We start from the raw sequence: 72089 nt of genomic DNA on the forward strand, positions 1-72089 counted from the left end.
CAAACAGTAAAAGCACCCAGCGTCCAGATCCAAAGGCTCACTTCTTCTGTAAAAGACCAGGACGTTTTTAAAAGCGCTGTCTCGAATATGAATGCTGGGCTGCAACTCCAACCCAACAGGAGCCCAGAATCTCAGACTGGGACACGAAAGTAGGGATGCTCTGGAGAAATACAAGGGGCATTTCGCCTGTTCACAGCCAGCCAATTTAAGTGAAGTAAATATTAAAACTGGGCACCAGTTAGTTAGAACTTTAATAGGTGCAGGAGCAACCCCTTTAGTCCTTAACCCCAATGCCCTTTAAACGTCCCCACCCATGAGTTAAGAAAAATTCAAATGGGTGGGGGAACTAAAAACCCTAAAACTGTCCCGAATCCCTACCAGTCCCTGTTCAGATTGATTCCCTCCCTGACACTCATCAATTCTTATTTGTTTCTTCTGCACCAATTTGCACTGTACCTTCTGCAGTCGTTTATTTAGGAAGAGATTTTCTAGAAACTTAGCAAATTCGTATTTCACTCTTCTGTAAGGGAAAAATATTATTAAATTTAACCTCCTCAAATAACAAGACAACTCAGAAATTAGTAGTTTTGACACTCCTTTCAATTCCTTAATTTCATCCAACAACCCCCCCCCCCTCCAAGGTCTGCTGGTCTATAGCTGGGCACAATCGTTCACTGATGGAAGGGAAATTCATTCAGCAGCCACAGTCAAAGTTCAAACAGATGCTAATAAACCTTCACCTAAACTTCAAGGCACAGACTTTAAGAGGCGTTCCTTAAAAGCCTCTTCTTAGGACGCCTTACAATAGAATAACAAGGCTGAACAATCTTTTACTAATTTAAAGAAACGACTGACTCAGGCACCAATGTGGACGCACAAATTAGTACCTTCCTGTTTCCCCTTTTGTCCCTGAAAAGGAGTAGCCGCCACTGCTACTTTAATTAAAAGTGCTGAAAAAATAGTTCTTGGGACTCCCCTCCCACTGTCTGTGCTCCCAATGCAGTCAAGTCCGTTTTAAACTCCCATCAAACTCGACAGTGTTCTGCTACCCACCCACCTCACCTATTGTGAAACACTCTGTTCTCCACATCCAACTCTTACCTGCTATTATCTTAATCCTTCAACTCTCCCCACCCCCAATGTTATTCTCCCCACAACACATTCCTGACAGACCAGTTACTCCCTCACTAGATCAAGACACTCCTTTCCTTAATGCTGCTTTCAACCTGTTCACTGATGGGTCTTATCTCCACCCACTGATGGGTTCCCACCAAGTCAGTTGTGTTGTTTCTTTTGAGAAGTCTCTGGAATCAGGCCCACTTCCAAATGCTAGGTCTGCACAAGCTGCATTATAGGCAGTACCCAACAAAAACAAAGATTTTATTTTTAACCTTTCAGACCCTCCCTTACTTCCTAGACAATTGGCTCTTGTAAAGATACAGGAGCCCTTTTCTATGCAGGATAAAACCGGATTGGGAATCTCTTAACTGACATTGCTGCTAGATCAGTCCATCAGTCACAAGCTTTTACTCCCCCAATACGCTTTCCCTCACTTCTCTGTGCGAGGTTGTGCCTTATCTCTAACTGGCCAAAGCCCAAACCACCTCTCCAGACACTGAAAGGGGGAAATGAATAAAACAAGGTTGCACTTTTGATTTAACTTGGCAGTTATGGTTAAGACCAAGCAGCTGCCCAGTTTTTCCTCTTAGCCTTCAAAGAGAGGTTTTAACTTTTATGCATAACCTTCCCCTTTGGAACACAGAAAAAATGATTCAATTCGGAAAACAATACTATCAGGGGCCCTCTGCCACTACTGCACATCGCATGTATCAGGTGTACAAAATGTGTCCTCAGTGCAACCCTGGCAAGCTGATAATATGCCAATAGAGGTCCCTTGCCTCTACCCACAGAGCATCTGAAGTATGGCAATGTGATTTTATCTAACTCTCACCTTCTAAAAATGTGCATTTGTTTGAGTTGTATGTTTTCTCTCTGGCTTGAAGCCTTTCCCGACTGTCAGGCCACAGCCGTGGCCACAGGTAAAGTCTTGCTGGAAATGATGATATCAACTTGAGATGTCGCTAGAGAGCTATGCAGTGATTGAGGAACTCATTTCACCAGGCAGATCGCCCAAGCCATTTGCAACATCTGGCCTGTGTGGCGACACTGCCACCGTGCGTACCCTCCCCAGTCTTCTGGTTTGGTGGCACACACCACAGCATAATGAGCACCCACTTGCCAACCATTTGTAGGGCACTCAGACTCTCACGGCCCAAAGCCCTCTCTTTGGTTCTTCTTAATCTTTGCTCCACCCCATTTTGTAAATATAAACTGTCTCCTTTGGAAATAATAGCAGGAAGAACTCTAAAGTTTGACTGAAGGACTTTACTCACCAACTCTTATAAGAGGAGAGCTTTAACATTATTGTCAAGAACTAACTAATGCCTTGCAGAACAACTCTAAACCCATTAAAGATTCCTCCCTTGGTGTGCTCCAGGGGGACAAAGACCAGCTTCCCCATTCACACCCAGGAGGCTTTGCTCACCTGACAAAGTGGTCTTCAGGATGACAAGTGGGCATATCTCCAGGACAAGAAGTAGATAATCTTTAAAAAAAAAAAAAAAAAACATAGACCATTTTAAGAGTAAAGAAACTGACATCTCATGCCTGAACTTCCACCAGAAATGCCTGACTGTGACAATTCTTCTTTTACCCTATTCCTTACCATTTTTATCCTCTTATTTCTAGTTGAGAACCCTCAGACTCACTCAAGATCCTCTAGAAATATACTGGGATCTCAGTGTTTTTTTTGTCCCTGGTGTGAATTCCTAAACTCCTAATATTCCCCATTAATTCTGTACCTCCTGACCTGTCCTCCATCTCTTACTTTAATTGTTAAATCATTTTTACTCTGCCTTTCCCACTTTCTTGACTGTTTAAGCTTTCGCTTGTTCCAATGACAACCACACCAAACATTCCTTTCCTTCTTACTCCTTTTTATAACCATCTGTGCTCGGAAAAGGTAATGCCTTGATCAAGTTCTCCCAAAGCACTGCTGAAGGGGGGCAACATCTCTAATTGCTGGACATGCCACTAACTCCCTCAATCAACAGACAACCAACATTTACTCTTAGTTCCTGTAACCAGTTTTACTACTGTCCCCAACCCTTTCATTTACTGAGACTTGTCCCCTTCAAATTTTACCTTTCAATCAAATGTCATGAAAGTAGGAAAAGCCTCTTTTCCCTGTTTATCACTAACCTCTGTTCTTGTCAACACTGACAAAACTGAATTTAAATCTAAATTTGGCCTCAAACCTAGCCCTTCTCAGTCCTCTCATTATATACTTCAAAAATGTATACAGTATGAAAAATTAGAAAGAAATACGATTAACTCATGTATAATTCATCTGTCTATCGAATATCAAGCAAATGGATTTTGGCCAACACGGGCACAATTCGACCACAGATTAGAGACATTTTTTGTTATACCTATGAATCAATATATAAATGAGACCTCTCTTTTTTTTAACCCTCACCTGAGAATATGTTCATTGATTTGAGAGAGAAAAGAAGGGAGAGAGGGAGAGAGAGAAACATCAATGTGAGAGAGAAACATCAACCGGATGCCTCATATGTGACTGGACCAGGAATCCACCTGCAACCTAGTTATGTGCCCTGAATGGGAATCGAACCCACAACCTTGTGGTCTATAGGATGATACTCCAACCAACTGAGTCACCTGACCAGAGCCAGGCTACGCCTTTTAAGGTAAGTTCTATATGGAAATTTCCCACATCTTAGAGGGATGAATTAACAGCAGAAATGTCAAAACTACATAAGGCAGAAAAATTACAAAATCTTGTTCAGCAAAACCTATGAAAAAATCATATTGGATAGAGGAAGAATTTGTGGTTGCTACTGTTAAAAGAATATGAATAAGCATGGATTAAAGAAAAGTGAAGTATCTAAAAGTATCTTGCTGAAAAGAGTTTGTTTCATGTGGGAAATTGCAACATAGTGATCACAAGAATAACGTCCCTGTTGCACTGCTGGGATGTTATTCAAATGAGTCAGTCTCATTTGAACTCAAGTCCAGGGATCAGATAATTTCTTTTAACTAGTCAAAAACCACTTGCCGATAATACACATATTAAATATGTTTACATTTTATAATATATGTATATAATTTTTGAACATTCTTTAATAATCTATATAACTGTAGAATGGAGAATGCACAGGAAATTGACCAGTGCATTGAAACAATAAAAAGTCCCTTTAAGAATAAGAATACTTCCTAACACGTGGAAAGTCTGTGAGTCATTAGGTTTGGGGATTACCAGGATATAGAGAACTAATGCCTGTTAACACTTGTAAATTTATTATCAAGTGAGTCCAGTTTGATCTTTATTCTTAAGTATTTTTAAGGAAGAAGATGAAACATCTCTGTATCTACTAAGCTCCAAAAGCTTTCTAATGTCTAGCCGAAATTGCTTCTTCTGACAAATTCATTTTTCCTCACGTAGCCTGCAATATAAAACAAAAATTCCAAAGAACATATATGTACAACCCATAGACATGGACAACAGTGTGGTGACGGCCAGAGGGAAGAGGAGTGGGGGCTGGGTGAAGGTGGGCAAAAGTCAGAGAATGGGGACATCAATGATAGTATCAACGGTAAAAATAAAGTTTTAAAAAAAGATATCAAGTACCAAAAAAAAAATATTACTTCAACACTCATTTGAACACTTCTGTGGTCACAATTTGCCAAATGAGTCTTTCCATTTGAGGTATAATGCAAAATAGCAATAAAATAAAATTATTTTTATAGTGAGCAATTATATTTTTTAAATCCCCAAATAGTTCTGAATAACAGAGTTAAACTAGGCATTAGAGTCTCTGGGCTTCAGAAGCTGTGTTATGATGCAAGAAATTGGGTTGAGTTTCAAAGTGGTCAAACCACATCAGGCCGTTCACCTGAGGTGAAGCTGTAACATAGCCTAGTAGTTAGTACTTTGAAAAAAGGAATACGAATCCACAAATCTAAATTGTCTTTCTTCTTTTTAGTTACATTTACTGGGGTGACATCAGTTAATAAAATCATATATGTTTCAAGTGTACAATCCTATGATATGTAATCTGAATATTGAATTGTGTATTTACCACCCAAAGTCAAATCTTCAAAGCCATATATTTGACCCCTTTGACCCTTTACTACCCCAGCCCCTTTCCTTCTGATAAACACCATACTGCTGTCTGTGTCTATGAGCTTTCTTTTGTTTTTGTTCTTATTTGTTCATTTATTGCTTTTAATTTTATATGCCACATAAGAATGAAATCATAAGGTTCTTGACTTTTCTGTCTGACTTAGTTCATTTAGCATATTCTCAAGATCTATCCATGTTGTTGTAAATGGCAGTATTTTATCTTTTCTTATGCCTGAGTAGTACTCCATTGTATGTATGTACCACATCTTTTTTCAATCAACTACCTACATCTACTTGGGTTGTTTTCCTGTCTTGGCCACTGTGGATAATGCTGCAGTGAACATAAGGGTGCATATATCTTGGGAAATAAATGTTTTCAAATTTAATCCAGAAGAGGGGTTGCTGTGTCATATGGTACCTCTATTCTTAATTTTTGGAGGAACTTCCATACTGTTTTTCATAGCAGCCATAGCAATTTATTTTCCCACCAGCAGTGAATGACGGTTCCTTTTTCTCCATAACCTCTCCAACACTTGTGATTATTTGCCTTGTTGATAATAGCCACTCTAATAGGTGTGAGGTGATATCTCATTGTAATTTCATTTTGCATGTCTCTCATCACTAGTGAAGTTCAGCTTCATTTCATTATCTGTTGGCCATGTGTATGTCTTATTGGGAGACGTGTCTATTCAGCTTCTCTGCCCATTTTTTAATTGGATTTTTTGTTTGGCATTCAGTTGTATGAGTTCTTTATGTATTTTGGATATTAATCCCTGATCAGGAGCTGCAAATGAAGGATGAAGAAAAAGCATGAAAGATGAAAAAGAAACTCATATTGCTACATAACAAATACTTACACTGTGCTCCCAGCTTTGTGCCAGGTGCTATAAAGATGCGGAGTTTGTCTCCTTAGTCAACAACTGTGTGGTAGCAAAGACCAAAGGTGAGATTGGGAGTGCAGAGGTGGGCCCCCAGGTATCAAGGAAACACTGAGGGATGAGGAAGGCCTAGAAGAAGCCAGAACATTTTTCCTACCAAAACAAAACAATATTTTTCAAGCCACCTATGTTTTCTCATGACCAGCCTACTTCTGTTGATACGTACCATTTCATCATTTCCCTTTTTGTTGTTGTCTGGAGTGAGGAGACTCACTGGTTGCCCGGTAAACTCCCTTGTCCTCCTTACACAAGAAAGGAAATCCTGGCATGAACACACAGCCACCAAAACAAGTTAATATTTTCACATCTTGGAGATGAACTTCCTAAAATACAGATAAATTGTTCATTCCTCAAGATTCCTTTTTCTTGAAACTTACCAGCAAAACACTCTTGAACTCGGAAACTGAGGAGAGGAAGAGAGGAAGAAGGAGAGAGAAAAAAATGAGTTTACCCAAATCATCTGCATCACAGTGCACAGGTAATGTTTGCAATTTTCCTTTTTTTTTTTTCAAGGGGAAGATTTTTGGGGGGAAGAGATGATAAATATGTTGAAGGACAAGACAATAGGAAAGCATGCAGTAAAGAGAGACAGAGAATGAAACAGAGTGAAATAAAAGAATGGTTAGAGGAGTATCTGATATACTGGAAAGATCACTGGACTTCAGTTCAGGGATCGCTACAACTGTTTCTACCTTCTTTGTGATTCACTGTGTCACGCTGGGCAAGGTCCATCACTTCTCTGGAACTCACTTTCCTTGTCTGTAAATGTGTGTTGGGAAGGAGAAGAAGAACTACTAGATAAATTCAAAGTTTTATGTGATTGATTCACAAAGGGCTTTGGGAAATGAGGTATGAAAACAGGAGAGCAACAGAGAAACAAGAAAAACAGAGAAGATGAGAGGGAGGAAGGAAGGAAGAAAGATAGGGAATGAAGGGGGAAAATGGGAGTGACTTAAAGAAAAACTAGGCACATCTGCCCAACTTCATCAGTCAGTCTTAAAATTAGTAATGCATTACTCTATTTGTTCTACATTATTCTGACAGTGTGGTCCCCAGACCAGCAGCATCAGCTGTTCCTGGGAACTTACTGGTTCCCTACCAACATTAACTGAGTTCTTAACTCTGGGGTTGAGGCCCCGCAACCTATGTTTTAACAAGACCTCCAGGTAATGCTGATATATACTGAAGTTTGAGCATTACTCAACATAGAGAATGCAAGAGGAAGGAAATATGTAAGGTTAAATTAGAATTTCTTATTACTCTTGCTTAGGAAAAATTGACCATGTTTATGTCTTTCTACAGATAGAGGATGCTTTTCTTCCCCTGTCGCCTTATGGACCATTGCTGGGATCTCCATCCTACTCCTCAGTGCCTGTTTTATCACCAGATGTGTTGGTGAGTTCTGAAGGTCAAATTCAACCTCCCTGGTGAATATTAGGAGTAAATTCTTTCTTGCTGCCCATAGGTTCTCTTTTCCCATAAAGAATATTTATATTGCACTTTTACCCCTATTTATCTCCAGGTTATTCCTCAAGCCAGAAACACCAACTAATATAGAACTGTTACCAAATTTCAGTAACCGCTGATCATTTTTCATGATAGTTTTCATATTCATGGTGGCCTTGAGTTCTTCCCTTTGTCCCCCTGCTATTGATGAGTGTAACTCTTTCTATGAGGTCCTAACCACAGACAGGACAAATCACTTTTTGGAAGGAAGGGTAGAGAGGGTTAAACTTGGCATAAGAGGGAATGCTAACATGTTTGTTTTCTCTGGGCCTTTGAGCCTGAAATAAAGTACATTCACTTTTATAAATTAGGAAAACCATAAAATGTAAGTTCCCTCTTCTTTCTTTCAGTAAATCTCAGTGCCTCTTCATGCAGGAAGAAAAATAGACAGTAAGAAAATATGATCGCCGTTGCCTCTCTTCTTAATAATAAAAATGATAAAATTTATTTTACCAAGAGAAATGAACATGAACTGTGCCCCTGTCCTTACAGTGACATATCACATCTTTCAACTCTGTGATGGGAAAAGGGTCCAGCCACATGAGGAGTTCTTGGAATTCTCCTGCTACAATAATGGATCAGGTAAAACATTCCTTAAATTGGAACATCAAAATTTACTTAGCAATATTTTTGCTTTTCCAGGTTGATTTGGGGACAAATAGAGTACTTGGAGTAAGTCCTGTTTTTCAAAAACAAACTGTAGAATCTTGCCTGTACTGTAATAAAAGGATGAGAAGTTGGGTAAGAAGACAGGAAATGAAATTAGCATCGGAGTTGGAAATCTAGAGGATATTACAGCACACTTTTAGAATGAATTTGAGGTCTATATCTGGACAGTAAATCTAGAAGTGGATGGTGTTATCCCCTGAAGTGGACTATTTTTTAAAATTCATCACCTGCTTCCAAAATGAAGTACAGAAAAAAATGTGTAGTATAGGGAATTTGGAAATACCTCAGAAATATACTTGGTATGCTCTTATGTATAGCAGTGTTCCAAGTCTTAGAAAAATGCCATGCAACACTAGAAAATGACTCCCTTCTTTGGGCTATAATTTCCTCACCATCAAATTGAGAGAGTCTGGACTATTTATTTTTAGTCTAAGAAATTTAGTCATTTGTACAACCAGCTTGGAGATTTTGCTGAGAGCTCGTTACTTAGGCAACACGAGAAATGGTTGCTTGAATGTCACTCACATAAAATGCATAACTTTCTCTGACCTTGGCAGTCTAAGAGCAGATAATAAGGTTATATCAATAGCATAATTGAGATAGCTAGTATTAAGATATATCTAGAAAATAAGGGGTATGCTCAAAAGACAAGAATATTGCCCTTTGTGTTTACTGACATGAGAATTATCTAAAGTCTTAAATAATAAGATGGGGATGGGAAGGTATGAACAAGAGGTTTCAAGGCTTATGACTATAAATGGTGAACTTCATCGGGCCAGATGAAACTTACTCAGTTCATTATGGGACATTCATGGCAATTTCTCTCCTTTTAGGTTCAGTCAAGAACTGCTGTCCATTGAGATGGGTACATTTTCAATCTAGCTGCTACTTTTTTTCTACAAACACCATGACCTGGTCAGCAAGTGTGAAAAACTGCTCCGACATGGGAGGTCATCTGGTAGTTATCAACACGCAGGAGGAGCAGGTAGTCGAAGGACAGCCTTCCAGTGTCAGTGCAGCCTTCCGCTCATAATCTGTCCCTTCTTCCACATACGTGTTCAGTGCTCGGGCCACAATGAGTATTTTTAAATGAATGTACTGAAATTCATGCTTTTCTTACTATTTCTGTAAGTCAATACCTATTCTAATGTATTTTCATTTCTAGAAGAGTCCAAGAAAACAAGAAATTTCTGTGTTTAGTTCCTTTATTGTAAAGCAGAAAAAACAAGGTTAGGAGTCCATTTTCGAATGACCATTGACTAAGCTTATAACTGTATTTGAAAGAGGGAAAGCAAACAGTGCCCATTAGCTTTAAGCTGTGATTAATAATCTTGCATTAATCTATGTGGTAGGTTTTGCTACAAATAACAGTAGATAAACTTTGAATGAATTATTGAGAAACTTTTTTGTTTAAGGCTCTTTTTTGTTCATTTAATTTTATGTTGTATATATTTTTATCACCAATTAAAAAATAAGAATATAAACCCCCATGATGTTGGTATTTCAGGGCCATGTATCTATCATCTTTAGTCCAGATCCTACTTTATCTCTTTAAATAACAATTACCTTTGACACTTGCTTATAATTGAAATAACTGATCTCCTATTTTTTTGACTGTGGATCTTCCATAGGAATTCCTTTTCCATGAGAAACCTGAAAAGAGAGAGTATTATATTGGACTCACAGACAAGGTGACTGATGGTCAATGGAAATGGGTAGATGGCACACCTTTCATGAAGTCTCTGAGGTAATTCCTTTCTTGTAGGAGAATTTAATACTACCCCAAACCCTAAAATTAGGCCATTGTTGATGGGAGTTCTCACAACCCCCTTCTGTTCCATGAGATATATTCAGGTCCATCCTGCTGCTTATTTTCTGAGACCATCTCAAATATGAAGGGAAGGAGGTGAACATGAAAAGAGGAGCCAAATTGAATACTAATACTTTGGAAATGCAGCAGGAGCAAAGTATAAAATTCAGAGTCTTAAGCCCCTAAACTGTTATAACTGAGACAAAAATAGTGATTTTTAGAGAGTTAGAAGATTCTTATGGAGTATAAAAAGGAACCCCAATGATAATGGCTTAATAATGGCTTTACAGCATTAGAGCACAGCATTCTGGAGTTTTCAAAGTTCTAATCTCATTTACGGTCTCATTTAACCTAAATTACATCTTTCTGAGATACATCGATAGATTGACTTCACTTAACATTTGAGCAAACTAAAGGCCAGGGGCTTCGGTCAATTTTGAGAGTCCAGCCCACATGCTCTGATACTTTAAGTTGCTTCGATGCAACACAGTAATACCATTGAAGTGTACACCTAAATTATTATGAACTCTGTGTAGAATAAAGGGAACCACAGGTGACATGACACATGAGTGCAAATAAAACATCCACCAGGACATCAGTCGTTCCCATAACTTCTCCTTGGAGCTCTAGGTCTTTGAGGGTGAGAGACAGAATGGAAAGGCAGGGAGATCCAGTGTGGCTTCACTACTCACAAACTCTACAACTTAGACAAATGGTTTAGCTTTTCTGAGATCCCTTTTCTTCATCACTAAAAGGGTGAGAAAGGTGAAAGTATTAAGCAAAGTAAAAAAGAAAGACTCGTGAACACAGACACAGCATGGTGATTGCCGGAGGGGAGGGAGGTTGGGGGAGTAGAAATGGGTGCAGGAAGGATACATGTGACGGAAGGGGATTTGACTTGGGGAGGTAAATTCACAATACAATATACAGATGGTGCATTATAAAATTGTATAACTGAAACCTATATATTTTATTAACCAATGTCGCCCCAATAAAGTCAATTTTAAAAAATAGAGATTGTAATACCTACCTCACAAAATAGTTGTGAAGATAAATAACATAAGTAACTTGCCTAGTGTATTAGGTTACTTTACCTCTTGGAGCTGGGATTTAAAGTTTCCCGTGTTTTGTTTTGTTTTGTTTCTTTTTTCTTTTTAGCTTCTGGGACGTAGGGGAGCCCAACAACTTAGCTACAGTGGAGGACTGTGCCACTGTCAGAGACTCTTCCGATCCTAGGAGAAACTGGAATGACGTGCCCTGTTTCTTAAGTTTGTTTCGGATTTGCGAAATGCCAGGAAAAAGGATTTTGAACAAATAAAAATCTCCAAGAACAGAAGGCACAACTTAAATGTATAAACGAGGAGGAACAGGACCGTGGGCAGAGCCACAACTTCAACATGAGAAACGAGTTTGCAGCTTCGATGTCAATAAAAACAAGTCATTTTGAATGTTATAATTCATGATACTGACTGAAGTACATTTTTCTCTGTATTAGTCTCTCAGGCCTTCTCAGAATTTACGAGGCAATTCTCTAGCCAGCGCTGTGAGAAGAAAAGCATATGCTCCTTTTTGGTACACTTGCTTCATTTGTGAGAATTTAGTGAAAATACAGGGACAAACAGCAAGTACAGAGTTCATCAAAGAAGAAGGTTTTGGAAAGTGCCTTTGAACAATCACCTGAATCCACTGCTCTGCATCAGCTCCTCTTCTTTCTAGTTTCTGAAAAGTCTGTCTTCCCTTCCTGGGTTCATACCGTTTTTATCCCCTGCCCAAACATATATCCTCAATGTGTTCTGTACAAGGAGTAAGAAACTTCTTCAAGTCATGAAACTTATTACTGCTCAAAAAACTGGTGTGAACTTCTGGGCCAAAGGCCTTTACTGTGTCTTGCTAAGGAAAGGTCATGGTGACCTGCAGCTCCAAACAGATTGTCATCCAGTTCACAGCCTTTTTTTTTTTCTATTTTCTTCCGTTGACTAATTAGATTTCACCTGAATTTGTATCTATTGCTCAGCCAGGGCCAGAGTTCAATAGTCAAATTATCCTAAGAAAACATTCAGCTTCACAGTTTTCAATTTCAAGCCTATTACTTATTGCATAATATTCTATTAATATTGATAGTTACTCAAGAGTATGTAAATAACATGGCAGCTTTTGTAAACATGTTTCTTGCACACAGCACCATAAAAAGACCCTCAAAATGTATACACTGAAACCAATGTTTAATTATTGAATGGGAAAATCCAACTGAACAAGTACATGTAATATATTGGCTTTCTTTACAAATCTTTGTTTCACTTAGACATAAGTGGTTTTGAAATCTTTTAAACCAAACGTGGCTTTGAAATCTTTTAAACCAAAAGTCTTTCAACCTAAAAGTAATCCAAAAAATATATTGTAAACTCTCTAATTCTCTTTTTCAAATCATAAACATCAATGAGAAAACATTGAAAAGCCTATGTAGATTTTTTGTTCATTGCTCTTTTCCTTTAGGTAACTATAATTTGATTATTTTCCATTTTATTTCAATGTTTAAAGACATGAAAACATCTTATGACTTCAAACATTAAGTGGCAAGATGAAAAGATAAAAAGATGGAAGATTATGTGTGTGTGTGTGGGCATATATATATATATATTTATATATCCTCTTATCCATGGTTTTGCTTCCCATGGTTTCAGTTACCGGTAGTCAACTGCAGTCTGAAAATATTGAATGAAAAATTCTACAAATAAACAATTCATGAGTTTTGAATTATTTACTGTTCTGAATAGCATAATAAAAATATCACACCATCCCGCTCTGTCCTGCCCAGGACATGAGCCATCCCTTTGTCCAGCATCCGATCTCCATACTGCAGATGCTACCCGCCCATTAGTCACATAGGAATGTCTCCCTTATCAAATCACCTCTCATGGTATTCAAGCGCTTGTGTTCAAGTAACCTTTATTTCACTTAATAACGACCTCAAAGGGCAAGGGTAGTGATGCTGGCAGTTTGAATATGCCAAGACAAGCTTTAAATTGTTTTTCTTTAAGTGAAAAGAGTGTATAGACAAAAACCATAAAACATGCACACATACACATTCGGAAAGGAATCATACCACAGATGATGCTTTTAAGATATTAAATTTAATTTTACTTAAATTTAAGAAATAACAGATTAAAGTGAAATTATTCTGAAATTTTAAGAACTTTTTAGGCCTTATAAGTTGGCATAAAAATTATTTTCTAATGGTCCCTCTGAAGTAAATAAAAATTATAAAGCATCATATAAAACATTCTTCTTGCCCTCCTGTTTTTTTTTTCAATCTCCTTTTCCTTTTCCCTTTCTTAAAAATAGAGTCTTAAAATGACTCATCAGATGGTGCAGAACAAGGTAGCTTGTACATACATAGGCGTGCATGTATGGGAGTGAGGCTGGGTGGGGGTGCAAAATTTCCCGCACAGGGATTTAGAACCCGAGTGGGGTGAATCTGTGTAAGGGGATAGGTCGGAGCAGGAAAGGTAGTAGGGGTGTGGGGAATCTGTTGAATTCCAGAGGCCATCCTGGTAAAGTGGCAGACTGGCCCAAACTGTGGAAGCCTGAGATAATTTGAGGATTGCGGATGTCTGCGTCCAAGCAGGAGGAGTCACAGGGCACTGGTGGGATGAGGAAGGTCACACAGCCAAGCCCTAGCAGGTTGGCTCACAGGTCTCGCAATAACCTTACAGGTTTTGTCCATAAAACTTGCACATTTGGTCATTTATTGTTGGGTATTGTATAGTTAGATTACTATTGTAAGTGTAATATTTTATATAAAAGTACACTTTTTAATATTTTGCATGTATTATATAGGAATATTGTTGGTCTCTGTGTATTATTGATAATTTATTTAGAAACATTGCTTCATTTCACTATTATTTTTTAAACACAAGCTACAGATTCTCTTACACTTTCTATGCAGATAATTTTATCTTTTACATACTTAGCTATTCAGGACTGTAGTCACTGAATGTTGACCATGGTTCTAGTTGAGATATGAAGAGAAGTGTAAAATACACACCAGATGTTGGAGGACTAAATTGGAAATAAAGGTAAAATCTGCCACTAATAATTTTGTACTGATTACATGTTAAAATGGTAATATTTTGGATATATTAGTTTAAATAAATAAATTATTAGAATACATTTTTTTATGCGGTTACTGGAAAATTTAATTATGTATGACTCACATTTTTGGCTTGCTTTTTATTTCCTTTAGACAATTCTGATCTGCAAATAATAATAGTTTGGGGTTTTTCCTTTCCATTTCTCCTGGTCATACTAAGCTAACTAGGAGTCACATAGAAGCTGCTATAACTGAGTATACTTGTTTTGTTCTTGACTTTAAATAAAATTCTTCTAAAGATTTATCATTAAATATAATATAATAGATTTTGAAGTAGAGCCTGTGTGGAAAATCCCTTTTCTTTCTTATTTGTTAAATGTTTTACACTAAATGGTTTATTGGGGTTATTTGTTATTCTTTTTGTTTTGGTTTATTTATTTTTTTAGGTGATCCTTAACCATCTCTTTTTAATATCAAATGTTAACATTAAAATGCTAATTGCTAAATGTTAATGTCAATTATATCAATAAGTTTGTATACTATGTACATACATGTACATTGTTTAAAAAAACATTTTCTATAGGAATTATAAATTTAAAATAGCTTTATTCCCATGCTCAAGAGGCAAACACATTCAACTCTTCAGATGTTTCTTCTGCTGATGCATTCTATGTTTCTAAATAGTATAATTTCTGTTTTTATCTAATAGTATATACTATAATGTCTTGTTTTTTTTCAATTTTGTGTAATTTGGCCATTTCTTCACATTAATAAAAACAAGAATCTCTCTCTCTTTGTCTCTCTCTGTCACACATACCTCCCATGTCTCTCATATCACTGTATCATAATTTAATTTTGTTAAATAAATATTCAATACTTACATTATTATAATATATAAATATTATTCACAGCTGAATTGTGTACTGTGTCATGATTACTTACACTCTCTTAAACACATTTTGCTTTTTATGTAACTATTACTAGCATCATTTTTTTAAATTATATTTTATTGATTTTTGCTATTTACAGTTGTCCTGATTTTTTCCCCCTTTGCCTCCTCTCCACCCAACATTCCCCACTTTTTCAGGCAATCCCCACACCATTGTTCATATAAGTTCTTTGGCTGTGCCGTTTCCTGTGCTGTGCTTTACATCTCCATGGCTATTCTGGAACTACCTACTTGTGCTTGAACCCATCACCCCTTCACCAATTTTTCTACACCCCCTCCCATCTAGCAACCAACAAAAGACTCTCTGTGTCCATGATTCTGTCTCTGTTCTTCTTGGTTGCTTATTTTGTTTTTTAGATTCAATTGTCAATAAATTTGTATTTTTTGCCATTTTATTGTTCATAGTATTGATCTTCTTTTTCTTAAATAAGTCCCATTAACATTTCTATAATAATGGTTTGGTGATAATGAACACCTTTAGTTTTTCTTATCTGGGAAGCTCTTTATCTGCCCCTCAACTGGAAATTACCATTTTGTAGAGAAATCTTGGCTGTAGGTCCCTGCTTTTCAAATGACTTTGAACATTTCTTGCCAATCCCTTCTAACCTGCAAAGTCTCTTTTGAGAAATCAGCTGATGGTCTTATGGAAACTCCCCTGTAGGTAACTAACTTCTCTTTTCATGCTGCCTTTAAGATCCTCTCTTCATCTTTAACCTTAAGCATTTTAATTATGATGTGTCCTGGAGTGGACCTCTTTGCATCCAATCTTGTTTGGGACTCTCCATGCTTCCTGGACTTGAATGCCTATTTCCTTCGTCAAATTAGGGAAATTTTCTTTCATTATTTTTTCAGATAAGTTTTCAATTTCTTGCTCTTCCTCTTCTCCTTCTGGCACCCCTATGATTCGGATGTTGGAACATTTAAAGTTGTCCTGAAAGTTCCTAAGCCTCTCCTCATTTTTTCTTACCATCACTGTTGGTTCCCTGTTTTCTTACCATCACTGTTGGTTCCCTGTGTACTTTCCTGCATTTCACTTCTCATAGCCTCACTTATTGCTCTATTTTGTGTCTGTACTCGATCATTTCTGTGAGCATCCTGATTACCAGTGTTTTGAACTCTGAATCTGATATGTTGGCTGTCTCTTCATCACTTAGTTGTATTTTTTCTGTTCTTTTATTTGGGTCTTTTTTTTTTTTTTGTCTCAGTGTGTTTATTGTATAGTAAGAGGCAGAGACTTAGGTATTTGTCTCTGCAACCCACGTCACTGTGTTGTGGCACTGTGTGTGGGGGAGGAGTCTGAGAGGGAGTAGTGCAGCTTGCTCAGCTCTCAGCCAGCTGTCAGTCACTTCCTCTGCTACCCACAAGCAAATTGGGCCTATCTAGGACTCTATGGGTCTCTCCAATGAACTCTCCTGTGAGGCTGGGAGTTTCTCCTGCTGCTGCAATGCCCCCCCCCATATTTTTTCAGTCAAAGGTTTTGAGGCTTTAATATCTCCACGCCGGAAACCTGGGTTGCATGGTCTGTCTCATTCCCCAGTTGTTCCTCCCAGTTTATCTGCACCCAAATGTGGGACCACCCACTCCTCCAGCCACTGCCTTGCCCAGTCCACCAGCTGCCACCTGCCCAGGGTCCACCAACCACCTTCTTGCATGATTCATCTCTTCTCTGGCTACCTGTCTCCACCCCTCCTACTGGTCTGAATGAATGTTTCTTCTTTAACTCTTTGATTGTCAGACTTCTATACAGTTTGATTTTCTGGCAGTTCTGGTTGGTTTTTGTTTTTAAATTTGTTGTTGCCCTTCTTTTGGTTGTGAGAGGAGATACAGTCTATCTACCTACATTTTATTGACAACTGAATCTCTATGCCTCCATCTTGGCTGGAAGTCAGATTCTTTTTTCTTCTTGATGTTCTTTTTTCTTCTTAATGGCTTTGTTTTTTATTTTTATTTTTGCTTCCTTATGTTTCAAAGCATTGATCTGAATATTGGCTTCATCCGCTCTACTGTTGTTTTCCTGTAAATTGTTCTTTACTTCAATTAGTATATTCTTTGTTTCTTACTGGATCTTTTCCATGCTCTTGAGGTCCTCGCTACGTGCCTTGAGCACCCTTATAAACAGTGTTTTGAACTCTGCATCTGATAGATTGTGTATGTTCATTTCATTTAGCTACTTCTCTGGAGTTTTCATTTGGGCCACGTTTCTTTGTCTCCTTGTTTTGGCTGCCTCCCTGTGTTTGTTTCTATGTACTAGATAGAGCTTCTTTGACTTCATATCTTGGTAGTGTGGCCCAATGTCATAAGTGTCTAGTGTACAGAGTCCAGTGGCACAGCCTTCCCTATCATCCAAGCTGGGAACTCAAGGTGTGCTATTTGTATGGCCTGAGTACACCCTACTCATGTAATTCAGTTTTGGTTGCTGTTGGCAAATCAATGGGACAGATTTACCCAGGTCAGTCAGCTGCAAAGTTTGGCTGTGTCCACTTATCACAACCTCTGTCCTCTATGGAGGATCAGCTGTGCAGATGCAGGGTGGTGATGCTCCATATGGTCTGTAGCTGTCCACTGCTCGCACTGGTCCTGGGATTTCCTAGGTGGTGCTGGCCAAGGTCAGCCCCAATTTGTGTTTTGCCCAGGGTCCCCTCCCTGAGCTATAAAGCAATCTGAGGAGGCTGCTACTTGTGCTGGTTTGTAGATTCCCAGGCAAAGCCAAGCTGCCAATCAGTGATGTGCCTGGAGCTCATGAAGGAATGCTGCTGCTTGTTTGATAGATGTGAAGGATGAGCCAATACCAGACACTCATATGGAAAAGCAGCTTGGATGGGCCTGTAAGTTGGGTGAGGCAGAGTCTCTGGGGAGTGCCAAGGTGAGTGCAACAGTGTTAGCCAGGTTGATGGAATCTCAGAAATGGCACCAGCTTGCCAGCTGTATCAGGGAAGGGTTTAGAAAAGGGACAATGGCCTCTGCTTGCCTTGATGCCAGACACTTCGGTTCCTCTCATTATGCCACTGGTGCCTTTTAATCTGCTATCCTGGTGCTGGAGCTCAGAGGGAGTGAGTCTGAGTAGATGAGTCAGTGTGTTGGTTCTTTAAGAAGAACTGCTTGGGGTTCCAGAAGTTTCTTCCACTGACTCAATCCCTGCTGGTTTTTGCAGCCAGAAGTTGTGGGGACTTATCTTCCTAGAACTGGAACCCTAGGCTGGGGAGCCTGATGTGGGGCTGGGACTCCTCGCTCCTGAAATATCCCTCCTGAACTTTTGTTCACCACACGTGGGTGAGGAGCCCATCCCTACCAGTCTAGATAGGTGTGGTTTCTTTAATTCTGTAGTTATCAGACTTCCATTCAACTCAATTTCTGATGGTTCTGAGTGATGGTTGTTCTATATTTTACTTGTAATTTTGATGTGGTTGTGTGAAGAGGTGAGCCATGACTGCCTACACTGCCATCTTGACTGGAAGCCTCTTGGCATTATTTTTTTAAATTTATTTAGTTTTCTGTGTACCGACTAATAGTTCATCCCTTAACTCTCCAGAATTGTGCATCACCTCAGTGCATTCAAATGGATTCTCAGTCCCATATTTTCAAGGAGAAAATAATCCTCTTGGAACTCTGATCTGGGATTATTCCCAAGTATGTTCCACAACTGTATTTTGTTGATTGTTATTATATAAAGTTTTTTTTGGTCATTTTTAAGGTTATTTCAAATTATGATACATCAGTATAATAAAACACTATTTGTTGATGAGGAACAAGTTTCCAAGCTATATGTTAAGTAAAAAATATAAGATGTTTAAATTATGTAGATAATGTTCTAGTATTATAAAAAAATTACAGGTTATATATCTATGTTCTATGATACATAAAAACACATATGAAAATACAAAAAAACTGATCATGTAGTTACTCTGAAGAAGGATTTAGGGGTTGGAGTTCAGGGTGGAAAAGAGATTTATTTTATACTTTTATTAATGTTTTTACTGTCTGCCTTTTTAAAGATTTACCACATTACTTCTTCAAAGATAAAAACAGTATTTAAATTTTTTAAAGATTTGAAACACTTTTAAAGTATTTCACATGTCTAGTACTTCTACAGTATACTACACTACTTAGCATTTATTTTTATGAAGTTACTATCAGGTGTCTTAAAAATTTTTTGAAGAATTGGAGGGATGCCCTGAGTATTGAGAATAGACTAAAAGAGACTACGGGTAGAAACAAGGACACCAATCAGACAACCACTGCAATAAGCCAGGTGAGAAGATGTTGGCCTGGCCCATGGTGGCAGCCATGGAGGTAATGAAAAATGACATTCACGGAGATGTATAAAATCACAAAGGGGTCGCATTTTATTGACATCTGAATCTCTACCAGTACACAACTTTATGCAAATAAAAATGAATAATGGTAACTATTCAAAGCCTATTAGTGCTTACATAAAGTTATTTCTACAGGTTTTTGTAGACCTTGTAACTTAATAAACATGGCAAACACAAAGCCACTTAGCACTAGTGAAAGGATCAGCTTTAAGTGCAGACACATACACACATGTGTGGAATCAATCAAGCAAGCACTAACATTCAAACTCAGGAGATCAGTAATTTGCAAAATGCTGTTTTAAAAATAGTGGTAAGAAACTTAGGTTAAAAAACTGTTGCTTGACATTTTTTAGCATAGGTCCAACGAACATCAGTGTTCAGAATTTTAAGAAAGATCATTCTATTTTGTCGATGTTAGATGTGACTGCTCCACAGTCAATACTACATATATCACAAAAGCATAATCTTCAGTCACTAAAACAATGACTATCTTGCCAGTTTGAGCTATAGCTTTATAGCTCCAAAGAAACATGCTAACAATTTATGTGAGTTGAAAATATTATCCAAATTAAAAATATAGAAACACCAACACAATGTTACTTCAAATAATTAAGAACTTTCATCTATCTGTTAGCTAAGAGGCCAAGTCGCCTGCAGAAAGTTTCCTGTAATAACTGAGAGAGTGCGTTTCACCTCTTAGACCTGAGCCATGTGCCTGGCTCTCTCATGCACTAGCAATGCGAAGGGGAACTCTTGGACTTCCCAAGGTTTTTGTTTCCTCAGCTATAGAATTGAAGGAGTTTGGTTAAGATGACTTTTCCACTCAAAAAATAAAAAATAAAACAAGTAAGTCAACTTGAGATTCCCTGCTTTGGTAAGACATTTAGGATAAAGAAATAAACTTTTTAAAGATCCATAGACATTTTCTTTCTACCTGAGTAATGCCATAATTCAGAACCTTCTAAAAATTTATTGTTGTTCAGTTACAGTCCCCCTTTTTTCCCCATTGCTCACCCCTATGCCATCCCCTCAACTCCCACAGTCGATTCCCCGCCTTTCTCCATGCCCGTGAGTCCTCTATTTGTGCTCCTTTGCTCGCCCCTTCCCCTTCTTTCCTCTGTCATTCCCCACCCCCTTCCCTCTGGTCACTGTCAGTTTGAACTATTTTATACCGTGGTTCAGAAGATATTTTTCTTACAAAATGTCAATCTAATGACTGATACTATTAAAATGTCTAAAAATGAAGCATCAAACAATTAAAATATGTTTTAAAAACTTTAAAGCATTTATGACATTTGAGTTAAGAAAATGATGTCCCATTACCAATTGGAATATTCTACCTTTGAATTTTTTTTTTAATTTAAGTATGGGTGGCATGCAATCTTATATTGGTTATATTCATTTCATTTGTACAATGTGAATATCCTACTACAGTTTAAGAGTTAAGATTTGGGCCCTGGCTGTCATGGCTCAGTGGACTGAGCGCCTGCCTGCAAACCAAAGGATCACTGGTTTGATTCCTGGTCAGGGCACATGCCTGGGTTGTGGGCCAGGTCCCCAGTAGGAGGCCCGAGAGAGGCAACCACACACTGATGTTTCTCTCCCTCACTTTCTCCCTTTATTTCCCCTCTAAAAATAAATTAATTAAAATTTTATTGCTAAAAAAAAGATTTGGGACAGAGGAAGAAATAAGTAAGACATTGCACCATTTAAGCCATTCTACTAAATGTGTAATAAATACACACCAATTGAAAAGTAAATTCTTTGAAATACTATCAAGATAGCAAAGTTAATGAAAAATGACTTTTATAGAAGAGATGATTCCTTCTACTGAAACACCACACAAAAATACATCATCTTGAATGAATTGAACAAATAAATAAGGCCATCATGATTGAAAATGTTCTATGATGTAGCATGTTTTCTTTATTCCGATGAGGCATGTACATTCTGCCCTGGTCTAACAGGTTCTTCTTTTCCGTCCTCACCACAAGAACTCCTTCATAACTTTCAGGCAAGTACTACTCCAGGTTTCTTACAAATCCTACTTGCCTCAAATTTACAAGAAATATTATTCCAGGCCCATTTGTCTTGGTGATTAACAAGGACAACACAATTTTCTTTCTGTTGGTTGTTGAGCCCACCCATATGCCATAATCTGAAAGAAAAAAAAGTATATATAATATGTACACATACACTTAGGGTAGGTGTCAGGGGACATTGCAGAGAAAATGCCCCTAAATGAAAAATTTAGAGCTGCAGGGTTCAATACAAGGACAGCACTATACTGGCATCGAGGTGACTCAACACAGTGCTGAGTAGCACTTTCACATCGGTATCCTCCACCCCCAGATTAATTCTGCTTGCTACCTCCTTCCCACCATTGCCTACAGAGTTCCTTTACCCCAGGCAATATACTTACACCATATGTGGGTTAAATGGCGTCCTGTCCACCCATTGCCACTGGGCTTCCGGGTTCTCACGTGACAGTCCCAGGAAATATGAAAATTGTCTATCCAAATACTGGATAATGAAGTTCTGCATTAAAAAGTAAATTCTTGTAAGTATATTTGCATTTATCATGTGATAGATGTTATCATGTGATAAAAATCATGGACAAAAGGAAAGAGGCTGAACAGATTACTAGTTAAGCACAAGAATATTGACGTCAGATGGATCTGCTTTCATATCCTGCCTCTGCTGTTCACTGTGTAATGTTAGTAAGTGCTTACATCTCACCAAACCCTAGTCTTCTTATCTTCAAAAGAGACAGGTACACTCTAGAGACAATAGAGTTATCGTGAAGATTAACTCAGATGGTACTTGCAAACCACTTAGCAATGCTTTATAGAATCAGATTATCAGAAATTTTTGTTTTTAAAATTGCCTTCTTTAATTGTTTGTGCATTTCATTAAATCCCATTTTATCCAAATACTCAGCCTATAGACAGCAAGGCTGTGAAAACAGAATCCTCCAGAAAACCCTGCTAATCAATAAAAGAGTAGACTCTGAATCATGCTACATATATGGAAATATATTACATGAGGAAATAGATGTGTTTTTATGTTAAGATTTTCTTATTTATAGCTATAAGTATACATAGAATTTTTTCCTATGCTTTTATCCTATAGCTATTTCAGTCTTGATTAAATTCTTCATTTATTCACTTACTCACCAACCACTTATTAAGACTTAGCCAGGACTTCCGCCAAGATGGAGGCACAGGTGGAAGCACTGTACCTTCTCGCACAACCAAGTTTAAAAACAACAAAGTTTTAGCAACAAAAACACAGAAAATTGAACCACACGGAAGTCTGACAATAACGAACCCTTCAACCAAACTGGTAAGAGGGGCAGAGCCAGCAGCAGAGCGGGTCAGGCAGGAAAGATCCACCAGACCGACCCGGGCAGGAGACCCAGGTGCGCCAGCAGCTGTGGGTAGATCCCAGGTGTGGAGAAGCAGGTGGACCCACTGAGGGCTGATCACGCTCACACATTCGCGCTCAGATAAACCGGTGAAGGAGCGAGCAGTGAGATGGACTACACAGGCCTCAGTGGCTGGAAGCAGCAGAGGGAACTGCCATTGTCCCTCTCCGACCCCGCCCCCACATACAGAGTCACAAACCAGTGACATGGGTGGCTCCGCCCTGGTGAACAACTAAGGCTCCGCTCCTCGTACTTAACAGGCACGAACAGATCAAAACATGGCTCAAGAACAACTCAGAGCCCCAAAGCCGATAAATCTAAGCGATGAAGACATAGACAAATTTTCAGATGCACAGTTCAAAACACTGGTGATCAGGATGCTCACAGAACTGGTTGATTTTAGTCACAAATTAGAGGAATATATGAAGGCTAAACTAATTGAAATGAAGGGAAATATATAGGAAACCAATAGTAATGGAAAGGAAAGTGGGAGTCAAATCAAAGGAGTGGACCAGAAGGAGGAAAAAAATGACCAAGCAGAAAAATATGAAGAAACAAGAATTCAAAAAAATGAGGAGAGGCTTAGGAACCTTCAAGACATCTTTAAACGCTCCAACATCCAAATTATAGGGGTACCAGAAGGGGAAGAGGAACAGCCACCAGTGGAAACCTTATTTGAACAAATAATAAAGGAGAACTTCCCTAATCTGGCAAAGGAAATAGACTTCCAGGAAATCCAGGAAGCTCAGAGAGTTCCAAAGAAGTTGGACCCAAGAAGAAACACACCAAGGCACATCATAATTACATTAGCCAAGATTAAAATGAAGGAGAGAATCCTAGAAGCAACAAGATAAGGGGACAGTCATCTACAAAGGAGTTCCCATCAGACTGTCAGCCAATTTCTCAAAAGAGACCTTACAGGCAACAAGGGGCTGGGAAGAAATATTCCAAGTCATGAAATCCAAAGACCTACATCCAAGATTGCTCTATCCAGCAAAGCTTTTATTTAGAATGGAAGGGCAGATAAAGTGCTTCTCAGATAAGGTCAAATTTAAGGAGTTCATCATCACCAAGCCCTTATTACATGAAATGTTAAAGGGACTTACTTAAGAAAAAGAAGATAAAAAAGATGAACAGTGAAAGGACAGCAAACTCACAGTTATTAACAACCACACCTAAAATAAAAGCAAACTAAGAGGACAGCTAGATCAGGAGCAGAACCATAGAAATGAAGATCACATGGAGGGTTAGCAACAGGGGAGTGGGAGAAGGAGAAGGGGGGAGAAGGTACATAAAATAAGTAGCATAGATGGTAGGTAGAAAATAGATAGGGGGAGGGCAAGAATAGTATGGGAAATATAGAATCCAAAGAACTTGAGACATGTGATCATGAACTAAAGGGGGGGAATGGTGGGGGGGGGGGTTCAGGGTGGAGGGGAATGAAAGGGGGGAAATAGAACAACTGTAATGGCATAATTAATAAAATATATATTTTTTAAAAAGAACTAGCCAGAGTGCCTACCACTGTGTAGGACACAGTGAGTAAGGTGTCCCGCAGCCCTCTACAAAGGAAGAATTGTTGGAAGAGATGGAGTATTAAGCAAAGCAGTGCAGGACACTGAAGTAAGGGCATGGTCACACAGTGCACAGAGTGCCATGGAAGGACCTCCATCATAGAATAAGTAAGGTAGAGTAGGGAAGATGAGTCAAGGTAATTTTCTGGAGGAAATAATGCATGAATGAAATCTAGAAAGACCTGAAGAAGTTGGTCATATGAAGAAAATAAAAGGGGAAGAAAAGGGTTTCCAAGCAGATGGAACAGGCAAAGCAAAGGCACAGAGGCATAGCAGAGCAGAAGTCCTTTGAAGAAATTCAAACCAGCAGAGAAACTGATGGGAGGCTCCCAACATACCTGCTCGGCTGCTGTGTTAATGGTGGCCAGGTGAGCCCCCAGCCCTGCGCAGTTCCTTTCACTCTCTGCCCACGCCTTGTTGTCATTAAACGGAAGATAGCAGTTGGACTGAAAGGCTCCCCAGCCAACAGGACAACAATTCCAGGTGGCCCCTCACCAGAATATTGAAGTGAAAATTAGTTACAAAGAAGCATTCATCTGTAATAGATTGCATAACCATTCTACCACCTAGTATCCAGTTAACATTTTTGGGAATAATACCAAGATTACCAAAATCATTGTACTCCCTTTAAAAATATTCTTAATTACACTTCTAAATATCTTCAAAATGAAAGTATTGGAAATAATTAAATAAAAAAATAAAAGTAAATAAATAAAATCTAAAAAATAAATAAATAAAAAATTTTTTTAAAGAAAGTATTGGAATCATGTAATGACTACAAGAAAATTACAACACATTCTTTTAGAAGGGATGACCATTTTTCAACATCTCTACATCTATTTATGTTCACATTTAAAGTGTTTCAGCCCTGGCTGGTGTGGCTCAGTGGATTGAGTGCCAGCCTGTAAACCAAAGAGTAGCTGGTTAGATTCCCAGTCAGGACACATGCCTGGGTTGCAGGCTAGGTCCCCAGTAGGGGGGTATGTGAGAGGCAACACACACTGATGTTTCTCTCCCTCTCTCACTCCCTCCCCCTCTCTAAAAGTAAATAAATAAAATCTTCTTTAAAAATGGAAGCGTTTCCATAAGAAAGGCTTTTACAGAACATTTTATCTGAAGGGGGCAAAGAACCTGCTAAAACTGTCAAACATTTCCCCATTCTCTCAAATAAGATTATAAATTCCAGAATAATAGAGATAAAAGCAAGCGTAGAAGGAAACAGTCCTTATGATATGCCTGAATCAAAAGAAATTGAATTAAATTAATGTTATGTTTTGGATGGCAAAGATGACTCATAAAAGCGTTGTTGTATCTCCTGATTACAGTTGGGAGAATAGTTTTATCTCAATTACCAATATTCACTCTTGTGCCAGATTCTCGCCTTATGTTATTTTACGCTCTCTTGCTTTACTACGGATATACTTTAAATCACATTATAAAGTTTAATGGAAGTGGAAAAGATAAAGAAATTACCTTTTGCTTCTCTGCTACCTGTACCTTTCAGTTCCGATTTTTCTTCGGTGCACGTCAGCTTCGGGTGGTGCCCTGGTAAACTGAACATCCTCATGCTTTTGTCACAGTGTAGGAAGTTGTCACGAGTCACTGTCAAGGAGAACCGAAGTTTGTTTCATTTCCTTACATAACCACTGAATTTGGGAAAAGGGGCCTGACTGCTTAGTAGTCAGGGCCATCACATTCTCTTTTCTTCCTCTGTAGTTCCTTTGTTGCTGACCCAGGTGAATTGGTTAAAATTGTTGAAATTAATATTTTTGTTATCATATTGTCCATTTTGTGCTTCATGGAGGTAGTTTTTAAACCTTTATGTGCATGTGATTTTAAGCATATTTTTCTATCAGAATTTGTGTTAGAGACTTTTGGTGAACACCAAATATATCTACAAAATGTTGTGATGCTTATACATTTATTTATCTTTAGGACATTTTTACTTTGAAATATAACCTAACGAGCCCTGGCTGGTATAGCTCAGTGGATTGAGCGCAGGCTTGAGAACCAAAGGGTCACTGGTTCAATTCCCAGTCAGGGCACATGCCTGAGTTGTGGGTCAGGTCCCCAGTGCAGGGGCACATAGGAAGCAACCACACATTGATGTTTCCCTCTCTTTCTCCTTCCCTTGCCCTCTAAAAATAAATAAATAACATCTTTTAAAAAAAAGAAATATAACCAAATGCAAAGAAGTGAAAAATATAAATGTACAAGATATCAGCAGATTGTAAAGTGAACACTCCAAGCAACTGCCCAGCTCAAGAAACGCATCGACGACACACCAGGTAGCCTTTGCATCTCAGATGCAGCCTACTCCCTCTCTCTAATGGTGACCATGCCATGGCTTTTAAAATTAAAATAATTGCTTTCTGCTTTGCTTTACCAGTTTACCCCTTAAAAACATATCTCTAAACCATATAGCCCAGATTTGCCTCCTTTCAAACTTTATATAAATGGAGCCATACAATATACCTTCTTTCGTTTCTGTTTTCTTCTCAGTGGTGTCTGAAATTTATCTACACTGTTACATGCAACTATAATTCATCCATTTTCATTGCTATAAAGTGATCTATTACCCTTATGCACTAACGGGTATTTATCTATCTTTCTGATTATTTGCATTGCTTCCAGTGTTGGCCTATTGTGAGTTTGCTGCTCTGGGTATTTTTGGCCATGCATCATTCTAGAGCACATAAGCCTTCATTTCTGCCAGGTCTATGCCTAGGAGTGAAATTGCTGGTAATGACATATTGTCAGTCGTGATAGTGGCAAACTTTCCCAAAATGAGTGTGCTCTACTTCTTTATACTCCTGCCAGCTGCAATTCATTGGAGTTCCAGTTGCTCTAGATCATTATCAATAGCTGATAGTACCAGACTTTTTTTTTTAACAGTTCAGAGGTCTTTTATTTTTTCTTATACTTATGCCATTAATTTACAGGGAATGGGTTCCAACATCTCAGGCTCCTTTCCCTTGGTTCTCACAAAGTGTGCTTCTCTGGGCGGGGCAGGCTGGCACTTCAGCTGAACCCAGTTACCTTTCTCTTTGGCTTCCTTCTTTTTCCGTCCATTTTCTTTCACACATTTTCAGGAAGCTATCTCAGTTCTTAGAGTGTTTAATATGCTCAACGTGTACCTTAATTATCTTGGCAAGAATCTCCCCCTTAACATGTTTGTTTACAACAATGCCCATTGCCTGCTGGGTGACATTGTAGACTCTTCCAGTTTTGCCGTGGGAGCGCTTGTGGGACATTCATTTTTCAACAGTGCCCATTCCTTCCATGTCTATATCATCTTTCTTGTAGATTTGCATGTATGTGGTCAAAGGAACAATTCCATGTTTTCTAAAAGGCCTGGAGAATGTATAGCAGTGCCTCTCCCCTTTCTCCTTCTGTTAATCATTTTGGAAGGTGGAGGTTCTAGCCAAAAAGCAGTGCCAGACTTTTTAGTTTTTGCCACACCGTCATGTGTGCAATGGCATCTCATCGTAAATTTAATTTGCATTTCCCTAAAAATTAATGGCTGACTTTTAAAAATATTTTTACTAATTATATGTTTATTGGATACTTCATTTTTCTTTTCCATAGTGCTTATTTGAAACTTTGCCTGTTTTTCTGTTGTATTGTATTTTTTCTTGATTTGAAAGAGTTGTTTATACATACTGTTCACTAATCCTTTATTAATTATATGCATTACAAACATTTCCTATGTCTTTCTATTTTCAGTCAGTGATATTTTCTTGTACAATAATTTTTTCTTTAATGTAGTATAATTTGCCAATATTTTCTTATTGACTAGCACATGTTATAACTTGTTTAAGAAATTATTCTCTGATCAAAGTCATGAAGATTTTCTCAATTTATCTTCTTTTCCTTTAAGTATGTTTTATTGATGATGTTATTACAGTTGTCCCAATTTTCTCCCCTTTATTCTCATCTGCCATGCACACCCCCTCCCACCAACATTCCCCCCCTTAGTTCGTGTTCTGTGGGTCATACATATAAGTTCTTTGGCTTCCCCATTTTCTATATTATTCTTAACCTCCCCCTGTCTATTTCCTACCTACCAATTATGCTTCTTATTGCCTTTATCTTTTCCCTCATGGTCCTCTTTCTCTCTTCTACTGATAACCCTCTGTGTGATCTCCTTTTCTGTGATTCTCTTCCTGTTCTCATTGTTTGCTTAGTTTGTTTTCATTTTTGTTTTTTTTTAAATAGGTTTTTAAAAATATTTTATTTATTTATCTTTAGAGAGGAAGGGAGGGAGAGAAGTAGAGAAATATCAATGTATGGTTGCCTCTCATGAGTCCCCTGCTGGGAACTGGCCTGCAACCTAGGCATGTGCCCTGACTGGGAATCGAACCGCAATCATGTAGTTCACAGGCCCACGCTCAATCCACTGAGCTACACCAGCCAGGACTTCATTTTTGGTTTTTATGTTCAGTTGTTAATAGTTGTGAGTATGTTGTCGTTTTACTGTTCATAGTTTTAATCTTCTTTTTTCTTAGATAAATCCCTTTAACATTTCACATAATAAGGACTTGGTGATGGTGAACTCCTTTAACTTGAACTTATCTGAGAAGCATTTTATCTGCCCTTCCATTCTAAATGATAGCTTTGCTGGAAAGAGTTATCTTGGATATAGGTCCTTGCCTTTCATGACTTGAAATACTTCTTTCTAGCCCCTTCTTGCCTGCCAGATTTCTTTTGAGAAATCAGCTGATAGTCTTATGGGAACTCCATTGTAGGTACCTCTTTTTCTCTTCCTGCATTTAAGATTCTCTTATCTTTAATATTGGGTAATTTAATTATAATGTGTCTTGGCGTGTGCCTCCTTGGGTCCAATTTCTTTGGGATTCTCTGAGCTTCCTGGACTTCCTGGATGTCTATTTCCTTTGCCAGATTGGTGATGTTTTCCTTCATTATTTTTTCAAATCAGTTTTCAGTTTCTTGTTCTTCCTCTTCTTCTGGCACCCCTGTGATTCAGATGTTGGAACATTTAAATTGTACCAGAGGTTCCTAAGCCTCTCCTCACTTTTTTGAATTCTTGTTTCTTCATTCTGTCCCAGTTGAATGTTTATTTCTTCCTTCTGCTCCAAATCATTGATATGAATTCCTGTTTCCTTCTGTTCGCTCTTAATTCCCTGTATATTTTTCTTGATTTCACTTTGCACAGCCTTCACTTCTTTCTCTATTTTGTGTATGTACTCAGTCATTTCTGTGAGCATCCTGATTACCAGTATTTTGAACTTTGCATCTGATAAGTTGGCTATCTCCCCATCTCTTAGTTCTTTTTCTGGAGTTTTGATTTGTTCTTTCATCTGGTCCATATTTTTTTTGTCTTGGCACACCTGTTATGTTTTAAGGGGTAGAGACTTAGGTATTTGCCAAGACAGGGCAACCTACCTCTGTATGTGGGGGAGGAATCTGAGAGGGAACAGTGCCACTTGCTCAACTCTCGCCCACTTTCAGTCACTTCCTCTGCCACCCACAAGCAAACTGGGCCCTTCTTTTTCTGATTCCTCGGAATTGGGCTTGTATGTCCTAGGATCCTAGGATCATAGGATCAATGAACTCTTCTGTGAGGCTGGGAGTTTCTTCTGCTGCTATGATCTCCACAAGTTTTTACAGCCACAGGTTTTGAGGCTTTGGTTTCCCACGCTGAAACCCTGGGTTTCTCGGTCTCTCTCACTCCCCAGTTGTTCCTAGTTGGTTATTCACATGTGAATGTGGGAATAACCACCTCACCCCACCACCTCACCCCACCAGTCCTTTGCCTTATTGTGTGTCCTCTCTGTCCTGGCTGCCTGTCTTTACTACTCCTACCAATCTAAATGAATTTTCTTCTTTAACTCCTTTGGTTATCAAACTTTCATACAGTTCAGTTTTCTGGAAGTTCTGGTTGTTTTTGTTTTAAATTTTTTTGTTGTACAAGGAAGCAAAACATACCTACCTACCCATATATCTTGGCTGTAAGTCTCTATCTTCTAAAAAGTGCTATTGATTTGCTTTTTACCTTGGGTTGGCATTTGCACAGGATATAAAATTGGAGACCGATTTTACTTTTAAAATATACATAACCAATGGTCTCTACAGCATTAATTGAACAAAACTATCTTTTCCATACAACTCTACAATATCCACTTCCGTTTTGTATAAAGGGTTTATATCTTTGGAATCTATAACCTAAGCTCTCCATTATTTTCCTCTAGTCTATTTGCCTATACTTGCCCCATATTATATTATTTTAATTATGATAACCTTATACGGGTCTTAATATCAGCAAGAACAAGTCTTCCAACTATTTTTCTCTTCAAAGATAGACTGCAGTCCATATGAAAGTTGGGATTTACTAATACGAGGCAGCCCTCGGTAATTCTAGTCCAACCTGGGAGATGATTTACTACAGTCACCAACCTTCACATGTACAGAAAAGGGCCTGACCGGCCAAGATGAAGGTGTAGGTAGACACACTGTGCCTCCTCACACAACCAAAATTAATGACAAAAATTTAGAAACAACAACAAAAAAAAACAATCAGAACTGACAGAAAATTGAACTATACGAAAGTTTGGCAACCATTCATCCAGACCAGTAAGAGGGGCAGAGAAGGGTTGAGACAGAAAACAGTGGTGGCTGGCAGACCCTGGGCTTGGGGTGGCACTAAGCAGACCCAGTGAGGTGCGCAAGGCAGCTGGCTGACCACAGTCACACGTTTGTGCCCAGATAAACCAGGTGAAAACAGGCAGCGAGACAGACCGCACAACCCAGGGCCCCAGCGCCAGGAAATAAAGCCTAAAAGCACTGATTGAAAACACTTGTGGGGGTTCAGGTGCTGGGAGAGACTCCCAGCCTCACAGGAGAGTTTGTTGAACAGACCCACAGGGGTCTAGAATGCACACAAGCCCACCCACATGGGAACTAGCACCAAAAGGGCCCAATTTGCTTGTGGGAAGTGGCAGAAGAGACTGAATCTGAGAGAGAGTGAAGCAAGCACCATTGTTCCCTCTCTGACTCTGCCCCCACATACAGGTCACAACACAGCGACTGGGTTGCCCTGCCCTGCTGAACACCTAAGGCTCTGCCCCTCACTACATAACAGGCATGACCAGACGCCCCCCAAAAATGGCTCAAACAGAAAAACAGATCAAAGCCCCAGAGCCAATATTTTTAAGCTACCAAGAAATAGCCAACCTATCAGATGCACAGTTCAGAGCATTGGCGATCAGGATGCTCACAGAACTGGTTGAATTTGGTCGCAAATTAGATGGAAATGAAAGCCCCACTAAGTGAAATGAAGGAAAATGCACAGGGAACCAATAGCGATGGGAAGAAAACAGGGACTCAAATCAATGAAGTAGACCAGAAGGAAGAAACAACCAACCAGAAAAGAATAAAGAAACAAGAATTCAAAAAATGAGGAGAGGCTTAGGAACCTCCAGGACATCTTTAAATGTTCCAACATCTGAATTATAGGGGTACCAGAAGAGGAAGAGCAACAAGTAGAAAACTTATTTGAAAAAACAATGAAGGAGAACTTCCCCAGTCTGGCAAAGGAAATAGACTTCTGGGAAGTCCAGGAAGCTCAGAGAGTCCCAAAGAAGTTGGACCCAAGAAGGAACACACCAAGACACATCATAATTACATTAGCCAAGATTAAAATGAAGGAGAGAATTCTAGAAGCAGCAAGAGATAAGGGGACAGTCACCTACAAAGCAGTTCCCATCAGGCTATCAGCTGATTTCTCAAAAGACACCTTACAGGCAAGAAGAGGCTGGAAAGAAGTATTCTGAGTCACGAAAAACAAAGACCTACATCCAAGATTGATCTATCCAGCAAAGCTTTCATTTAGAATGGAAGGGCATATAAAGCGCTTCTCAGATAAGTTCAAGTTAAAGGAGTTTACCATCACCAAGCCCTTATTATGTGAAATGTTAAAGAGACTTATCTAAGAAAAAGAAGATAAAAAATATGAACAGTAAAAAGACAACAAACTCAGTTATTAATAACCACACCTAAAACAAAAGCAACCCAAGCAAACAACTAGACCAGGAACAGAACCACAGAAATGGAGATCACGCAGAGGGTTAGCAACAGGGGAGTGGGAGGAGGAGAGAGGGAGAAAAGATACAGAGAATAAGTAGCATAGACAGTAGGTAGAAAATAGACAGGGGGAGGGTCAGAATAGTATGGGAAATGTACTAAGTAAAGAACTTAAAGTATGACACATGGACATGAACTAAAGGTGGGGAATGTGGGTGGGAGGGGTTATGCAAGGTGGAGGGGAATGAAGGGGGGAAATGGGACAACTGTATAGCATAATCAATAAAATATATTTAAAAAAAGAAAAGGGCCTAAATTTCCTGACACAAGGCAGCTTCACCAAAGAATAACAGATCTAATATGTAGCTCTGAATTTTAAATCAAAGATCCCAAAGGCCTTATAGGTTGATATGTTCAGGGGAAATCAAGATAATAGAAGGTTTAAAGTAACTTTATGAAACTTTGGGGGAAAATAACTCAAGGAGAGCTCCAGTTTTGTTAACAACTCACCCAAACAATTTGCAATAAAGCAGGCACTGAGAACTGAGATGAAAACAAGAGCAATGACCCATGGGATTAGCTGTAAAATCTGGCTTCTTTCTATAAGAATAAAAAGATAGATAAACAGGTTATTTTCTTTTCAGCCCCAAGTGCTAGGAAAACTAATTCTACTAAAGCAAGCTAAATATGAGATTATCCAAAATATTTTAGATGTAGAGGAGAGCTTAAAGATTTTTTCTGGAAAAAATCAATTCCAGAGCTTACTAATAAATAAGAAATATGTAAACATTTTTTGAAAAAGACAGGCTTTTATAAGAAAGATACAAAACTAAAAAAAGTAATAAAAAATTGATAACTTGGGTACATAAATGTTAAAACTTCTATATAATAAACAATGTTAAAGCAAAAAGGAATACATGGAAGAAAAATCATGTCACAATAGTAATATCCAGACTGTATAAAATATTTTACTCAATTAAAAAACAACAAAAATTTGAACAGAAATTTTGACTTGTTGAAAGTACAAATGGCCATTAAACAAATAAAAATAAGCTAAGAAAAATGTAAACTAAAATATTATGGTATGATATTTCACAAATCAGATTTTAAAAAGTAAATTAATAATGTAACACTCTAGGTGAGAAAATAAATGCTGCTGAACTACAAGTTAGAAAGCCATTTACACAGATCAAGTAGCAGCATTTAGCCCTGGCCAGTATGGCCCAGTGGATTGAGCACCAGCCTGCAACCAAAGGGTTGCTGGTTTGATTCCCAGTCAGAGCATACGCCTGGGTTGTGGGCCAGGTCCTCAGTTGGGGAAGTGCAAGAGGCAACCACATGTTGATGTTTCTCTCCCTCCCTTTATCCCTTCCTTCCCCTCTCTCTAAAAAGAAATAAAAATGAAGTCTTAAAAAAAGGAATAACATAACTTATAAAAAAGTTAGCAGCATTTATCAGTTTTGAATTTCATTACTTTTGTCACAACAATTTCTTTTTTATTTTTAGTTTCATTGTTTAATTATAGTTTACATTTAATATTATTTTGTATTATTTTCAGCCATACAGCATAATAGTTAGACAATCATATACTTTACAAAGTGCTACAATTTCATTTCTAGAGATTTATCCTATAGATATAACTGAATTTATTTATGTAAAAAGGTATTCATTAGAGTACTTTGGAAATAGAATAAAACACTGAAACTTAATACTTGTATCTGTATGTCAATAACAGAGATTCTATATTATGGTGAATCCATACGATGAAATTCTATATGGCAATTAAAATAATCATGTATGTGAGTATGCACTGTGCTAAAAAATCTCCAAGACATGTTGTCACAGAAGAAAGGGGTTTTTTGGTACCATTGTTCACTGTGGGTCTATTAACATTTGCCATGGTGGGCTGATGCAGTTAAAGTGAAACAATTTTAAAATTATATGTTCTATATATTTCTAAAATATTATTTAATGTTCTCATACTACAAATCCATTTGCGTCACTTCAGCAAAACATAAAATGGGATAAAGTTAGAGTCTCAGGAACAGGGCGAGCTTTAGTCAGTGTGTCTTCTGTATCTTCCTTCTCTCTCTTCCCTTTAAAGAATCTGCCCAAGTTATTCTCTTTCTTTCTTTCTTGTTTTTCTTTTATACACTTTAACTTCTCTCCTGGCCCAATTTATGTTTCGCAAAGAAGTTTCTGTTGCCCAATGTATTTGAGTCTACCTATGGCCTTTCTCTTCATCAAAGTCATTCTCATTATCTTCTACCTGGCCCCCCATATCATGATATTCAATCTTAAAAACTACAACTCTCAATTTTATTCTAAAATCTTAGCCTTAATTTTACCAGCATCTTTAAAATTGAAAGAGAGAAGTACTCACGTTTATTTTGAAGTTCTTCTTCCCCCATTGTGTGTTAACTATCTTATTTTCCAGGGTTTGGGAGACACAGATGTCTCTTATATTTTGCTTCCAGGGTATATTTCTGTGGATGAAGGAATATATTCAGGAATACTTGAGATAAAACATCAGTCTTACTATTCTGGTGGGACTGTAAAGTTCCCAATATAAAAGACTTAAGTCAAAAGAAGAAGTCTGTTTAAAGACTGAGGTTTCCTTTGATTCACTCTGGCAGATGGAGCAAAGAGAAAAGGAAATTGAGAAAGCAATACCCAAAACCAGTTAGTAGAAATTTCCTTAAGTAACTGAGATCACTAATCAGTGTGTCATATGAAATGATTCAATTTATTTTTATTCATTTAAACAAAAAAATTAGCTGTATCCTAACAGAGTAATCATTATACCTAATACAAGTTTAATGCTCTATCTGACAGGCTTGGAGCAATTACTGGCTGCTGATACGGTTCCAATCCAAACAAAAAAAAGACCCCCACACCTTCTGTCTGACTGTGGCAGACAAGTTTGAATGGGGGAATACAGTGTAAAAACATGGGGTTTTTACAATCCAGAAATCACCTTGTAAACATTTGAAGAGCTTGTTTTACCCCAAAGAAGAATCTGAAATACAAGTTCACAAGTAAAAATAATAATAATAATAATAATACTCTCATTTTCTCTTTTCCTGGATATATATTTTAAATGATAATTATATGCTTGAGGTAAGCTCTGCCCTACATAGTTCTCCATTCTGAGTAAGTTGTGTGCAAAATAGTAAAAGACAATGTGACCAATGAGCAAAAGCTTTTAATGTTCACAATGTATGTACATCGTACATGAAGACACAAAAACCTTTGTTTTGGAGTTGGGAAAGAGGTGGTGGAGCTGTTGATTACATCTTAAATTTTCATAGATGAGAGAAAATAGTTTTTTAATACAAATGAAAGTGTGACATTTTGTGATAAAGACACCATCAGGGTCCCTGACTTCATTTACTGGACTGTCATAGACTGAATATTTTGGTCTTCCACCACTGTGCTGGTACCTTGATCTCAGATTTCCAAGCCTCCAGAACTATGAGAAATAAATGTCTGTTTTTTAAGCCATCCAGTCTTTGGTATTTTGTTAGAGCAGGCCAAAATAACAACAACAAGTACCTAACAGCCCAGAGATCCTTATTAAATTTAGGCTTCCAGAATATGTCCCTTTCCCTACATTCTTCCTTAAACTACAATATTACTTTAAATATATATAAATACATATAATTATCTTGAACAAAATGCTACTTTATTATATTAAATTAGGAGTGAAAGAAAGTAAAATTATAAATTTGACAATACATATCTTTTCCAATACAGTTACAACCATCAAGTTATGATGATTAATTAGAACTATTTGAATGTATAAAAATCTATGAATTCACAATGATCTAAAAAGGAAATGATTTATGTTTGTAATATAAAATAAATATTATAGGTGTTTATTTTAAATTAATTTAGTAAAAAAAGGAACTATTGTATGGGTATTTATACATACGTTTATTCCAGTAAAAGTATATACATTTCTAAGCATAGGTTATTTCCTTGTTTCATTTTGTAAAACTAAATAATGGACACCAGAAATGATAGGACAAGTAATCCTAGGGAAAAAAGTCAATTCTGTACCAACAACAGGAAGAACTAATGTATGTCAGTTGTTACACTTAATAACTACATAGAAAGGGAGGTCAAGAGTTTGCACAGAGTAACTAAGTAGAAAAGGGCTCATGATGTAAGTTGAGGCCCAGCTGGCACCTTCTGCTTTCCAAGCACAGGGGTTTAATAAAGAATGGGCACTGCCCTCTGTTCTGTTCCTGGGACACTGAGCACATGTGATAGGCTCAAGTCTAAATATCAAATTCTCTGCCAAGTGTAAAACCCGCAGGCAAGGATGACAGGATCCCTGAACTGTGGGGGTGCAAAAACCCTGTAGTCTGCATGTATAGCCTATGTACAAGCATGTATGAAGAGGTGAGGCAGCACGCAGGGCAATACTATGTGAATCCAGGCTGCCATTTGTTCCAAGTAGACAAAATTATAAATTAATCAGATATACTAAGAAAAAGGCCTAACAATGGAGACTCACTTATATTCTAGAAAATGAAACTTCTAAATGGACCTGCTGATTATGACAAAGTAAGGAAAACGTGATTATGGCATAAGCTGACAGATAAAGCAATGGAGTTATATAACACTGGCTAAATGAGATACTAGGAGTACAATATTTCTGGAAGAAATACCTGGTTGCAAAAAAAATTATGTAAAAAGTACAGACTAAAATAGACTAATGTCACAAATGAAGAATGAAAATAATTATGTTCTTGTTCAAATTAGTGACATGGGAGGCTCTTGAACTCACTTTCTCCCACTGACACACCAAATCTGCAGCTACATATGGAACAATTCTCTCTCAAATAAATCCAGAAACTAGCTTAGCAACTCTTGCACATCAGGTGAATGAGAAAAACCTACATCAAAATGAGTAGGAAAGGCTGACACACTTCTATTCACCCCACCCCTGGCACAATATAATTGGAAGGAAACTCACAACTCTCAGCTTCTGCATGAAAAGTGAGGGATTTGGATTTAAGATTTATTACCCAAACTAGAAAGACTACCACTTGAGGGATGGGTATCCAAAACACCTACCTCTCTGAAAGACAAAGGGGCTTGAGTCTGTGAGACCCACAAAACTATAGTAAACAAAGAAAGTGTTCTTACCAGGCTCTCGAGGACTCACATGGTTATCCTCCCTGGGCTCACCACAGAATCAGCAGACAAAAAAACACATCTTCCACCCTGGCCGGCGTAGCTCAGTTGATTGGGTGATGTCCTGCAACTGAAAGGCCAGGGGTTGGATTCCTGGTTAGGGCATAGGCCTAGGTTGTGGGTTACAGGCAGCTGATCATTGTTTCTCTCTCACACTGGTGTGTCTCTCCCTCTCTCTCTCTCCCTTCCCTCTCTCTAAAAATCAATAAGCATGTCCTCGGGCAAGGATTTAAAAAAGAAAAAACAAAACACATCTTCTAGTCTTTTCCTGAAAGAAGTTTATTTGCATATCTTAAAAGCTGCAGCCTCTGTACCACTGTGGAAAACAGTATGGAGTTTCCTCAAAAAATTAAAAATGGAACTGCCTTTTGACCCTGCAATCTCACTTCTGGCAATATATCCCAAGAAATCTGAAACACTAATTTGAAAGAATATATACACCCCTATGTCCATAGCAGCATTATTTACGATAGCCAAGATCTAGAAACAGCCCAAGTGCCCATCAATAGATGTGTGGATGGAAAAGCTGTGGTACATTTACACAATGGAATACTACTCAGCCATAAAGGAAAGGAAATCTTACCCTTTGTGACAAAATGGATGGACCTGGAGATTGTTATGCTAAGTAATATAAACTAGTGAGAGAAAGACAAATATCATATGATCTCATTTACAGGTAAAATCTAATGAAAAAAATAAACTGATGAACAAAATAGAAACAGAGGCATGGTTACGTGGACCAGACTGACAGCTGTCGGAGAGGACGGACTTGGGTGACTGGATGAAAAAAGTGAAGGGATTAAACAAACAAACAAAAAAACCATATATATACCGTATAACATGTAGACACAGACAACAGTGTGGGAATAGCCAAAGAGAAAGCATAGTGTGGGTAAGTGGATGTGAGCAAAGTGGGGGCAAGAGACTGGTTGGGGTGATGTATGCAAATGCAGTGTGAAGATGATGTTTTATAAGTTGTATACTTGAAACCTGTATAGTTTTGCAGACCAATGTCACCCCAATAAATTCAATTTTTTAAAAAAACATAGACTTACAGGAAATAAAAACATATCTAATGTGGAAATTATGACTAGACTACACAAAAATGTCTGTGTGAGGGCCTGAGAAAGAAAAGTTGTATACCACCTCCAGTGATGATGAAAGCAGCAGACAAACAGGATGATAACTGCAGCAACAATCCAGTGACTCACTGGGGACCCACAGCTTCCTCTTTGTTGTAGCAAGTAAAGAACACGAGTCTGGGGTAATATGCTTCTCAGAGGTAAGACCAGAGTAAACTGGAAACATTTTCAAGTGAATATATCAACAGTATAGATAGGACTTTCTTTCCATTAGTGCTGTGGATGCATCCTTGAAGACAGACTGTAGTTCAACACATTAAACAAAGAACTTCCTTCATGCAGTATAGACAGCATCCACACTTCCGGGCTACTGATTGGGCTTATATATAGAAGATGGAATTCCCCTAAAGGGGCCATGAAAATACTTTTTTTAGAATGACTAAAATTTTTCCAAATTGGAGGAAAATAATAAACCCACATATTCAAGATTTGTATTAAACCCCAAACAGGACAAACACCAACACACAAACACACAATCAAGGTACATCATAATCAAATTGCTTAAAAACAAACAAACAAAAAAAACAACAGCGAGGGACTCTTAAAAACTCCAAAGAAAGCCCATAGACTTCTCCACAGAAATTGGCAAGTTTTATAAAGATGTACATAGACTTCCCATTTAACTCAGCAATTTTATTTCTAAGAATTTACTCATGATAAATGAAAACATATGCTCACAATAAGGCTTGCATATAAACATTTATAGCAGATTTATTCATAGTAAGTAAACTCTGGAAAGAAACCAAAAGTCTACCAGTGGATAAGCAAATTATGTTATATTCATACAGAGGACTACTACTCATCTTCAATTTTTTAAAAAGTTGTTAATGGCAAAATGGCACTAGAATGCTACTGAACCTCAGTTTAGCAACATTAGTTCTTGAGTTCTGGCTAAGAAAGAATTTAGTGTCAAGACTCAAGTATAAACAAAAGTTTATTTAGAGAGTCACGAATGCCCTGGCCAGTGTGGCTCAGTTGGTTGGAGCATTGTCCCATAACAAAAAGTTTGCGAGTTTGATTCCTTGTTGGGCCACAACCTTGGGTTGTGGGTTCAGTCTTTTCTGGGCATATACAGGAGGTAACCAATTGATGCTTCTCTCTTGCATCAATATTTCTCTCTTTGTCTCTCTAAAAAGCAATAAAAAAGCTGTCACTTAGGAGAGGGTAAAAAAAGAAAAAGTAAATCACAGAGGTAGAAGAAGTAAGCCATGGAAGAAGGGAACCACCTGGGCTCTGTAAATCAGGAAAAAAGTTACAGGGAAAAAAGCAGAGCCCTTGGAGCTTGGGAAAAAGAAAGGCAAAGGTAAAGCTCCTGGCGGAAGTAAAAGGGGGGAAGGTATGAGCGCTTCAGAGAGTGGGAATGTGCACCTGAGAAGGGGGTAGGGAAAGCTGTGAACATTCTCAAGAGAAAGAGAGAGCATGCACTGGGTCCTTTGTACACAGTTTTTATCCACTCTCTAAAGGCAGGGATCTTAGGGGAGGTCCCAGGGGAGGATCTCCGTAGAATATTCAAGATTTCCAAGTGTGTCTTTTCGGGGTTGTGGTCTCTACTGATTGGTCGGCACTTGGGCAGAGGTCATTAGTCATTGCAGTGATTCTGATGTTAGCCATGTCATTGTCCTGCCTGAACTTGCTGCTTTTCTGAGCCTGCAGCCGAAACACAACTGAGGCCTAGATGTTATCTCTAGTTTTTCCAAAACTTTGTGACTGTGGTCAGCATACCTGAGGCTTTGCTTCCAAGATCATTTGATGTGAGTCAAAACCTCACTGCTGTGAAAGCTTAATGCTTAAGTGAGTGGTTGTGCAAGGACTCATATTGAAATCATATAAAGCTATTCTTCAGTATCCTTGTTCATCCTGTAAAAGGGTTTATGCCATGACTAGAGTCATGCCAGGGGAGGAAAGGTCAGGGGAGGGTCTGAACTGCATGACCAGTGATATGAAAGATCATGAGGTCTAATCCTCAAGCCCATCAATATGCTAGAGGAAGAAAGGTCACCCTGGGGGTCATGTCCCACCCTACAATTGTCTGCTGCTAGGCACCCAGGGTTTTTCATTCTTGTAGCCTTGCGAATCTGCCCTATTGTTCTTACTCTGCTCATGTCTTTCTAACTGCCTACTAATCCCCCCTCAAGAATTCTTGGATCTGAGTTCTCTAAGGGAAAGGGGCATCCTACTAAAGAGGCACAGAGTTTTCTTTCAGAGACAAGTGATTCTTGCTCACTATCAGAGGGACAATGAGGCCTGGAAGGAGATTGCAATGGTGTCTAGAATTGATAAGGGGCAATATTCCTGGCATGTATGTAGGGCTTGTATTCTGGTGAAGACAAATTGTGTTATAAATCTCACTAATTCTAAGTCAAAGGATGGAACAAAAACAAAATGTTAGTTTGGAGGATTATAGCCAAATATTAAAGAAAACTGGAAAAATTCAGGATCCAATTCAGTTTATAGGTGAAAAATAAAACTGAAGACAATTAACTGAAGTAGAATCTAATATCCACAACTGTGCATTGTAGATTCTAATGAAACAAGATTTCTCCCTCTAAAATCACCCTCATTTTTATTAAAGAACCAAGTTAAGACCAATTTATTTACTGCATTCAGTCTAGCTTTAATTTGGACTGATTATTTGCATTAACCCAACGAATAGTAATTGGTCATATAGGCTCTCTTAAATCTGCTTTGCTGGAATCTCATAAGGAATTTCCAAAATAAGCTTTAGTTAGACTCTCTGGGTGAAGAAGACAAGCGATGTAGTTGCCAACAAGCTTTGCCTGCAATACCTTTAGGTTTGGGTGAATTCCTCTAGTTCTTGAGGTCCACCAAAATGTCTTCAGGTTCTTTCTTTGCCAACTCCCAGGAAAGCAACTTTCATTTCTTACCTGGAAAGACTGACACGAACCATTTCCAAGGGGCTTTTATCAGCTTCCAAAGTCAATTTTAATTTCTTAAGTATTTCTGGTGTCTAGGTATGTCTCTCTCAAACACAGCATTCCAGTCAAAGTCTTGGTTAATAAGACCACAATTAGAAACTGGTTTTATGTGTTGTATTATAAAGAAAACAGATTGTTATTGGAGTCATGCAAATAAACATGTTGTCATAAAAATATAATGCTCACTCATTAAGAGTTTCCAACTTTTGTAGGAATGAGGTAGGGAGAAAAATATAGAGCAAAAGAAAAGTCATTCTCTTTTTAACAAAATGAAAAGAAACCAAACTCCAAACCAAACTCTATATCACCTTACTTATAATATTTGAATTCATTTACTTCATTAAATTTATTATTCAGCTTAACTATATAATTTCTCCTCAATATTTTTCTTCACAAATGCTCTACACATTTTCTAGTCCATTTTAGTTTACCTCTTCCTAACTCATGCAGAAATAACCAGCTTTAGAACAATTCACTTTCTTCCTTTTCTTTCAAAACATATCTCCATACCTTAAATCTTCTATCACCAAATCCATAGAGTTCCTTTCCAACTTGATTACAATTCTTAACTCTTACAAACCTTCATTTTTAGTGACAACTAGAAAGTAAGCAATTAGCATTCTTTAGATTGGCAAACACATTTCATAACTTCTAGAAACGTAGGCTCTTCCTTTAGCAAACAAATACTTTTAAGAGATATTTGTAATAAATTATAAAATATTCATTAACAGCTCTGAATCTATTTTCTAACTTCTCTGTTCAACAGCTGAAAATAAGTTAGCAGTCAATGTTCAACAGCTGAAATAAGTTAAATTAATCTGCTCAGATGGCTAAGGGTTTTTGTTTTCCTTATAATAAGAATTATCTCCCAGAAACTTTGCAGTTTAGAAGATGGCCCAGATAAGAGTTCTTGAAGAAGAGTAGGTATTTGCCTTTCAAAGGTACAGAGAAATACATGGATTCTCCTCCTTGAAAAACTTTGGTTTCATATAGCCAGTTATCTGTAACTTTTGAGATAAATAGAAAATTTTTGATGGGCTTTATATTGTTTCTGGAGACACATATCTGGCTCTGGAAAGACTTTTCCCTTTGTAAAACAAGGACAGTCATTTTTAATACCTCAAGAATAATGTTACAGCCTATTACTACCAAGATAAAAATATTCATGTTGGGAACCAAAAAAAATAAATTGCATTGCCACCCAAATGTTGGCAAAAGGACTGACAGATCTACCCACCCATGTTTGGAATGTTTCTTTTCATCTGGATGATTTTTGTTTGTTTATAGGTATTACGTAGCTTAAGGTTGTCTCTTAGAGCCATAAAATCTTGGATATATGGAACCTCTATCCATTCCTCTTAGGGACAGCAAAACAGGTCTAGCTGCAATAGAGTATTAAAATTAATGGTGCCATTAACTCTCTGCCATTATATTGGAGCCCAGCTGAGTTCAAATGATTAACAACTCTTTTCTTGAGGTACTCTGGGTCAAATTTCTCCCAGTAGGTGAGTACACACCCCAAAAGGGTTCTCTTGAGACAAAGTGGACTAGTTTTCCTTCTATGGAAAGAGTCGCATATCAAGCCAAGAACTAGAAGCATTCCTGTAAGCCTCTGGGCTTTTTTTGGCTATCTCATGGACACCCAATCTCCTTGCCTGTGGGCACCCAGTGACCTACCTGCAGACACCCATTAACCCATTAAATATGACCCATTCAAGTGAAGCATCCCTCACTTGATGACCTCCTGTCATGGCTAGGCTTACTGGAGATTCCCTCCCCCTTTATCTCTCTGTACAGGGCACACTCAGTACAACCATCACCTTGGGTAAAAACTTGTCCTTTAACTCTGCTCTTTAGTAATCAGGCTAAAAACCTGTTGCCCTGCCTTTCATGTTCCCAGAAGCTCTGGTCCTTTAAGAGGCCTAGCAGGGAGAAGGCAGCCACTCCTAGAAGGGAAACAAGAGTCCCTGCTAAGCTGTCCATGAGGCTCTCATGGAAGTTAATTATTAAGAAAAGATGGTTAGCAAATGTTCAGTCAGTTTCGAGATTAGTTTCCTCTTGTGGAGGTTTCTTTAAAATCATAATTTTCCCAATTGGTTCAGTATCTGATTCATTTAGCATTTTTTAATTGACTGTATTAAGGTGACACTGGTTAACAAAATTGTACAGGTTTCAGCTGCACAACTCTGCAACACATCACATGTACACTGCATTGTCTGCTCACCACCCCTAGTCTCCATCCATTACCACTTATCTTCCCAATACCCTCCTCCACCTCCCCACGCACTTCCTCCTCCAGACAATCACCACACTGTTGTCCATGTCCATGAGTGGCTTGTTTATTTTAAATACATTTTACTCTTCTGGAAAAAGGATATGTGGGCATATTGATTTCAAGAAAATCTTGCCCTATCAGGTGAATTGGTGCAGTTTTAGTAAGCACAAATATATATTACCCTACAACATTCCCTAGTTGGAAGGAAAAATAATCTGATTTTTAAAGACATTGGTTGATTAAATATTCCTGCCATTTGCACAAGGGCTTTTTACTCTTAGGGATAAAGCAAGTTAGTTGGGTATGATTAAGGACAGAGAAAGTAGACCCAGTATCTATACAGCTTTTTATAATTTCCCCTTTCGTGGTAATTTCAATTTTCTCTAAACTATTGAAACCAGAAAAGCTAATGTTTGTGCTGCCTATCATCTACCAGACCCAATTAGCAGAGACAGGGATTGAATCTTTATGGGTGTTTTATTCAGGTGGTCGGCAATCTGAGAAGATGGTGGGTTTGTACCCTAACAGGCTTTCTTAAATTCCATTTTAAACTGACCCTTTTTTATATGGACAAGAAACATGTATGTAAGGAATACTCCATGTATTCCCTTGGAATTCAGGGGAAAAGTTAATTGGATAAAAGCTGCAGCATTCTTTCATCTGAGCCCCGTGCGGGTGGTGGTCTTTATCTGTTTCCTGGGTGGTGGACATCTCACCCTGGAGTACAATGGCTCAGATACCATCTTGATTGCTTGCAGTCCTCCTGAGGCACAAAGGTGGGACTGCTTATGGTCTCCTGGAGTCAGGGTGGGTTGTACCTTCAGTTCCTGGAACAATAGCTTTTTACAGACATTGATTGCTAAGCTTATTAGCTATTACCTAAAGTAAAATTTTCCAACATTTGAGTCCCCCATCACTATTAGCAAGGAGAAGGAGAAATGTCCTCTCATGGTCCTTGGTGCGACACTATGCCTGCTTCAATTTCTTTTTTCTTTCTAAATCCCATTTCAGTTTTCTGAAGCATTTCTTAGGGTTACCTGGCTTTCAACAATAAAAACACACTCTTTTACAGGAATTTCCCAGCAGACCTTATTTAGTAATTCCATTGTTTTGTTCCTATAACCCAGCATGTATATTAATTGGATTAGGTCAAAATGGCCAGAATCAAATGTTCTAACAATTCAATTTAATTCCTTTGTAAATTTATCAGGGTTCTGAAGAAAGTTGTGGAAAGGTTTAGATAGATCCCTTAATTCTGTTCTAGTCCAAGGGACATACACAGTCTCTAATTCCCCTCTGCCTGAGACTGGGTTTTCTGGTTTTCTATTCTGAGTGTAATTTACTTGTGCTCCTCCTAGAAGCTTCTAATTTCCAATCAAGATAAGCTTCCCATTCTTCCAGTTTATTTTTAGAGCCAGGTTTTGTTATTATCTCTAGTTAAATCTTTGTACTTCTGTAAGTACTTGCAAGTAAAGGCTTCCTATTAATTAAATATCTGTGAGTATTAATGGGGGCTGGTGGCTGGGAGTTTCTGGTCTTGGAGGCACGATTTCCTATGTTAATTTTAGTTTTATTTCGATATTTGGATCTGAACAAATTCTAGGGATATTATGTGGACAGTTGAAATGTGCTGCTTATGGGTTGAGCTCCAAGGGCCTGTCACCTCCTGAGTTATCTCAACCCTCTTACCTGTCTCAGTCTCTCTGACTCTCTAATACAGCAAGGAGAACTGAAAGCTCTAGATCACCATCCTTTGGGTTTGCATCCCTGAGTCCGTCAATTGTTTAATTACAGTTGAGTTGGAATTCCCTATGAGCTCCTACACATCCTAAGAAGCATTGAGTAGTGCTCACTTCGGCAGCACATATCATATACTAAGAAGCACTGAGTATAGAAAAAAAGATTCTCTCCTCTTCATTTTTTTCAATCCATGAAGAGAAATTTCCACTAATACTTTTATTTTGTTTTTGTTTCTTTTCATTTCTCAACAGAATCTTACACTCTTGAGGTAGGGTGGGATGCCTTCATTATTTCCGCTGGAGAGGACTAATTAATCAAAAGACAGGATTCGAGTGTTGCTTTTTCTCTTGACTCTCTACAGGAAGGTGAGTAAGAAGTCTATTTTCTTTCTACATATAGCCTATACACTTCTCCCTGAAAGCAAGTTCCATTTTAGACTTGGAGTTGGGAGAGTAATTTCAAAACTTTTTAAACTACCAATCCAATCCATATTTTTTAGTTCAGCTTCGTCAGTAGTAAACCTAGTTTCTGGATTTCTTCCTGGTTCCTTTATATATTTCATAAATTCTCCAGAATTCAAAAATGAGAGCAGTGTCACTAATCATGACCTTTAAACTTTAACAAATAGGATTTGATAATAGATTAAATGAGAGGGTGCAGTATAAGCACCTGACAATTGGGCTTTTTTTGTTTCATTGAAATGCAAGTGCCTGACTTAAACTGTTGATTGCTAAAACATCCACTTCAAAGACGAGTATCTTTGAATTAATATTGCCAGCCACTTGACTAGATACAGAGCCAGCCTGCCCCCTTCCCAGATTTCCTTGTTTTAGAGCACTCTGGCTGACTTTGATAACTGACCCTTTGGCCTTGGCCACTTGTATTTCCCTTTTCATGCTTTCATTCCACCCTTATGTTTTATTTTTCAACTTCACCAACAAAGAATGAACCCACAAAATCCTATCTCCCCCACCCTCAACCCCCTTAAAAGAAGAACCACATACCTGTGCTTCCTTTCTCTCTAGCCATGACCCCATTGCATGGTCTAGGCATGCCGAGTATCCTCCAGGACTTGATCATAATAAACCTTTTTTTTTTTCCAAAGATTTTTGATGGCTATTGCTGAAGGTGTCTTGCAGTCATAATAAGAACCACAAGGGCAAGTCCAGCCATAACATTGGTTTTAAAAGTGAGGATGTCTGTGGGAGCTCACTGCAGGCTCAGGTGAGTGCCCTCAGGGACTTTTTTTTCCCAATAGCATCACTATTGATGGACTGAGATCAACACAAAACACAGGGTAAAGAAAGGAAAATTGCTGAGAATGATTCTTAGAATTATCGTTTGAGCATCTGATATATGTAAAAGCTCTTTACCATTAGAAGAGACAGTTTTTTGTTGTTATTGTTTTTTGTTTTTGTTTCTGGTAAAATCTAAGGTGTTACTTTAACATGTAAAGTTTGAAGTTCTTGTTTGTAACCTTCAGGTGAAACAGCAGGACCTACTCATTTGGCACTGAGAATGGAGGTCAGACTGAACAGGGATTTGAATATTAGAACCAGAAACCTGACTACTCATGGAAAAGTGGTATCTTTCAGTAGGGTTGCATTTCACAAGCACGTCATAAAAACCCCATCTATTTTCCACTATGAAGAATTTTGGTGAGTCACTGGAAAAGAGGAAGGGGGATTAGTTCCCCAACAACCTATTACGTCTTTCTGTCTAGAGAGCTTCATGTTTCGACAAACAATCTGAACACAACCCTTTCACAGATTATTTTATTCCTGTTTTTCTCACATTTCTCTTATGTGTCATGTCAACTTAAGAAACGGTTGAGAAATGCTCTGGAGAATGGCTGTTTAACACTTTATTTTATATATTACAATCAAAGGAAGAGACATAAGGGGGTTTCATGAAATCTATTGGTGGTAGATTAAGGAGGTAGGAGAAATCAAAGTGAGGAAACTTCTGGGATTGGATGAAAAGTAACATGGAGCCCTGGCTGGTGTGGCTCAGTGTATTAAGTGCCACCCTGCAATCAAATGGCCTCCAGTTTGATGCCCCATCAGGGCACATGCCTGGGTTGCGGGCCAGGTCCCCAGGGTGGGGTGCACAAAAAGCAACTACACATTGATGCTTCTCTCTCTCTTTCTCCTGTCCTTCCCCTCTCTAAAATAAACAAAATCTTTTTAAAAAGTAAAATGGAGGGACACATACTGCTTTTACATTAGTGGGTGTACCATAGTTAACAGTGAACATTTATAACACATACAGGTGGGATTCAGGGGAATGAGAGAGTAATGAGGGACTCAGGTGGTCTCTGCCCTGGTGGGAGGTTGTGCCCTGAGGGATCTGGAAAAAGAAAATTATCTTGATATTACAAAAGTATATTATCTTAGATACAAAAAGACAACAGACAGACTCATCTAAGGTAAAGATTGGCATTTGGTAGGAAAAGATACTGTCCTAGGACATGACTGCCCACCAGGAACTGCTTTTAGCTAGTGTTTTAATTTTAGACCATCCTTTGTGGTTACTTTAGGTCTCTGAGTTTGTAAGACTATCATGCAGGCCTCCCCTGAGCTTATTAGGTTTAGTTTGTGGCCCCTTTTCTTCCACAGTCTTAATGCCATCATGATTCTGATGATCTAATGCCAACTCTCTAATCCTCTTAAATATACTCACTTTTCTCTGTGCCTAACCTCAAGAGAAAAAAAACTTTGCTACCTTAGAGCTTGCTTGTATTTATTTATTTTTAACTTATAGATTTACATATTTTAAAAAGATTTTATTTATTTTTATTTATCTTTAGAGTGGAAGGGAAGGAGACAGGGAAAGAAAAATCAATGTATGGTTGCCTCTCGTACGTCCCCTGCTGGGAACTGGCCTGCAACCCAGGCATGTGCCCTGACTGGGAATTGAACCTCGATCCTACGATCCACAGTCCCTCACTCAATGATTTACATGTTTTTTAATGTTCATCCCATTAAAACATAAGAGCTACAGTTTAGAGCAGGAACTGTTAGGGGCCTCATTGTTTCCCTAGTACCAAAAAAAGGGTAATTATCCAATAAAAATATGTTGACTCTCTGGTTGTCTATGTCTCTGTATTTAATATTCATTAAAAAAAACCTCATAGGTCTTTTAGAAGTGTCTGAAGTTATTTGACTACTAGTAACTACAAAAATATATAAGGAATAAAGTAAACAGAATAATTTCTTAATGCTTTGAAATACATTAGATTTCTTACAATGAAAACTACCTTTGGTAAGTACATGAACTGATCTCTTAGTTGCTCACTTTATTTTTTTACCCTTTATCTATTTTCTTCTGATTTGTAGAAACTAAACTCAATCCAATTTCTATACATTTCCCATGATTAATGAATATCTATCTTCAAACCTATTTCTCTTTAGCGCTTGACCTTGGAAAAGTAAAATGGAGTTGATGTTAGTAATGATGCTTTTTTGTGGGTGGGGGCTACACTGAAGTCGAGATTATTTTTTAACACTAAAAAATTTTAAGTTGTCTAAATCAACATGTTCCTAATTCAGTTTAACACCTTAATTCACATAAGTAGGTAGCTTGGGTTTCTCTCCCACATTCTTATTATCTTCTTATTTGCCATCGTATTAGATATATTTTAAATATCACAGAAATAGCAAAGCTGAGGAGTGAGAAAGCCTTAATGCCTCTCAAAATTTAAACCTTAGATATTTGCTTACTAGTGTAAAACGCAGAAATAATATGTTTTAGTATTATATTCTTTGATATATTATCTTTTGAACATGTTTTCCTTTTATAGTCTGGAAAACTGTCACATTAAAATTAAAGATACTAATCCAGAGATTATAACTGTAGAAGATGTTAATTACTCAGTGTACTTCTTTTGAACCATGAACATTTTAACTCTGGCAAGTTCAGAATTGGGACATAGTGTGTTAAGGGTTGATACCATTAATGCATATGTATAGATAACTCCAGAATAGAAATTGGGGTGGAAATATGAGCAAAATGGAGGGCTAGGAGGTCCCAACACAGTCTTCCCAAACAACAAAAACAGTAAACAACTGCAAACCGACAAAAATAATTGGGGAAGCTCTAGAGTATAATGAAAAAGCAGCAGAAACCCCGTAGAGCTCAGAAAGCAATGGATGGCTGCAGAGAAAAGCACAGATAGCATTTTAAATTTATCATCTCATCTCCCAGTTCAGAAAAGCTAATCACCAGAAGGAATCTCCTCAGAGGTATGTTACCCCTGGGGGAACAGGAGAGTGGGAAAACCCCAGCAAACCTCACTGCCATAGAAGTTTTCAGCCTTTCTTACCAAGAAATGATACAGCCTTCACAACATGGATCCTAAAATTTTAGAGCTAGAGAATAAAAAAAGTAAAATAAACAATGCAATAGTAAGTTTCAACTTCAGGCTCAGTCAGGCAAGAGAAATTATCTGGCAACAGTTCTCTTGATATTATTCAATCAGAGGAGGAAAAGAATTTAGATAAAAAAGTGAAGAAAGCCTATGTGAATTATGGACACCATTAAGAGAAGCAATATTTCCATGTTGGAAGTCCCAGGAGGAAAAGAGGAGAAAGGTATAAAAAACATATGTAGACTTCCACCAAGATGGAGGCATAGGCGGAGATGCCGTGCTCTCTCAGACAACCAAGTTTAGAGACAACAAAATATTAGCAACAGAAAGCACAGTCAGAACACAGAAAAATTGAACTTTTCGGAAGTCTGATAACAACGAATTCTTCAGCCTGACCGGTAAGAGGGGCGAAGCCAGCAGCTGGCGGAGTGGGGTTGCACAGGAAAACTCGGTCAGACAGACTCAGGCACGCAGATCCCAGGTGTGGGGTTGCAGTGGGCAGACCCAGTGAGCAACCCAGTGAGTGACCCAGCGAGCAACCCAGTGAGCAACCAGGGGACCCAGCGAGGGCACAGGGCGGTGGGTTGACTGTGGTGTTGCATTCCTGCCCAGATAGACCTGCGAGGGAGTGGGCAGTGAGACAGAACCAGCAGGCCCCAGGGGCAGGAGGCAGCAGAGGGGGCCACTATTTCCCCTGCTCTGGCCCCACCCCCACATACAGCATCACGACTCAGCAACCTGGGCAGCCCTGTCCGTTCCTCAAACTTAACAGGTGAGAACAGACCAAAAATGGCTCAAGAAGATCTCAAAGCCCCAGAGCCCATAAATCTAAGTGATGAAGAAATAGCAAAACTTTCAGATGCACAGTTCAAAACACTGGTGATCAGGATGCTCACAGAACTGGTTGATTTTAGTCACAAATTAAAGGAACGTATGAAGGCTAAACTAATTGAAATGAATGGAATTGCACAGGAAACCAATAGTGATGAAAAAGAAACTGGGACTCAAATCAAGGGAGTGAACCAGAAGGAAGGAAAAAATGACCAAACAGGAAAATATGAAGAAACAAGAATTCAAAAAAATGAGGAGAGGCTTAGGAACCTCCAGGACATCTTTAAACGCTCCAACATTCGAATTATAGGGGTACCAGAAGGGGGAAAGGAACAGCCATCAGTGGAAAACTTATTTGAGCAAATAATAAAGGAGAATTTCCCCAATCCGGCAAAGGAAATAGACTTCCAGGACATCCAGGAAGCTCAGAGAGTCACAAAGAAGTTGGACCCAAGAAGAAACACACCAAGGCACATCATCATTACATTAGCCAAGATTAAAATGAAGGATAGAATCCTAGAAACAGCAAGAGATAAGGGGACAGTCACCTACAAAGGAGTTCCCATCAGACTGTCAGCTGATTTCTCAAAAGAGACCTTACAGGCAAGAAGGGGCTGGAAAGAAGTGTTCCAAGTCATGAAATCCAAAGACCTACAACCAAGATTACTCTATCCCATTTAGAATGGAAAGACAGATAAAGTGCTTCTCAGATAAGATCAAATTTAAGGAGTTCATCATCACCAAGCCCTTATTATATGAAATATTAAAGGATTTATCTAAGAAAAATCAGATAAAAAATATGACCCAGCAAACTCACAGTTATTAACAACCACACCTAAAACAAAAGCAAACTAAGAGGATAGCTAGATCAGGAGCAGAACCATAGAAATGAAGATCACATGGAGGGTGAACAACAGGGGAGTGGGAGAAGGAGAAGAGGGGAGAAGGTACAGAAAATAAGTAGCATAGATGGTAGGTAGAAAATAGATAGGGGGGAGGGCAAGAATAGTAGGGGAGATACAGAATCTAAAGAACTTGAGACACGTGGTCATAAACTAAAGGGGGAGAATAGTGGGGGAGGGGGTATGCAGCGTGGAGGGGAATGAAGGGGGGAATAGAACAACTGTAATGGCATAATCAATAAAATATATGTTAAAAAAGATTAGAGAAGAATTACGTAAAATGGAGACTAAAAAGAAGAAAGGATTAATGAACCTAAGAGTTGGGTTTTTTTTTTGTTTTTTCTTTCTAAAGAAAATTTCTATTTATTACAGTCCAGTTTCACAATTATTTTCTATTTCAATATTCAGAATAGACAAAATGTCTGATAGGTAGAAGGATGCACTGTAGATTCAGTGTGTCCATGGGAGGAAGGAAACTCTATTGCAGATTTAAGAAGAATTAGTATTATTGCTCAAACTCTTCCTAACAAATTGAAGAGGAAGAAACAAACCCATTTTATTAGGTCAGAATAACCCTGACACCAAAGTCAAACAAGGAAACCAAAAAAAAAAGAAAATTGCTGGCCAATATTCCTGATCAACATAGATACAAAAATTCTCAACAGAATACTAGCAAACCAAATTCAAAAAGCACATTACCAGTGTCACACACCATGATCAAGCAGGATTCATCCTTGGGATGCAAGGGTAGTTCAACATATGCAAATCAATAAATGTGATAAACCACAGTAGACTCAATGTAGGGGAAAATCACAGAAACATTGAACCAAGGGATAAGGGGAGTTCCATGGGCAGCAGCCACAAAAATCAGGGTGCTACAGAAGTGCTCGAGCTCTTTTCTAGGATATAAAGATGACTTGAATTAAGGCGAAGGGAGAACAGAGATGTAGTGCCTGAAGACCTCTATGGTCTTTGGAAAGCATTTCAGTCAGTCCGTATATGTGTGTTCAGTCAGATGCCTGCCCCTCAGGCTGAAGCTTTTAAAGTAGACCTCTTTCACAGGAAGACTGAGTGATTTTCAGTTTGTGCCTCTGTGCTGTGCCTGAGGGATTAGCCATGGTGAGACTGCTTGAGCCCATTGAGAACTGTTTATTTTGGTTTTCTATAAACTTCCGGACCTCATGGATGCAAGCCTTGTTGGCTTTCAAAGGTATCTCTCAGGTGCAAGACTTATAAATTGTGGTGCCAGATGTGGGGCTCAAGCTCTTCCCTACTTTCAGCTGTGGGTCACCATACCTGGGTGGGGTTTATGGCAAGATTGTGTCTCAATCTCTCCTTCCTATGTTGACATGAGTTTTTCCTCATTCACCTGATGTGTAGGAGTTGCTTAGCTAGTTTGGGGGTTTCTTTTCAAGACAGTTGCTCTGTATGTAGGTGTAGAATCAGTGTGTCCATGGGAGGAAGTGAGTTAGGATTTCCCTACATCACTTTGAACCATGGTATATGTTTTTCTTATCCTTTCAATTGTTCATGACTGAGTTATTTTTCCAACTTTATATTTTTCTACCTATTATTGTGCTCTAATCTCTATTTTAGTACTAAAATCATCTAACTTCCCAATTCTCCCACTTGTTTACTTACTTTATAGAACATCACTCTTGGAATCCACATCAATTCCTAACCTTCCATTCTTGGTTTCACTTCTACTCTCCCTTCTGAAACTGAGAGGAAATAAGTTCTCACTTCCATTCTGAGGTTACTCCTTTAGAAACACTGGGCATGTGCTTCCATAGTGAAACATACTAGAAACCTCATGTCTGTTTCAATGAAGATCTTATCCAGGAAACCTAGATTTATTCAGAGAAGTTAAACATTAGTCATTCTGAAAGACTAGACAACTTCAAATGTAAAATTCACTTCTAAAGCAGTATTGTTAAGGGCTAAAGTTCCCAAATATTTAAGAGTCTTTTCTTCTGTATGGAGAAAAAGGCAAGCAAATGTACAATAAAAAATAAAAGAACATTCAAGACTTCTCCAAACATGTTAAAAAGTGTTTGCTTAGTGTTTCACATGAAGTTACTCTATTTGATTACTATGTCAGTTCATGCAAATGACAAGCATGTATGAGGGGGAACCCCCAAAAAACCATAATTATCTTCTGGAGAGTGGGCCCCTTGTAATACAGGCTTCCCTACTAGGCGAGTGTTCTAGGGACTCATCTGTATCAGTGTACCAGCTGGCATTGTTGTGAGAGGCTGCATTTAGCTTCACTGAATTTTTTTTGAAAACTCTTTTAACCCATTTGCCCATTTCATGATGGGTGATTTCCGAGCACACTTGACCACACTGTGCTGAATGTTCAGCAGCTTTTTGGCCAAAAATGGCATGACCCCAGTGCCTGACACTCCCTCTCACCTGATCTCACCCTGAGCAACTTTTTTTGTTTCCCTGAATGAAAAAAGTCCTCAAGAGGAAATGTTTTGCCAGTATGGAAGAGGTAAAAAAAAAAAAAGACAGAAGCACTAAAAGGCATCAAAATCGATGAGTTCAAAAACTGTTCTGAGCAGCGAAGGCATGTCGATAGGCATATTGCATCAAACGGAGAGGACTTTGAAGGTGACTGAAGTTTTAACATGTAAGAATAAATACACAATTTTTTGTAAATAAATTCTGTTTTTTGGGGGATCCCCCCTCACATATAATATAAAGTGATTTAGCTTATATGTCTTCAAAATATGAACAATTATTCACCTTTAATGCTATTTCTATATAATTTTTATTAAATTTACTGGAGGGGCATGGGTTAATAAAATTTTATAGGTTTCAAGTGTATATTTCCGTGACACATGGTCTGTATATTGCAGTGTGTGCCCACCACCCAAAGTCAAACCGTCTTCCATCACCACATATGTGAACCCCTTTACATTTTCTACCTCTCCACACCCTCGTCGTTCCTCTGGTATAGGTGAGGAAGATAGGTGGAAAAGGTAAAAGAAATCAAGAAGTACAAATATCTACCTACAAAATAGTCATTGCTACATAAAGTACAGCATAGGAGATATAGTCAATAAAATTGTAATAACTATGGATGGTGCCAGATGGGTACTACAGTTATTGAGGTGATTTATTGTAAGGTCTGTAAATGTCTCATCACAATGTAGTACATCAGAAACTAAAACAGTATTGTATGGACTAGCCAAAGAACTTATATGTGTAACCCATAGACACAGAAAACTGTGTGGTGATAGCCAGAGGGAGGTAGGGCAGGGGCAAAGTATGGGCAACAGGGACGCAGAAATGGGGGCAGCTATAACAGTATCAACAATAAAAATATAGTTTAAAAAGAAAAATAAATAAAATTTTAAAACTAAAAAAAAAAACTCCTGAAAAAAAGAGGCCTCATTTATCTATGTCTCCTCCAACTCTTGCTATTACCTTTTTTTAATTGTTGTTCAGTTACAGTTGTCCCGCCTTTTTCCCCATTGCTCACGCCTACCTCGTCCCCCCACTCCCACAGTCCATCCCCTGCATTGTCCATGCCCACAAGTCCTCTATTATTTGCTTGCCCCTTCCCCTTCTTTCCCTCATTATTCCCCTCTCCTCTCTAGTTACTGTCAGTTCTTTATTTCCCTCTGGTTCTATTTTGCCCCTTTGTTTTGTTGATTAGGTTCCAATTACAGGTGAGATTATATGGCATTTGTCTTTCACTGCCTGCCTTATTTCACTTAGCATAATGCTCTCCAGTTCCATCCTTTGCCATGAAAATCGGTATAAAATGGTATACAGGTTGGGCAAAAATAAGTTTACAGTCGTGAGTATACAAAACAAAGTTTATTCTTGCATTATTATTAATTCTTGTATTGTTTTCCATATAAACAACTATGAATTTACCATTGCCTGACAGTATTGTGGTCTTTACTTGCACTTCTCAAATTATGAGTGAGGCTGAACATCTCTATAAAATATGTTTTGGGACCAGGTATTTCCTCTTCTGTGAAATGCTTTTCCAATATTTTGCCCATTTTTTTATTGTCTTTCTAAATAATTTGTGACCAGTTTGTATGCTCTGGTATTGATACTGTGTTAGTTATAAGTATTTGAAATATCTCCTTTCAGTTCCACTTTTTACATTTTTATAGTGTTTTTTTAAGAGTTTATTTATCTTTAGAGGGGAAGGGAAGGAGAGAGGGAGAGAAACATCAATGTGTGGTTGCCTCTTTTGTGTCCCCCGCTGGGAACTGGCCTGCAACCCAGGCATGTGCCCTGATTCGAATGGAACCTTGATCCTCTTAGTTCACAGGCCCGCGCTCAATCCACTGAGCTACGCCAGCCAGGGCGTACATTTTTATAGTGTTTTGATGAACAAAGTTGATCATTTTGGTGTAGAAGAATTTTTAATTATTTTTCTTCTTGGTATACACATTTCGTATCTTTTTAAAGAAATCCTGTTATGGTAGCCTGCCTATAAGATGGCTCTCAGTGATTTTCATCTTCTGCTGTTCATGCCTTTGGGTAATCCTCTTTCTTAGTAGATCAGGTTTGGTCTGTGTAACCAGTGAAATGCGCCAGAAGTTCAAGTGTGTGATTTCTGAGACTAGATTATAAAAGACATTACTACAGCCACCATATTGTGAGAACACTCAAGAAAACCTATGGGGAGTTCCCTATGGTGAGGATCTGAGCCCTTATAACAATAGCCAGTACCAAGTTGCCAGCCATATGAATGAGGCATCTAGGAAGCAGATCCTTCCACTCTTGCCAGGCCTCCAGATGACTACTGTCCCAGTTTGACCAAAATAATTTCTCAACGGCATTTTGTGGAAGGATGGTCCTAATTTTCAATAACTACCTCCACATAAGTCTTCTGAAGACAAAATAGTACCATCTCTGGCACAAGGAATGTTTGTAAAAAGAAATATGAAGAAAGTAAAGAATGCATAATGAATTAAAGGAAAAAACAAGGAAAGAAGGGCTCAATCTATCATTAGAAGGAAAGAGGAAACAATAACAAGGACGATTGAAGGGAGTAAGGAATCTGGATACTTCCATGAAACTCTATGATAAGAATTACACATAACTTACAAGAGGAAAGGATCATTTTATGATAGGTCTCCATTTTAAATGTGACCGTGAATAACATTCCACTCAAAAATAAATCTTCTTCATTTCACATATTGAATTTCTTTTAGAATCACAGAAAACATCATTCCAGCCCCATCCTCTATGATCCCAGAAAACTAATGAAGCACATTCCTCTGCAGAAAAATTGGGCTCATTCTGGTGCCATAATCTAAAGAAAAACAAAGAATAAAAACACTTTAATGAATGCTTAGTGATTGATGAAAGCGTATATAGGGTTGGGGGTGAAGAGAAGGGGGTTCAAGGTGAAAGAACACTCCAGTGATTGCCCTCCTCTTCTCATTCTGCCCTCCTCAAAAACCCCAAGTGTAAGCACGAACTTTTATAATTGGTCCTTTAACATTCTTCTGGCAAAATTTTTATGTGCTTGAGTAATATTGGACCTATTCCTTAAAATCTGATCTTCGCTTCTTCCTCTACAAAGAGCCCTTATCCTGATCTGGGTTGTGAACAATTGCTTTCTTAACAGCATATAATATAAGAGGCTATCTCCTTCATTTGTATACTCTCATTACCTTCCTAAATTCCTATATTCTCATACAGCTTGAGTCTGCACATAAGAAGTTACCCTGCCCAAGAGGAATACAACCTGTGGTGGGGGTGAGGGGGGTGTGGGGTGGAACTTTGTCTTTGGAATTAAGAGACCTGTTTTAGCTGCTGGCTCATTTTGATCTTAAGTATATAATTTGTTCTATTCAGGTACTTGGTTCTTCATCTATAAAAATAGGAATCATAATGAGATCTCCAAATAACTTATAAGATTATGTGAGAATTATATGAGATAATGTGTAAATTCTGGATTTTTGTGAAAGCCACAAATAAATAGCATTATTTTATAATTATCCTGTTAGAATTGAACACAGTTCTGACACAGATATTTTAAATCTTATTAATTGAAGTAAATTTTACTTGAAGTGCCTACATATGTTTAAAGGCAGCAAACTGTAATGATTAAGCACCATCTTTGGAGTTAGACATGGAGTCGAGACCGTTTCTCATCGTACTAGTTTTTGACCTCAGGAAAGTTATTCCATTTCTCATCGGTACAATGAGTTCTAAAAAAGTTTTCATGAAGTCTAAGTTTGACAATACATGCACTTAGTAAGAGCTGAATAATTGTTAGAATCTGTTATTATCCATTATCCGGATTAGCCAACAAAATTTCCCTACATTTTTATGTAAACAAAGCTCCGTGTTCATTAATGTGAGTCTGTACTCACCTGACGTTTTCTGTGTAAGGTGTCTGATCAACCCATTGCCAATTGTTATTCCTTTGTGGATCTGAGAGTCCCAGAAAGTAAGACAACGATTTATTCAGCTGCTGAACAATAAAATTCTGCATAAAGAAAAAGAAGCATAGACTGAAATTTCCAGGTTGTATACAGTAATGGTTCTTTATAGCTCTGAAAAGGAATGAAAAGGCAAGGTGTGAGAATCGTGGTATGACAGCTCATTGGACAAGAGAACAGGCCAAAACACCAACATCATCATAGGAAGGAGGGAGTTATAACCCATGAATTTCTTTCTCAAACAGAATTTATTTTTTTCTTCACCAAGATGCAGAATTATTTTTAAATCTATGTCAGTTTTTGTGCTTTCAGTTATTTTTTTAATTTACAAGTTCAGATGCACTCTATCTTACTATTTATCAGTGAAATGGCATTTAAAGTTAGCAAAATTCAAATTTGTTCCTCTTTTCTCCTAAGTAGTAATTCTTTAGGAAGTATAAATTACTTTAAAAAATTAAACATAAAAATGTATTTATTAGAATACAGTTAGAGCAATTATTTCTTTAAAAATTATTAGTCTTATTTTTCCATCTGGGCCTCTATATTACCTGTTTAGTCTGTCTAGATTGTTTTCCCATTGACATAAGGTGCAATTAACTTCAAATAGACTGTGCAGGATAACGTGTACTGTCCTGAGATGCTCTGACATGAAGTAAACATTCTGGGGAGGGAAGATGCTCCTCGGCCAATGGTGTTATGTTATGCAAAATTTTTCCTGACATTAATTTCTGTTTTTAAAGGTACCCTGCTCATCATGGAATAGTATTATTATCTGCCTAGGCATTTTCAATAGATTTCAATAGTTTAAAAAATGAACAGCTATACCTCCTTTTGGTGTTACCATTGCAGCTTAAGCATATCTGTAGCTGGATATTTAAAAATTTTTAAAGGTGAGAGAGAAACATTCTGTCTCTTGCTCCCAAATTGTCTAACTAATTTGAGTAAATTAGAGGATGTGCCTTTTTGATGTGATGTTTTTATGATTAAAAAGTGGTTACAGGTAATGTTTATAACATGTCAGCTATTGTAATTTCCTATGGTAACTAACATTCTCAATGTTTTTGCAGATGAAACTTTTAAGCACTGAGCCACAGATTCTCCAGGCTGCTAAACCTTTCATTTCCTTGCACATTTCAGTTATCAGAACAGATTACCTCCCCCCCACACACACACAAACCATAACATACATTTGCTTGACGAATTTCTTGCTTAACTGCACAACTATGATGGAATTATGTTTCTAAGTTTCTTGCTCCAGTGAATTAGGCATGTGGATAGTAGGGAAATGGGATGGCAGGTAAGTTTAAAATGGTGTCCTCTTGCAAAGAGCTCAGACTTTTAATTAACTATTATAAAATAGATTGGTTCTCATTGCCCAAGACTGGTTTTCCTTGGAGTTTTGTTGAAACAATCTTAGTGATTTCCTTCATTTCAAACAACTTGTAATCTCACATGCCACTGTCTCTCTGATATTTGACCCTTTTGTTTCACCTTTGGTACATATTGTGTGAATACATCAACCTAAGCAGAGAAAAGCTTTTCTATGCCTCTATTTCAGTGAATAACACAAGTTTTGAATAAAAGAAGCAATTTCTTAAAATTCTAATTCTAAAGACAATTAAAAAGACAAGAAACCATCATGGCCTAAACCACTTACCCAGAAGATATATGTATTGTACTTCAATGCCATAGTACTTTATTATTAAAAGTAAACACATTTTACTTTAAATTACTTTATATATTACTAATGGGCTTTAAAATTTTTTTTAATTGTTGTTCAAGTACAGTTTTCTCCATTTCCCCACCCCCGCTCCCACCATCCCAGCCATCCCCACCCCCACCCTCGATCCTACCCCCTTTGTCTTTGTTTGAAAGACTGGGCTCTTTGCCAAAATCAACATCTAATAAAAACATAATTATTAAAATTAAGAACAATCTGACAGTAACCAGATGGGAGGTGGGAGGGGATAATGGGGGTGAAGGGGCATGGTTTTCAGGAACCACTATAAAGGACACATGGACAAAACCAAAGGGGGGTGGGATCAGGAGAGGGAGGTGGGGATGGCTGGGGTGGGGGGAGTTGGGGGTAAATGCAGGCAACTCTACTTGACCAACAATAAAATAATTTTAAAAAAGAAAAGAAAGCATGACTTCGTTTACTGAGATGCAAACTGGATGTGATGCTTTCAAATAAATTCAATACTTTTAGAAACAGTGCATGTGTTCCTGGAATTTCTAAGTAGTATATTAGTAATTTAGATGAGTGATATCTGAGTAATTTAGATTAGTGATTTAGATTAGTGATATCCAGTTTAGAGGCTGAGGAAGGAGAAAAAAGAAAATAACAGAAAGAAAAACAGCTTAAATGCAATTTCTAAGTTTTCTTGTTAGGGCCCTGAATTTTGCAGCACAAACTGAAGTCAAATGAAGAACAATCCTTTCATTCTGTGTACAAAAATATGTTACAGGGAGCTCTAGAGAAAACAGAATGCTTCATAACAGGTCCTTAACAATACTTAAAAAAATTGGCCAATATTTATTAAATGCTGCAGGTGCTACTTGCAATATTCTCTGTGGGTTTTATTATTATTTTTTACTTTTGTTTTTATTAGAATACAAATTAATGCTGTCAAAACAGACACTCTTCAAATATAGATAACTGTTTTGAGATGTTTTTATTTACTAGGCAATACTTTACAATGAACATACCTGTATATTTAAGGTAAAAAGGTTGGATCAAGTCTTACTAAATTTAAATTTTTTTATTTTATCTATTGAGAAGTGTGCGTCTGGTAGATAAAAAAACAAGTGAAATTCTGAGTATTAAGGTTAGCTGTATAAAGAATTTTCACAAAGTTTTCCTGGAAAATGTAAACTTTGCTACATGTAATATTTCACTCAATGTGTTTCAGTTTGTAAGTCAGACCTGCTAGTTTGTTACTCTCCACTTTAGAGCTCATTTGCCCTTAAGAATACTTGGCTTTCATTTCACCAAACAGTGCAGATTGGTTGTTGATTATATGGTTAAATGTCAACATTTCTTCAGGAACGTAAGTATAAGAGAAAAGAAAATTTTGAAACAGAGATCGTTAATTACTTGTTTGAAAAAGTCTACATACAGAGAATTCTGTGGAATCAGGTTTCACCACACATATTCAGTTCATTCAATGCAAAGAAAATGGAAAGTCCACATGGATTTTATTTCTCAGTGTGGATGTAGAAAATATAGAAAGATTGATATCAATCTCATCTTTTAGTGTGTAAAATAAAGAAATATTTCTTTTCTCTTGGAAAAACATGTGCTTTGCTGACATGAGCAAGATGGTAGACTAGAAAGCCCCAGGCCTTCATTTTCCCAACGTGCCAACAGTATCTGCACCTAATTGCTTTTGCGGATACTCAAGAAACCAGTTAAGAGGTTGCAGCACACAGGGCGAGTGCAAACCCCAGAGCAGCTGCATCAAAGTAAAATGGAAGTTTGTTGCATTTATCTGCCAGCATTTTCCCACTTCATGGGTACAGCACAAAGCAACTGGGAGAAAACTTACAACTCACAACACTCCCTCGGGAGAAAAAGAGGGAAAAATGTGTCCAATGTTCTGCTTCTTTTTTTTTTCCCAAGGATGACAGAAGTACTGGTTTCTGTCTTGCCTGTCTGGGAGCACAGGGAGTTACTGTCTGTCCTGGGCCCCACCCCTACGCATGTACGTGTGTGTGTGTGTGTGTGTGCGCATGCGTCTGGCCCCTGCCACTACATAGGCAACTGCAGCTGGCCCCCACAGCCAAGTGTGTGCACGTTATCAGCTCCAGCCACCACCACCCCCACACTTGGTGTCCTGCCCCACTAGACCTGGGGTCACAGCATATCCCAGTATGCCCCCATTCACAGGTGAAAGTCTTTCTGTACTAAAGTCAGTTCATAAAGTTTGGAAGATACAACTACTTCTTCAAATGCATAGCCACCTATGCAAAGCTACAGGGATCACAAAGGACTGGGGGGTGGGAATGACTCCATCAAAGGAATACAACAAATACCAGTTACTGAGCATCACCAGTAACAGGTTTGAAAGAAATGGAGATCCAGAAATACCATACAAAGAGTTCAAAATAATTGTTCTAAAGATGCTCAGAGAGCTACAAGAGAACACATATAAATAATACAATAGCACCAGAAAAACAGTACAAGAACAAAACAATTCAATAAAGATATGGGAACATAAAAAAAACCATAAATTTCAGAGCCAAAGAATCCAGTGACAGAACTGAAGAATTCAATAGAAATCTTCAAAATCAGACTTGACCAAGAAGATGAAAGAATAAGCGGGCTCAAAGATGAACCAATGGAGATTCCCCAAATACAGGCAAAAAAATAAAAATAATTAAGGACTGAAGAAAGTCTGTATCACCTACAGGATATCATCACAAGAGCCAATTTGTGGATTATTGGAGTTCAAGAAGAGGGGGAGAAGGAAGTAAAAAGCTTATTGAAAGAAACAATGGCGAAGAAAGCGACAAAGGCAGGCATGGATCACCTCCTTGTACAACCACATCAAAATTACAATTAAAATATAGAACCATCACTCAGGAATGTCAGAAATCAAGCCAAATGGAAGTCTAACAAGCATGAAATTGAGTTGGATGGAAGTCTGACAACTACCAAATTAAAGAAACCACATCCTTCAAGACTTAGGAGGGTGCAGACACAGAACAGGCTGGTCTCTCACCCACATGTGGTAAGTAAAAATGTAAGAAGAATATCTCAGGAGTGAGCAAGCTCAGCCCCACACCAGGCCCTCCAGCCCAAGTTTCCAATGCCAGGAAGATAAGTCCCCACAATTTCTGTCTGCAAAAACCACTGGGGATTGAGTCAGTTCCTCTTAAAGACCCACACAGAGACTCACTTACTCAGACTCGCTCCCTCTGAGATCCAGTGCCAGCGTGGAAGCTTGAAGGGCACCAGTGGCATACTGGGAAAGGCAGAAGTATCTGGCATCGGGGCGAGCAGAGGATATTGTCACTTTTCTGGAGCTCTCCACTTGCACAGCCACAGAGCCAGCAGGCTAGTGCCATATTTGAGACTCGTTCAACCTGATTAACACTGTTTGATCCACCTTGAACATTCCCAGAAATTCTGTCCTACACAATTTATGGTCCCAAACACGTTACTTTTCCATATAAATGGCTGCTTCACAACTTCCTAAATCTTAACAGTCAATAGCAGGCCTCAGTGAACTCCAAACCCAGCACCAGTAGCAGCCATCTCAGATTGCTTTATAGTTCGGGGAGGTCAGCCCTGGGCAAAACACAAATGTGGACTGACCTTAGCCTACACCACCCAGGAACCCCAGGGCCAGTGCACCCACTGGACAGCTATAGGCCATGCCAGAGCACCACCACCCTGCCTCTATACTGCTGATCTTCCATGGAGGGCAGAGGTTGGAGGTCAGTGGTCACAGCCAATCCTTGCAGTTGACTGGCCTGGGTAAATCCCTTCCACTGATCTGCCAACAGTCCCTAGAGCTCAACTACAAGAAGGGTGTACTCAGCCCACATAAAGGGTGCACCGTGAGTACCCACCTTGGGCAATAGGGGAGGTTGTGCCACTGGACCCTAAGGGACACCTACTGCGTTAGTCCATACTACCAAGACACAGAGTCAAAAAGCAGCTCTACCTAATATATAGAAACAAACACATGGAGGCTGCCAAAATGAGGAGACAAAGAAACATGGTGCAAATGAAAGATCAGATCAAAATTCAGAAAAAGAGCTAAACAAAATGGAGATAAGCAATCTATCAGATACAGAGTTCAAAACACTGGTTATAAGGATACTCAAGGAACTTAGGACCTCAGCAGCATATAAAACATCCAGTCAAAAATGAAGAATTCACTAACTGAAATAAAGAACAATTTACAGAGAAACAACAGTAGAGTGAGTGAAGCTGAGAATCAAATCAGTGAACTGGAACATAAGGAACCAAAAAATTACCAATCAAAACAACAAGAAGAAAAAAGAATTTAAAAAAAATGAGGATAGTGTAAGCAGCCCCTGGGACAACTTCAAGAGATCCAACATTTGCATCATAGGGGTTCCAGAAGGAGAAGAGAAAGAGCAAGAAATTGGTGATCTATTTGAAAAAATAATGAAAGAAAACTTCCTTAATTTGGAGGAGGAAACAGACATGCAAGTCCAGGAACACAGAGAGTCCCAGTCGAATTGGACCCAAAGAGGGCCACACCAAGACACGTCATAATTAAAATGCCAAGGGTTAAAGATAAAGAGAGAATCTTACAAGCAATGAGAGAAAAGTAGAGAGTCACCTACAAATGAGTTCCCATAAGACTGTCAGCTGATTTCTCAAAAGAAACTTTGCAGGCAAGAAGGGGCTGGAAAATTGAATTGACAGATAAAGTACTTTCCAGACAAAGTAAAGCTAAGTTCATCATCACCAAACCATTATTATATGAAATGCTAAAGAGAATTATTTAAGAAAAAGAAGATCAAAACTATGAATGTTAAAACAGCAATAAATTCAAAATTTAGCAAACAAGCAGAAAAGCACAGCAGAAACAGAATCATAGATGTGGAGATCATTTGGAGGGTTTTCAGTTGGGTGGAGGAAGGGGGAGAAGGGGGAAAAGGTGCAGGGATTAAGAAGTACAAATTGATATGTACAAAATAGGAATAATATAGGTAAAGTAGTAGCCAAAGAACTTACATGCACAACCCATGGACAAGAACTAAGGGGGGAGATTGGAGGAAGGAATGGGAGGTATCAGGTAGAGGGAGGCAAAGACAGAAAATTCAGACAACTTTAACAGCATAATCCATAATATATACTTAAAAAAACAAAAAGTAGAGGGAGGTCGCAGGGACTGGGTGGAAGGAGAAATGGGTAGTTATTCAATTGGTGTAGAGTTTCAGATTTGTAAGATGAAAATATTGCAGAGATCTTTTTGTGACAATATGAATATAGTAAACTTCTGAATTGTACACTTAAAAATAGTTAAGTTAATAAATTCTAAACTGTATACTTAAAAACAGTTAAAATGATAAATTTTATTTTTAATTAAATCATTTAATTTTATTTTTTTAAACGAGAATGAAAAATACAGAAAACAAACCTGTTCTGCTACTGTGTTGATCACCACCAAATGAGCCCCCATCTTAACACAGTTCTGCTCACTCTTAGTCCATAAATTCTCTTCTCTAGGAATGAAGTAGCAGCTGGAATCAAAAGATTTCCAAGTACTTGGGCAACATCCCCAGACTTTTTCTATGTTGTAAAAGAGAAGAGTGAGTGTAAGATGAGGCAAATAAGATTAAAAAGGTGAGTTCTATACATGTGACATTCCAAGAATCTGAGTTTGTTTTTCTAGGGGTGAGCTTCTTAATTCATGTAGTTACTGTTCCCTAAAACATATCATTTGAGGTCATAAAGTTGCTTTTAAATAAATGTTCTTTAACATTAAGTTCTCACTACTTACCAAGGTTTACCTGCAGAATTTCTCTGGATTTTTTTTTGCTAACAAATCACTACCATATTTTTATTCTTTATATCCCTTCTATATTAGATGCACCAAGTTCTATCAGAGTTACAAAGGACTAATAATGTCAAATGCCAGTTCTACTTAATAATCTTGGGCAAGCCACAAGCCTCAGGTTTTTAAATGTAAATACTAATTATTCACAGGGTGATTATAAGAATTAGAATTATGCTTCATTAGAATTCTGGTTCCACCATTTCTTATGTGTGCCTTTGAATAAATTACATAACCCCCTTGAGCCTTAGTAATTTCATCTTTACAATGGAAATAAGAACAGTACCAAACTCAAAAGGAAACCTAATCACATAATATGTACAAAGCACTTTAAAGGGTGCTTAATATGGAATAATAGCTGATAAATGCTTTCTGTTACTAATTTTTACACAGCACCCAAGCATGTAAAAGTTTTAAAAATTATCAGTTTCCTGTCCTTTCCCCTTAGAAACACCAGTTTACCACTATCCTAGAATTTAAAAAACTCTAGCTATGTGTAGACCCATTGACATATTTTGATTATATATGTTTAGATATAAATTTAGCACATATATATGTATACCTAAATAGTAAGTTGTCTTAATTTATTAAGTTTTAAATCTTTTAAAAAGTACTCTTGGTTTGATTTTTTATTCTACATTGTTAACATCCATTCATGTTGCTTTATCTAGTTCTATTTTATTCGCTTTCAGTTATTACATAGTTACATATTTTTTAATTTATTTTTATTGTATTTTTACCATTTGTCCCCCTTATATTCCCCTCCCCCTCCCCCTGGTCCAAATTGCTATCATCAATAAATCAACAAATGGCAAGTGCTGGCAAGGATGTGGAGAAAGCAGAACCCTTTGTACAGTTAGTGGGAATGCAGATTGGCACAGCCACTGTGGAAAACAGTATGGAGATATCTCAAAAAATTAAAAATTGCCTTATGACCCAGCAATTCTACTTCTGGCAATTTATCTAAAGAAGCCCAAAACACTAATTTGAAAGAACATAAGCACCCCTATAATACTGCATTGTTTACAGTCACTAAGTTATGCAAGCAGCCCAAGTGTCCATCAGTAGATGAGTGGATAAAACAACTATGGTACATTTACACAATGGAATATACTCAGCTGTGAAAAAAAAAAAGAAAATTTTACCCTTTGCAACAGCATGGATGGACCTAGAGAACATTATGCTAAGTGAAATAAGCCAGTCAGAGAAAAACAAGTACCACATAATTTTACTCACATGTGGAATCTAATGAACAAACTGAACGAACAAGCAAAACAGACAGACTCATAGACAGAGAGCAGGCTGACAGCTCTCAGGGTGGAGGAATCAAGCAAAAAGAAAAAGGGAGTCATGGACATGGACAACAGTGTGGTGATTAAAATGAGAATAACCTATAGAACTGCTCTTCATTTTATACTGTTATAATATGAATAAAATAGGCCATAGCTATATCATTTTACTATTGGCCACTTTAAGAAATGTATCTTAATTATGCATTCCATTCATGATGGAATCCAAAGGTTGCTTTTCATTATACCCAAGGGTATATTAACATATTTTAATTTAAAAAGTTTAATTTGGCTGACTGTTCTTAATGGTAGGGATTGGCTTTGTTAGTTATGCATACAAAACGTTTTTCATATGTTGAATATGCTAAATTTCCAGAATCAAGATTGCAAAACTATTCAAAGCTGTAACAAACAGAATTACCAACATTGATAATATATTTTCCCAACTGTGCTCTAAATAATGAGCCCATCAAGTTGCTTTGTAAGTATAAAAAGAAGTGTAACTAGTAGTCATTTGATAAGACTTATAAAATCTTTCTTTGGTATAATTCTCCAAAATTAAGAAAACAACTGACTATTGACTGAGAAATAACAAAGCTTTTAAAAATTATTCTATTTATTGTTCTTTATATTCAACAAACGAGGAGAATTACCTAGTCAAATTCTCAGTGAATAGATTATTACAAATAATTTTTGATCCTAAATCACTGTATTTTTTTAGCAAATAACTAGAAAAATTGGGTGACATACTAACAGAGCACTTTATATTCTATGAATTTATTTTGCTAAGTAAGATTTACTAGAGTGTGTTGCTGAAGTGAAAAATAAGAATAGACTTGATATTGAGTTCTACCTCATTCTAGTTATAATATTATTCAAGAGTGGGTACATCTGATTGCATTTTTTAAAAGGTCCATTTGTCTCATTAAAAGATGTACTTCCAATAGTTTTATTAGTAATACATTTATCAAAACTTTTAATAAATTTGTTTTAAATATTGTATTTGATAATTATTATAATGAGTTAATCCAAAAGAAATTTTATAACACTTAAAGCTTTATGTTCCATAGGAAATTAAAATATTAGACACATTCTTATTTACATATCTTAGCAAAAGAGAAAGTGCTGTGTAAATATTAGTCCAAGGAGGAAAAAGAATAATGTAAGACACATGACTGTTAAATAATATTGTACATGTTTTTCTTCTTTTTTATACATGCATAAGAGTGGGCATAACAATTTGTGATGGTATTAAGACACCAGTACATACATTTTTAAAACACTTGTAGTGGTGTTGTTTTTAAGTGCTAATAATTACAATATTTCAGATATTAAACTTTTGCTTCTATCACATGATGAAAAATTTTAGATGTCAAATTAAGTTGAAGAAGTAGGTACCAGTTTTTCAGAAACTTTCTGGGGAGTTGACAGGCATAAGTGTTCGAATGGCACAGGTGTAGGCAAAGTGCAAGCGTATTGAAGAAACTGACTTTACTCTTGCTTTTAATTGTCTCAATGTTCTGACAGTGACTGAGTGTAAAACGAATTGGAAAAAATGCATGTGAATTTCAATTATTTCTTTTACTTGTAATCAAAATGAAAATTTTGCGTTTTCATTGTAATAATAATTTGAAAGGATGTTCTTAAAAGCTGAGCACTTTTATTTGCTGACCTGGTATTATAAATGGTAATATCATGGTATTTATAATACCAGGTCAGCAAATAAAATAAAATAAATTATTTATTAATAAATTATTTATTAATAAATAATTATAAATAAAATATTTTTTATACAAGCTTATCTGTACCTTGAATTATATGCACTGAACAACTTGAAGGACTATAATGTCAACTTGGATATATTTTAGGAGTAAATGAGCAGCCTCTTATGCCCAACGGATGTGGAGTTAATTCAGTAATATCCATCTCAGTCTCACTCATTTCTGAGCATCCTGAAGGCAAAGGCTGAAGCACCCACTGCTGCTTCCAGGAGGTAGCCTTTAAAACGCCAGTTGTTGCTACAGGAGTGACTCCAAATGGTGGAAGAAAGACAATATTGATGCAATTATGTTCCCCCCCAGAAGTGCCAGCTCTACAATATTTTGACCAAAAGCCTCAATGTGACAAAAAAACAAAACAAACAAAAAAGATAAGTCAAAGAGAGTAAAGAAAATAATTCCTCACCACCCCCATGCACCATATTCTGACCAAATACCCCCCCAAAAAAGGGAAAAATTCCAATGTCTCTTAGAAATAGAAACTTTCATCCTCTCTTTATTTTCATAGATTTTCCATGGAAGCAGAGGAGTGAATTATTTAGTTCTTGAAATACCAAGAGTCTAACATCTTTTTGTATCTCTTAGTTGGAAAGAGTAAGGCCATAAGGGCCACGACAAACACGCATTCTGCCTTTTTTTGACATTTCTTATTAGACATAGTGCAAGGTAGACCATGATCCTGAATTCCACTTCCTCAACTCTTCATACTGAAGGTACCAGCACCACATTTTTAAGTCAGGAGAGTCTCTCCCTGAGCCACATTTCAGCATCCAAATCAACTGGTAATAAAGGTAGCTGATACTTGGAATGGAGATGGCTGTTATTAACTAGGAAACTTAGATAACAAAAGCAAATTTTATCCTAATGATAAGGGTAAGGATAATTTGAACCAAAACTTATGAAAAATTTTCAGGGTTAGCGACTTACCGATCTCAACAAGTCTTGAGGAGGAATTATTTTGGGGCAAATCTAGAGCCTGATATAAACATAAATTTAAAGATATCTTAATATTGTCTAAGCAAATACCATATACGAAAATATGACAAACCAAATGAACTCAACCCTGAACTCTCTCTGAGAAAAGAGAAAGTCTGGTTAAGAATTGCAACACCTTACCTGTCACCCTTGTCCCTTCACTGAAGCAGGTTAGACTTGAATGATACGTATGTAATGCAGACAGCCTTTGGTCAGTTTTGCCATGTGTAAAATAAGTCACTGGAGAGAAGGAAGAACATTTAGTATCCATTCATTCTTTTGCTATAAAGCCTTATGCTCTATAAATTTGTGCCCAGAAGGCTTCCCTCCAGTTGCCACCATTTTTTACCTCCATTCAAACTCAGTAAAGACCATGTTCAATTACTGCTTGTCTGTACTATTTTTTGTTTGTTTATAAGCCTGTACTTTTTTCCTCTTTTCCCATGAAAATTTATGTAAGTTCTATATTCTAGGACAGAGATTCTATCTCTTTCTACATCAATTAATCACAAACACCTACAACAGTGTCTGCCACAAAATAATCTATAGGTATCTGTTGACCCACTGGCTGTCTGCTTCTCCTTAATTTTCATAATTATGAAGCAAGCATGCAGATTATTTTTATATTTCCTAAAATTTCTGACTGCTGGTAGCTACAGATAAGCCAAGGGAAGTCTTTAAATATTTAGAGAGATTTTAAATGTCTCAAATATTAATTTTCATGTTCACTGGTGTCCACATTGAGCAAGACCTGTTCTCTCTTGGGTCCTGAAATGATTCTTCACTCATTTCTGTGTTGGTCCTCTACTGCTGAAGCTCAATATTATCAAACTATTCTACCTTTCTCTGAGCCTGCACTGCAGGGTCCTGCTTCCTCTTAATTAATAAAATAACTATTCTCAACCCCTCTTCTTTCTTGCATTTGACCATGAAAACTGAAGCAGATTCTAACTTTGGTGATAATTACTTGTGTTTTAGTAAAGGCCAAAAGATTTATTTATCTCAAGGGAACTTCAAACGTGGTCCATTTGACATATACAGTTACTTTCACTCCTGCTAGGCTACTTAGTAACTATTTTTAATCATCTTATTAGTGAATAAAGAATAAAATTATAGATTGGAAGGAAAAAAGTCTTTGTGATTTCAGAAAGTCTTTATGAAACATACTTAAAATATTTATTGGGAAGCAAATGGAACAGTAAAGAAGTATTCCATGACACCTCAAATATTTCATTTGAATATTTTTTTCTCCTTATATTAGACAAGACTCCCACAAAAATTATAAAAGACACTATCCTAAGGTATTGTGATCATAAAAGCAATTATAGTTGCATTTTCAATAGAGGGCTTTTATGACTAGAGAACATATGATCACTAGTGAACCATGTGGTAGAAAATGATGTCCTAGTGGATGGCTACAACTGATATACATCCATATATAAGGTCATGATTGGGTATATACTAATAGAACCAGGTGGACTATATCTAGAAGCAGAGCCAATTATCAAAATATGGAGAAGAGAAAAAAACAGAGGGAGCAAGAGGAAAAGAGGAGGGAGAGGTGGAAAAGAAATAAAAGGAGGATGAGAAGTGGGGGAATTAAGAAAAGCACAGCATTCCAAGTAACATCTAACATATTAATGGCATAAAGGAGAACATACTTTAGGGAATCTTTGGAACATGATAGGGAAAAAATAAGAGAATGGCAGCTCAGTGAAGCACTCACCCACGCAACTCACAATGAAACAAGCACTGAGGAGTGCTATGGAAATTACAGCAACAGACCAGAGCTTGACTTGGTACTGCCATACTGCTTTCTCTGTCAGAGAGGCAAGAAAAATGCAATTACTGAGGGGACCGGAAGTTACCGTTCCTAAGAAGCTTAGGGCAATGAAGAAGCTAGATGAAGAATCTCAGATTAATTAAAAACCTAAAACAAGAAAAGAGCTTAGAAAATGCCTCAGAATAAATGAGCAGATAGTAGTTCTGAAGCCCCAAACAGTCTGGGTATATCTCATCCTCAATCAACTGTAATTTCTACCTTCTTTTTCCTTCTAAAAATTACATTTCCCCATGGATGCTTCATCTTTCTTAAAACATCACCTTTTTTTCCTGCTTCCCATACCACTGTATTAATATTTGGTTTCTTATTC

At 37.7% G+C, this 72089-nt stretch overlaps 3 protein-coding genes and 1 pseudogene across 3 annotated transcripts in view; 1 reads left to right on the top strand and 3 right to left on the bottom strand.

Moving 5' to 3' along the window:
• The first annotated feature begins 6392 nt into the window (after window positions 1–6392).
• On the top strand, window positions 6393–12486 carry CLEC4E (C-type lectin domain family 4 member E). Its single transcript, XM_037167859.2, has 6 exons — window positions 6393–6622; window positions 7447–7539; window positions 8143–8232; window positions 9153–9304; window positions 9951–10066; window positions 11288–12486. Exons 1-6 carry the CDS (start codon window positions 6586–6588, stop codon window positions 11445–11447), a joined length of 648 nt encoding a protein of 215 aa, XP_037023754.1. The 5' UTR covers window positions 6393–6585; the 3' UTR covers window positions 11448–12486.
• Window positions 12487–19521: 7035 nt separating this feature from the next.
• CLEC4D (C-type lectin domain family 4 member D) lies at window positions 19522–35143 on the bottom strand. Its single transcript, XM_053661469.1, has 6 exons — window positions 34909–35143; window positions 33036–33125; window positions 25956–26084; window positions 24821–24972; window positions 21904–22019; window positions 19522–21639 (listed from the first exon to the last, which is right to left on the bottom strand). The coding sequence occupies exons 1-6, from the start codon at window positions 34934–34936 to the stop codon at window positions 21492–21494; spliced, it is 663 nt and encodes a 220-aa protein (XP_053517444.1). The 5' UTR covers window positions 34937–35143; the 3' UTR covers window positions 19522–21491.
• LOC119065708 (60S ribosomal protein L21-like) lies at window positions 27402–27950 on the bottom strand (annotated as a pseudogene).
• Window positions 35144–55786: 20643 nt separating the features above from the next.
• LOC119065750 (C-type lectin domain family 6 member A-like) overlaps window positions 55787–72089 on the bottom strand; it is a 16612-nt gene continuing 309 nt past the window's right edge. Inside the window, exons 2-6 of the mRNA XM_037167906.2 lie at window positions 71663–71755; window positions 70078–70176; window positions 65478–65629; window positions 58285–58400; window positions 55787–57215 (exon numbers count right to left, since the gene is read on the bottom strand). Of these exons, the coding sequence (XP_037023801.1) occupies window positions 57071–57215; window positions 58285–58400; window positions 65478–65629; window positions 70078–70176; window positions 71663–71755 (605 nt within the window). The 3' untranslated portion in view covers window positions 55787–57070. The remainder of the gene's footprint in view (window positions 57216–58284; window positions 58401–65477; window positions 65630–70077; window positions 70177–71662; window positions 71756–72089) is intronic.

Source organism: Artibeus jamaicensis, unplaced genomic scaffold (genome assembly GCF_021234435.1).
Source record: "Artibeus jamaicensis isolate MK-2021 breed Jamaican fruit bat unplaced genomic scaffold, CSHL_Jam_final contig_233, whole genome shotgun sequence".
NCBI classification, from domain to species: domain Eukaryota; kingdom Metazoa; phylum Chordata; class Mammalia; order Chiroptera; family Phyllostomidae; genus Artibeus; species Artibeus jamaicensis.

Coding starts and splice junctions, on each gene's coding strand:
- CLEC4D (XM_053661469.1), bottom strand. CDS start 34,936: ATGGGGGAAGAAGAACTTCAAAATAAAC. Junction 26,085..33,035: donor CTTTATTGCAAATTGTTTGG/GTGAGTTGTTAA, acceptor TCTCCTTGACAG/TGACTCGTGACAACTTCCTA. Junction 22,020..24,820: donor TTAACACAGCAGCCGAGCAG/GTATGTTGGGAG, acceptor TTTTTAATGCAG/AACTTCATTATCCAGTATTT.
- CLEC4E (XM_037167859.2), top strand. CDS start 6,586: ATGAGTTTACCCAAATCATCTGCATCACAGTGCACAG. Junction 6,623..7,446: donor ATCTGCATCACAGTGCACAG/GTAATGTTTGCA, acceptor GTCTTTCTACAG/ATAGAGGATGCTTTTCTTCC. Junction 7,540..8,142: donor TTTTATCACCAGATGTGTTG/GTGAGTTCTGAA, acceptor CTGTCCTTACAG/TGACATATCACATCTTTCAA.